The sequence below is a fragment of the Chionomys nivalis genome, chromosome 19, assembly GCF_950005125.1.
Source record: "Chionomys nivalis chromosome 19, mChiNiv1.1, whole genome shotgun sequence".
Lineage (NCBI taxonomy): Eukaryota > Metazoa > Chordata > Mammalia > Rodentia > Cricetidae > Chionomys > Chionomys nivalis.
Window position 1 is genome coordinate 3,406,470 of NC_080104.1, and position 72,089 is coordinate 3,478,558.

The following is a 72,089-nucleotide window of genomic DNA, read 5'->3' on the forward strand; positions in this document are numbered from 1 at the left end:
CATTTTTATAAAGGCATCAAATTTAATAAATGGTGTTTCTAATATTGGGCTCACCAAAACAAGTAGACTCCGTGCAATGATTTGCCTATAATTCTTTAAGGAAAGGGAAGATGCTTCAAGTTGACAAAATGAAATGTAGACACGCCTGCATCTGAAAGGCCAGGATTTGGTGGTTCACTTAAGAATGTTAATCAAGAAAAGTCAAAATAAAGAAAACTAAGCATAGGATTAACCCTGAAAATATGTGAGAAAAGTGTTTTTTGTTAATGCTTTAATCATTGTTATTGCATATCATCCTGGGAATATAAAAAATTAACACAATGGGATCCTTCTTTGAGAAATCATGTCCACATTTGATATAATATTTTAAATTAAATTCAAGTCTCTGAAATCTTGTAAGAGAAAAGAACATCATGAATCATATTTCTGAAAAAATAAATAAAAAAGAATTACTGAAGCATATTTTAATTGGAAACATGTTAAACAGATATAAGTATGCACATATATGCATGTACATGTAAAATTATGAGGAACAAAATCAGTAAAACAATCCAGGCAGAGGTCTTGTAGAGTGTGAATATTGACAGGCACAATTACCTCTATGGCTGCACTATCCACCTAACTCTAAATTCAGCAGTAAACAAGGCTGATGCTGTTTTGAGGAGGAAGCTGCTCAGAGCCTTTTTTATACTCTTATTCATCAGGCTGTAGATGGCAGTGTTCAGAATTGGAGTGAACACATTGTCTACATCAGCAAATCTAATGTAATTCTCTCTGTTAATCTGTAATAGAGAAACTGAGGTAAACTCAAAATCATGCCCCAAATATCGGCTGACCAGCTTTCAAGCATCAAATGCAACCATGGTTATCTGAAGTATCAAGAGCAGGGATGTAGGCTCAGCTAAGTGGTATTTTGTCACATTCAGTTTCAGTTTCAGAAATTATGGAGTAGGAATTAAATTATATCAAACATTTTCAAATATATGAAGCCATAGTCAGATTCATGATATGGTACTCCCTTGATTAATTTAATGATAACTCATGTGAGAATACAATCAGTCAAATTAAGAAGAACATTATACATTTTCTTCAGAATTCCTGTCAAAACTTCATCATATTTTATATAAAGTTTGATATCTCTGAAATTCTTGTAGCATATTACAAAGCTTAAAATAAAACATTACCTTCTAGACATGACAGGACTACTGTACTCACGAACTTGAAGGTCAAATCGGTAAAGAAAGGGGCTCACTGGGCCCCATTCCTAATTTAGAAGCTTGTGGTATTTGACGGCTTCCGGAAGAAGAAGAGTCAGGTAAGTTTAGGTTTCTGATTCCAGGTAGTAGGGCTGGCTCTAACACATGAGCATGTGGGCATGTAATGTTGCCCTAGGTAGATTATTTAAAGCAAAAAAAAGGTACGAATTTAGGAATATTGGAATTAAGAGAATGATTAGAAACCATTAGCAAGGAATGAATGGAAATATAATCAAAATACACTGTATGTATGGATGAAATTCTCAAAGAATTTTTAAATTGTGTTATGTAAAAGTTTGCAGTTCTCCCACCAGCAATGGGGGAGTATTTCTTTAACCCCATTCTCTCCGGCATAAGTTGTCATCAGTGTTTTTGATCTTAGCCATTCTGACAGGTAAAATGGAATCTTATAGTTGTTTTGATTTGCATTTCTCTGATAGCTAAGGATGTTGAACATTTCCTTGAGTGTCTTTCAGCCATTTTAGATTCCTCTGTTGAGAATTTTCTGTTTAAGTCTCTTGCCCATTTTTATTGGATTATTTGTTCCTTGATGACCAATTTCTTAAATTCTTTTTATATTTTGGGGCTTACCCTCTGTATGATGTTGGACTGGTGGAGATCTTTTCCCATTCTGTAGGCTGTTGTTTTGTCTTGTTGACCATGTTTTTTGCTTTACAGAAACTTCTCAGTTTCAGGAGGTTCCACTTATTAATTGTTTTTCTCTTAATGTCTATGCTATTGGGGTTATATTTAGGAAGTGGTCTCATGTGCCAGTGCATTCAAGTGTACTTCCTACTTTCTCTTCTATGAGGTTTAGTGTGGTTGGCTTTATGTTGAGGTTTTTGATCTCTTTGAACTTCAGTTTTGTGTATGGCAATATATATGAATTTATTTTCATTCTTCATGTTGATACCCAGTTATGCCAGCACAAGTTGTTGAATATTCTTTCTTTTTCTCCATTTTATATTTTTGCTTCTTTGTCAAAAATCAGGTGTTCATAGGTGTGTGGATTGATATCTGGGTCTTTGATTTGGTTCCATTGTTTCTCCTGTCTGATTTTATGCCAATAGCATGCTGTTTTTCAGTACTGTAGCTCTGTAGTAGAGTTTGAAGTCAGGGATTGTGATGCTTCCAGAAATTCCTTCACTGTACAGGATTGTTTCCACTATCCTGGGTATTTTGCTTTTTCAAATGAAGCTAGTATTGTTCTGTATCTCCTTTTGTTGTCTTACTGCTCTAGCTAGAATCTCAAATACTATATTGAATAGATAATGTAGCGAGTAGATAACCTTGTCTTGTTGCCTCCAGAAGTCCTTTTTATTACATAGTAGGTACTTTTTCCAGTTGCTGAAAAGGATAGATTCAAGGAAAATTATTTTACAGCGTAATTTTTAAAGCAATTTCATATAAAAAGGAGAATCTGTTTGTTGTTAATTTGCATTGGTTTTTATTTGAAATTCTATTGAATATCCTTACAGTTTGACCCCTTGTGTTCTACAGTGCCCTCTGGGACAAACACTCATCAGGTTTAGGGGTAGAGGTAGGAGTTAGGGTAGGGTTAGGGTTCGGGTTATGTTAGGTCCTAAACTGCAGAGGACAGAGAACACATTCAGAGGGGCAAGGTTTCCTAATGAGGGCACAGAACATCTTCAGAAGGGAAGAGCTGCCTGTTAAGGGCATGGTACACCTGCACAGGACCCAGGACAGCTGCAAAATGTCTGAATGAACTGGTGAAGGCACAGGGCAGCTGTTAAAGACCAGGGCCTCCTACTGTGGGGTCTGGACGCCTGCTGAAGGCACAGAACACATTCAGAGGACCCAAAAACACCTGCAAATGGGCACGGTCAACTGTTAAGGCCACAGGACAGCTATTAAGGACAAGGGCCACCTGCTTAAGGTGAAAGTCACATGCAGAAGACACAGGACATCTTCAGAAGAGTTGGGCAACCTTGTTGACGACCCAGGACACCTGCAGAAGGACAGAGCCACCTGCTGAAGGTCAAGGCCACCTGCTGAGGACATAAGACACCTACAAAAGGACACAGCCACTTGGTGAGGACATAGGACACCTACAGAGGTCCTATAACACCTGCAGACAGGCAAGAACAAATAAATGTTGATGGCAGAGGACACCTGAAGAAGGGGGGGCCAACTGCCCAGGGCAAAGGATGCCTGTTAAGTATCAGAGCCACCTGCAAAGGGGTAGGGTCACCTGCTAAGGACACAAGGCATTGGAAAATAACCAGGGCCACCTGTTAAGGGCACGGGATACCTAAAAAAGTCACAAGACATCTGCAGAAGAGTAAGGGTACCTGTTGAGGGGTAGTAGTACCTGCTGAGGGCACAGAACATGTACAGAGAAAAGACATCTGCAAAGTGGCAGGACACTTTCACAGGACACATCTTAAGGAACAGGGCCTTCTTCTGAGATTCACAGCTACCTGGTGAGAGCACACAGTATCTGTTGAAGGGCAAGGGCACCTGCTCAGCCACAGAATATCTGCAGAATATCAAGGCCATCTAATAAAGACATAAGACAGCTGCAGAAGGGCAGGGTCACATCCTGAGGGCACAGGACACCTATGAGGACACAGAACACCTGCAGAGAGGCAAGGTCACCTTATGAGTACCATAGTCAACTGTTGACAGCACAGGACACCTGCAGAAGATCATGGCCACCTGCTAAGATGCAGGACAGCTGCAGAGGACCCAGGACAGCCGCAAATTGACAGAGTCACCTGTTGAAGGCCCGGATATCCACAGAATGACAGAGTCAACTACTGAGGGCAAAGGGTAACTGCTAAAGATGCAGGTCACCTGTTCAGGAACAGCATCACCTACTGAGGACCAGGGTCACCTACCAAGAGGCAGGGTCACCTACTGAAAGACAAATCTTTTGCTGAGGGGCAGGATTACCTACTGAGTGGAAGGTTTACCTATTGAGTGGCAGGGTCACCTACTGAGGGCCAGAGTCATCTTCTGAGGGGCAGGGTCACCTGCTGAGGTCACACAGTCACACATAACCTGGACTCTGCATAACCTCCTTGGTCATTGGCAGTTGTGAATGTTCTGGCCTGTTCATGTGTCCTATGTGTGATGTGCATCATATGTGTTATGCATGCATGTGATATGTTTGTCATGTGTTTTGTGTGCATGTGTGATGTGTCTTTCGCTTGTGTGGTGAGTGTCATGCACATGTGTGATGTGTCATGTGCTTGTGTGATGTGTGTCATATGCTGTTAGTGTTCTGCACTGTGTGATATGTCGTGTGTGTGATGTAATGTGTGTCATGACCATGTGTGTGATGTAATGTGTGTCATGACCATGTGTGATTTGTGTATCATACAAGTGAATGTGATATGTGTTATGCATGTGTGTGAGATGTATGTCACACATGTATGGAGCCCTGTGCAACCACCCACACAAGACCTGGCCAGTGTCATGCACATGTGTGTGATATGTGTCATGCCCATTGTGATGTGTGTGTCATGCATGCATGCATGCCAATTGTGTGTCACATATGTATGAAGCACTGTGCACCCACCCACAGGAGGCCACCCATAGCAGAGTCTGCAACAGAAAACTCTAGTGCACAGAGATCACAGGGACGCAGAGAACACAGGACACACCTGCAGCAGCTGCTGAGGAAATGCTGGGGTGCCAGTCCAGCCCATATTCATCTCCTGAGGTACACATGGGACTCCTGCTGTATATGGAGCATTTCTGCTGCACACAGTGGTCTCCTGTTGTCTACATGCATCTCCTGCTGCGCACAGGGCCTCCTGGCCAGTAGGGGGGCCCTATGTTGCCCTGACCGAGGCTGCCAAGAAGCTCCTGGGGTTGCAATAGGCAGAGGAACAGCACCGCCCTCCAGCACAGGCCTTGGCAGAGGACAAGGGGAAGGGTTGGGAGGCAGGAGTGGCGGACACCACCCAAAGCAACCTCCAGCTACAGAGGCTCCAGGTGAGGTCTAAGCCCTGGGAGCTGAGAGGCCACAAGAGGTGCAGGTAGCTGGGTAACTACCAGGGTTTCAGGTGGGGCATGAGGGGGTTCCTGAGCCATCCTAGGGATCTGGGGATTCCTAGGCCTTCCTGGGAGCATGGGGAGTCTTCTCTGGACATGGGAGGCTCCTGAGGGCATGGGGGGCTTCTGGACCTCCCTGGGGACATAGGGGCCTCTGGGGGCATGAGGGACCTTTCTGGGGGAATGAGGAGCTCCTGGACACCTCTTATCCTCAGCAAAGGCCCTGGCAGGGCGGGTGTGCCAGCTCTAGGCTCTCCCTGGGTCCGGTGCTGACTCAGGTAGAGAAAGGGGACCTGTCCTGGCAGGTACAGTTTATCCCGCAGCCTCCCCGGGTGCCATGGCGTCCCCCAAGGCTGACGTACAAGCAGTGGTCACCGAGAGGCACAGGATGGGTGAATGTCCTGTGTGGGAGGAGGCGACAGGACAGCTAGTTTATGTGGACATCCACGCGCAGACTGTGTGCCGCTGGAGCCCGCACAGTGGGCAGGTGCAGGCAGTGAGCCTGGGTGAGTAAAGTCAAAGGCTCTGGGGGAATTCTAGAAGGAGTGGCAAGGGGTGTGAGGGGAGGAGAGTGGGGAGTGCTAGGAGGAGACCACTGGGTGGGGAGAGAGAGCAACAGGTTGTGGGTAGGTAAAGGGGAGAGGAGATGCTGACCGTGGGGGGTGCCCTCCCCAGCATGCCAGTGCAAGCGGTGCACCTGGCTGAGTGCGAGACACACGTGCAGCAGCGCTGGGCCTCAGGGTAGTGGGGAGGAGTCCTGGGACGAGGAGCTGCTGACCCCTGACCCACCTCGTTCACGTCCCCCAGCCCTCTGTCCCCTCACCCACCCCGTCCGAGGCTGTTCACCCACCCAGTCCGTGACCCCCCACCCTCTGCTCCCTAGGACACCGCGTGGGCTGCGTGGCCCTGCGCGGCCGGGAAAAGGGCAGCTATGTGGTGGCCGCTGGCACCCGCCTAGGCCTCCTGGACTGGGATTCGCAGCAGGTGACATGGGTGGCACAGCTGGACAGACACAGGCCACACAACCGGTTCAATGATGGCAAGGCTGACCCCGCGGGGAGGTTCGTGGCAGGTGAGCACCGAAGGGACTGTGGCCACATGGTCACGAAGGTTGTGGTGGGGGTGGGGTGCGGAGGGTTCCGAATCCAGGTGCTTCTCCAAGGAGACCGGGGATCCAGTTGCCCTGCCCCACCCTCTTCCCCTTCCTACCCTCCCCCCTCTTGGGTAAACACCCCCAACTCCCGCTGAGACCCCGGGAACACCCGGTCACCCAGACGGACCCCAGAGCTCAGTACCCCAAGGCTCACTAGACCAGGGCTCAGTACCCCAAGGCTCAGTACCGCAGGGCTCAGTACCCCAAGGTTCAGGATACCAGAGCTCAGTTCCCCAAGGCTTAGTACTGCATTCAGTATCCCAAGGCTCAGTAGCGACAGACTTGCAGACTGGAGCCTGAGAGGGACACCCGAGTGTCAATGAGGGCCCCGCCCACGTGCCCGGAACTGAGAAGGAAACATTGGGCCCAGAGTTGGGGTCCCGAACCCCCACCGGCCCGGGGAGGGTGCTTCCCGCACCTTCCAGCTCCCAGTGACCATGCTGTACTTGGATGGTGGCCCTGGCCTACCATCTCTGAGGTCTCCTCTGCTGTCTGTCACGTCATTGTCACCCAGAGTGCGTGGTGGGATGGCGGGGGGGGGGGCATTCAAAGGTTTCTGTCTTCTGCTCTCTGCCCCCTGCAGGCACCATGCCCGAGCCCTCTGCACCCGGTGTGTGGGAGCCCGCCCAGGGCTCGCTGTACTCACTGCAGGGGAACCACTCGGTGCTGTGCCTGGCCGACCGGCTTGGCATCCCCAACGGGCTGGACTGGTCTGCTGACCACCGCACCTTCTACCACGTGGACAGCCTGGACTACGCGGTGCACGCATATGACTATGACATGCAGGCCGGCACCATCAGTGAGCGCAGAGTCCACGTAGGACTCACTCGGGAGACAGGGAGACAGACCTGGGGACAGACCGTGGGACTCAGGGAACAGATCACAGAAATCGGGGTACAGATCGCGGGATTTGGGGTACAGATCGCGGGACACGAGGACAGACCACGGGACTGGGGACAGGCTGACGCGAGGGGCTACGTCACCTGAGGACAAACAGGTGTCCCTGTGTCCCTGTGCCCATGGCCCCAGGCAGTCCTGTAGAGAGGCCTCTCTTTCCCTGAGTGGCCATGCGTGTCCCTGTCTCACAGAGAACCGCCGACTTGTGTACCAGCTGCCGCGGGGTCGGGCCATGCCCGATGGTCTGTGCGTGGACAGCGCAGGGACACTGTGGGTGGCCTGTATCGATGGCGGCAAGGTCATTCAAGTAGACCCGCAGACAGGTGCGTGACGTCAGGGGCCATACAGTCCTGGGAAAGGTCACGGTGTGTGGTCCAGTGCTTTGCAGGGTGGCGGTGCGTGTTTCTGGGCATGGTGGGGTCACATGCGTGGGTCTTTGGCGTGGCAGCGTCACTGTGTACGATCCCTGGGCGTGGCAGGGTCAGGGTGCAAGGTTCAGATAGGACGCGTCCTACCCTCCATCCTGAGTGGGAGTGTAGGGTGAGGACCTGGTAGGGTCCTTCCTTCCTGTCTGATGAGCTCCAGGGGCTCGAGATGTGCTAGGTTTGCGACCTCATCCCTTTTCCCTGAGATCTTCCACTCTCACCCTACCAGAGACCCCTGTCTTGAGGATTTGGGGAGATTATGGGCAGCTTCATGAGTGGGAAGTGAAGACGGAGGGTGGGGGAGAGGGGGCAAGGGCAAGGTAAAGATAGATATGAAGAGCTTTGAAGATCCGGGAGGGACAGTGAAGATGGAGGCGGGGTAGGGGTGTGGGGGAGGGGACAATGAAGAGGGAAGTGAAGTAGAGCGGGGAAGCGGGGAGGGCAGCGGCAGGGCTGTCCGGGTGCCAGGGTGCGAGCATTGCCGGTAACCCGGGTTCTCCCTCTGCTTGTTTGCAGACTCCTGTCTGCCTGCACTGTGAACATGTCTGTGTGTGGATGGGGGCAATGAAGACGGGGTGGGAGTGAGGTGGGAGGACAGAGGGACAAGGGGCTGTCCTGGAGCATGGCGACCGACCTGGTTCCTCCCTCTGCCCACAGGCTTCTGTCTGCGCACCCTGGACCTGCCGGTGTCCAGGGTCACTTCCTGCTGCTTCGGGGGGCCCGACTATGCGGAACTGTACGTGACTTCGGCAGCCGATGGGCTGAGCCCTGAGCAGCTTCAGCGGGAGCCCCAGGCGGGTCACGTGTTCAAGGTGAGGGTTAGCTCCGTGAGGGCAAGCCCCGTATGTGGAGAAACCCCGTGGAAGGGGAACCCTGTGGGTGCACAACCCTTTGGGAAGGGAGCCCCGTGGGAGGGCAGAGAGAGAGAGCCTGTCACAGAGGGGGAGGGTCTTGTGTCATAGATGCCCCCATAGCTGCAGCGGTGGGGTCTCCTGACCCACGTGTCCTCCCACCTGACCTCCGACTTCTGCTCAGTACCTACCCTCCCCTTCCCTTGCAGGTCTCGGGCCTCGGCATTTGCGGCCGCCCGTGCTTTCCCTTCGTGGGCTGAGGTCTTAGGCACGTGCAACTGTGCCTCCCAGAAGGGTTCGGAAGGCGCCTGTTGCTCGCTCACCCCGTCCACTGCAACCTCAGTGTAACCTTCCGGAATGGACACCTCCTCCCCTTCATGACCTTAAATGCTGCTGTAATGTAATCTGACGTGTGTTTCTGTGTGCATGTTCATGTGGGTGGGGAACTGGGGTCACGGGTGGTCGTGGGTCCTGGCTGCGGACTCTGTAATGCGTGGTGATGCACAAGGACTCTGTCACCTGCAAAGCCCTGGTATGACCTGCACACTAGTGCACTCACCCTGTCGGAGGTGTGGCCGCCATGGCCTGTGCACACATGTCACAGGTGGGCAGGAGACCCACATATCTTCAGGTAGTACTGTAGGGGATGAGTGGGAGCATCAAATGAGCAGCAGCCTGGAGCCTCATCGAGACCTCCTGCACGCTCACAAATTACATGCACATGCTCACATACACACAGACAAAGTTACAGGCTTTCAAGCACATGCATACACGGGCGCACATGGGCTTGTGCAAACAGACATATACTCTTACATAGATACTCTCATCCATGCACACATACATGCACACATGCAGACACATTATGCATGCACATAGGCGCTTGTACACATGCCCACTTTCCCAGGCCCCCACATTCATACTCTCATGTGTGCACACCCAGACTCACTGGTTCAGACCTGTCCTATGGTGAGCAGGAGTTCTGGCCTAGGGTCACCTGTGTCTGTGGCCCTCTCTTGTGTGTCACGCTATGCCATGCTAGCCGAACAGGCCCTCCTCCCTCCCCCTTTTCCCCTCCTTTCCCTCTCTGATCTCTCCCTGGCTCCCACCTCACTCTCAAGGAACCTTATGTTTATGGCACTTCCTAATTACAGCACAAAAGAGAAATCAGCGTAAATCACACATGTCACGCCCACGAGCCTGTGTGTCAAGGCCTGACCTGGATTCTAGGCCCAAGTGATTGAGTTATTACAGGTTTCCTGTAAACCCTGGGACAGGGCCACTTAGCCTGTCTTGAAATGCAGCCCATGGGGCCCAGCAGCTGTGTCCCAGGGGAGGGGAGGGAACACGGGTGTCATGGGGGTCTCCCAACCGCCAGAGCGTGGGCAGTGTTACGGGGAGTCTCTCACCCAAGGGGCAGCTGTTGGGTATTGCACATATTTCTGGTGATTGACCCCTGCAGGACAGGGTCCTTGTGTCTAGACCTGGAACTCCCACTTCTTTGCTGAATAATTAGAAGACTTTTACAGCTGAAGAAAACATGAGAGAAATTTGTCAGTTTCACAGCAGCAGACACATCTGAGAGGTGTAGGAGGGGTTACTGTCAGGAAGGGGTGCAGGGAGGGGTGTAGGGTACAGGGAGGAGGGCAGAGAGGGATGTAGGGAGTGGTTTGGAGAGGGGTGTAGGGTGCAGGGAGGGATGTGCAGTGTAGGGAAGAGTGTAAGGTGAGGGGAGGGGTGTAAGGTCCAGGGAGGGGTACAGGGAGGGATATAGGGAGTGGTGTGGAGAGGGGTATAGGGTGCAGTGAGAGGTACGAGGAGGGATGTAGGGTGTGGAGAGGGGTGTAGGGTGCAGGGACAGGGTGCACAAATCGAGAAGTGCACAGGCCTCACCTGAACATGCCCCTTTTGTCCCTGGAGGTTTCACAATCCTGACCAGACAGGAATAGACATAGGTGGGTCCTTCCTGTTCTGCCGGTTCAGGGCGGTTAGGATACTCAGCAAGGTGACACAGAGTACACAGGAGAGTACTCAGAAGGGTACTCAGCACAGTTTGGCAGTCAGTACCCAGGATGACTTAGATACCAGTACTGCACAGATCTTCAGCCTGTTTGCTTTTCAGTAGTAACCTGTGATGTGTTGTGCATCTGATTAAACGGGGCTGGGGAGCCCATGCTGGGGGGAGACTCTTGTGCAGTGGGAGGTCCGTGCTGTGGGTTGTGGGGGAGACTCTTACTGCGGTGGGGAGTCACATCTGTGGGGGAGCTGAGTGGCTCCAGTCTAGAGAACTAGAGAACTCTGCTGTTATCCACCTTGGGGCCTAGGACAAAATGGAGTTGGTTTTGTCCCTTCCACTGTGGTGGGGAGACCCCGGCTGTGGGGGGAGACTCTTCCGCACTTCGGGCAGAACTGTTGCTTCACAGTCATGTGGGGCGGTTTCAGCCCCCCTCTCCCGCATTTCAAGTTTACCACGGGCAGACCCTTGGTCCCACCCTGTGCTCCTGTGCCCCCTTAAGTCCCTGGGCTGTGAGGACCAAGCAACCTCCTCCCCTCCCCTCCCCTCCCCTCCTCTCCCCTTCCCTAGGACTTGACAAGCAGGCAACCTCAGTCCCCTTCTGGGGTCAGGGTGAGGTCACCCGAGGGCAGCAGGATGAGGTATAACCCTAAAGGACCACAGAACACATAGAACAGGGCCATTGATGTGTTCTGAATGTTTTAAGAGCACCTAGGAGGAGCCCCTGGGGACACCCTGACTTGTTCTGAATGTTCTAAGAGCACCTAGGGGGAGCCCCTCAGAGACACCCATGAAGTGTTCTGGGGGTTCTAAGAGCACATAGGGGATGGTAAGGCCCTCAGGAACACCAGTAACATGTTCTGGAGGTTCTAAGAGTACCTGGGGGTAGCCCTTCAGGGATACCCATGGCGTGTTCTGGATGTTCTAAACCTGTAGTGGGTGGGTGGGGTAGGGGGGTGCAGGTGGAGCCTAAGGGGCAGGAGCAGACTGGACTTTTAGGACCTGCTGCACATACAGTACAAACACCTATCTGTCAGTTGGGGAGGGGGGTGACTGTGGCCATGAGACCAGAAGTTTGAGACCAGGACCATGGGACTTCAGGGTGGAGAAAGCCAGGGGAGGGGAGGGCAGGAAACAAGAGGGGAAGGATAGGGAAGGCAGGGAATGGAAGAGAGAGGAGGGGAGGGAATGGAAGGGCAGGGGAAAGGAGGGGAGGACAGATTGAGTGGTGCTCAGCAACATCCCTGAAGAAGCTGTTGGAAGGGGCCCTAACCTTGAGGGTGAGTTGAGGATGCAGTGATTCCTGAGCAGAGAGGCAGGTCAGCCCTGTCACATCACATGGAAGGAGGAGCGGGGCCAAAGTGCAGATCAAACACCCAGAGTGCAGTAGGGATTGCAACACTGGCTGTTTGTTCCCTGGGGTGGCTGGGTCAGCACCCAGCAGGTCTCCCCGCCTCATGTCCCTCCTTGTCCCTATCAGGCAGCCTGTGTGGCCATCCCTTGCTTACCTCTCCCTCCTCCAGACAAGAGCCTCCCCATGCCCTGTCATCCTCAACCCTCCCTCCAGATGGGCGAGTCACTGACTGCAGGTGGCTGGGGACTAGCTGGTACACAGTGCAGAGCTTGGTGAGTGACAAGTGACACAGGGTGTCCTGAGGACACTGGCTGCCATGCCTTGTTCATCCCCCACTCCTGGGTGTCTTCCCCTGACTTGGTGTCCCCCCAGTTATTTCGGTATCCCCGAAACTGCTTCTGTGCACCCCAAATGGCCTCAATGCTCCCCACTTACTCGGTGTTCCCCCCTCGCTGCATCCGTATCTCCCAACTACCTTGGCGTCCCCGTCTGCTGCTTCCGGTCCCCCAACATAGAAAGTGTGTCCACCCGCGGCTACCTCGATGCTCCCCACCACCCCCACCATTGTGTTCCCCCTTCTGGGTGTCTCCCGCCTGCAACGTGTCCCCCAGGCTAATTCATTGTCACCTAACTGTCCGCATGTCCCCTACTACCTCCCTGTACCGACGACCCTCTCCCTCCGTGCCCCCCCTACTTTGTTGTCCCCCCCATCTGCGTCAATGTTCTCCCTAGCTGCCTTCTGCCATGCAAACAGTCTTGGTGTTCTTCCTTCTGGTTACCCTGGTGTCCTGCCTGCATCTGATTCAATGTCCCTCCAGCTGCTCTGTGTCCCCTGACTACTCAGTGCTTCCCCCCTCCACTCCACATCGTGCCCCCAAGCCCCGGCTGCCTCTGTCCTCTTCTGTATCTCAGACACCGACCTGGAGAGCCTCCCCAGTGGTTGCAAACCCAGTGGAGTCCATCCAGGCCATACCAGCTCCGCTGGGAGCTCTGCCCTCCATCTGGGGTAGGAAGGCTGAGCCAGTCCTAGCTGGTTCAGTCGCGTGTACAACCCCCAGGCCCGAGGAGCCGGCTCACCAGACAGACAGGGGCTAAAGGGGTGGAGGTGGGGGGAGGGTATCCCTGGCTCAGGGCAGAAGAATGCAGGGACCTTCCCTCCACACAGAAGGCACACAACTATGTCCTGACTGCTTGTTGTCACCGCGGTTACGCCCCTGCGGGGACCTTCCCTGCACAAAGTAGGCCACAGCCCCGAGGGGATCGTTCCTGCACACAGTAGGCACACAAATATGTCCTGAGTGTGCATGTCGTCATCACGGCAGCCACACCCTCGCGGGGACCCACCAGCGTGGTGTCCTCCCTCAAGTCCATTCTGCTAGTGAAGATCCAGGGAGGACAAGGACGAGCCTCAGGTCAGTGACTGAGTGGAGGGCGGGGGTGGGGGGTGGGGGACAGGGAAAGGTGTTACTGTGAGAGAGCAGAGATTCCGTGATCCAAGGAGCCACATGGGGGGCTTCCAGGGACGCAGGGGTTCCAACCCCACCTCCAAATGTCACATGTCCACAGTGGATGTCCTGTGTCCTGCGCTTCACGGTTCTGCCCACCAAAGAGGGCACAGGGGCCTTTAGTGTGTGGGGAGGGGAGGTTCAACCTTTAGTGTCCTTATCTGGTAAACTGAGACAGGGCGGGTGGGGGCGGTACAGCCTGTATAGTATGACAACATCTCCTTCTACAGAAGGGAAACTGAGGCGCAGCTCAACCCGCCTCACACACACTTGCCCTGTTCCCTGAAGCTGGGACCCTATGGTTGGCCAGCCGAGCTGCAGCCACGCAGACTGGATGTCACAGTTGTGCCCGCGGCTGTGGGATGTCCCCCTGCACCACCTGTCCATCCCAGGTAAGGGCAGGCCTCACAGGAGGGATGGGGAGGGTAAGAAAAGGCCTCACTGGGAGGAGCGGTCTCACGGGGGGGGGGGGACCCATGGGGTAAGGGCGGACCCACACAGGGGCGAACCTGCCTGACTCTCTGTGCCCTGAAGAGAAGAGGACCCTTCATAATGACTAGAAAGGGGATCTGGAGGCTGACACCAGGACAGGAAAGGGAACCAGGATGACATCAGGACGGGAAAGAGGACCGCAGGACGAGGTCTTCACGCGTGGATGTTGACACACGGGGGGTCTGGGCGATGGTCCACTCTCAGGGTGAGCTTCTGTGTCCCTGCGGTGTCCTCCATACTGCGAATGGAGCACGTGCGGGTGTCTGGAAGCCTTTGGGTCCTCAGAGATTCAGACAAGAGACCCTGGAGGCAAGAATCAAGCGCTTGTGCCCCACAACAAAAGGGGTAGCCCCCAGTGAAGTTTCTAGGAGGGCTGAAGGAGCTGGGAGGACGTGAGCGGGACATGGGAAGCCTGGGTTGTCGGAGACGAGGCCCTATGACCTGCATGGGTGGTCGTGGGTAAAGAGGGGTCATGGAGAAGGCGGACAGACAGACAGAAGGACAGACAGACAGAAAGACAGAGCCCTCGAGGGACTCCGTGCAGTCCTTAGGACGGGCACAAGAGTGCATGGGCTTTGAAGTGCGTCTGTCCTCAGGGAGCCATGACACCATGACATACTGCCTGAGCAGGAAGTCCCCAATCTCCAGGTCAGAGTCTCGGCTGCTGCACCTACTGGGGCGGGTCGCGCCCTGCATTATGGGGCCCATGGTGTTGAGATGGTCAGTCACACAGGTGAGTGGGGCGTGAGAGAGGGCCCAGGCAGTATGTGATGGATAGGGCAAAGGGGGACAGGGTGGGGAATGGAATGGAACTGAGTCCCGGTGGCAGGATTAGGGTCCTGGTGATGGGCAGGGGGTGGGGAGGGAACTGAGAGCCCCTGGGGCAGGTGATAGATAAGCAGGGGGAGGAGACTGTGAGTCCCGGGGTGCTGTTCAGGTTTTTGGGTGTCCTGGGGTACTGTGCAGGGTGGTCACGATGACACCCGGGAACGAACCCCAACCCGCCGTCTGCCCCAGACTCTGGACGTGAAGCAGCAGCTGGACGCAGGGGTGAGGTACCTGGATCTGCGGATTGCGCACATGCAGGGCGGCTCTGAGAAGAATCTGCACTTTGAACACATGATCTACACCACTGCGTTGGTGGAGGTGGGGGTGAAGACCAGGAGAAGGGGGAGTTGGGGAGGGGCGGAGACTAATGTATGTCATCATGTGTCCTTTGACATCCCCAGGACACCCTCACAGAGATCTCCGAGTGGCTGGAGTCGCACCCCCATGAGGTCATCATCCTGGCCTGCAGAAACTTTGAGGGGATGACAGGAGACTTGCATGAGTACCTCATAGACTGCATTAAGAACATCTTCGGGGACTCGCTGTGTCCGCGAGGGGTGAGAAGGAGGATTGTGGGGGTCAGGGTGAAGACCGCATGGGCACATGCGATAAGGAATCCGTGGCCGCCCAGGGCATGGGTGCGTGGCCTCGAGGGTGCGTGGCCTCGAGGGTGCGTAGACCCTTAGCTGTCCAATCCTCAGTTTCATTCAACCTGTGCCTCACTCCCATACAGGACATCCCCACGCTGCGGCAGCTGTGGGCACATGACCAGCAGGTGATTGTGTCCTATGAAGATGAGACCTGTGTGGGTCGCCACGCGGAGCTGTGGCCTGGGATCCCTTACTGGTGGGGGAACCAGGTGAAGTCCCAGGCGCTGCTGCAGTACTTGGAGACCATGAGGAGCTGCGGTCGCCCAGGTGCCACCAGGGACATAGCTGAAGGGGCACTGATGTCACTTGTCAGTCAGATAGGGGTGGGGGGTCTGTGAGGATGTCACCTGTCAGTCATGCACTGGGATGTCACCCCACCCTTCCCCCTTCCCCTGCAGGTGGCCTGTTTGTGGCTGGCATCAATCTCACAGAAAACCTGCCCTATGTCCTCTCACACCCATCCGGGTCCCTGGAGATGCTGACACGGCCCAACCTTCGGCTCCTCATGGCATGGGTGCGAGCACAGCAGCCAGGGCCCGGATCAGGCTGCACCAACATCATCGCTGGGGACTTCGTGGGCTCCGACAGCTTTGTGGGTGAAGTCATTGGGCTCAACCAGAAGCTGCTGTGGTAACTACAACAACCCGAGGGCGGGGTCAGGGTCATGAGGGTCACAGTCAAAAGGATCACGGAGGTCAGAGTCACTGATCTGTCCTGTCATCCCCTAGAAAAACCTGAGGCCCATGTGAGTCAGTCTATGCCACATCCTGGTCACTTCTGATCACTAGGACCTAAGTACCAGGACATCCTTTGTCACACTCCATTGTCCATGACCTGTCACCTGCATCACCTGGCACTAGGTGCCTCTGTTCATTAAAACATTCAGAAGCCAAATGTGTGCAGCAGTGTGTTTATCTATTATAGCCCAGGCTAGACTTTCATGGGGAAATTTTTGCAGCATCTCCCATAGCCCAGCTAGGACTGGCTCAGCCTTCCTACCCCAGATGGAGGGCAGAGCTCCCAGCGAAGCTGGTATAACCTGGATGGAGCTGACTCCGCTGGGTATGCAACCACTCAGGAGGCCCTCCAGGCTGGTGTCTGAGATACAGAAGGGGACAGAGGCAGCCGGGGCTTTGGGGCACGATGTGGAGTGGAGGGAGAGCACTGAGTAGTCAGGGGACACAGAGCAGCTGGAGGGACATTGAATCAGATGCAGGCAGGACACCAGGGTAACCAGAAGGAAGAACACTAAGGCAGTTTGTATTTTTACAGTGTCTCTTGTTGCCCAGGCTAGACTCTTACAGGTAAGATGCAGGGGACCGCCTTGGACTCTGATCCTCTGGCCTCAGTTTACACAGGGCTAGGACACTGGAAACCCCAAATCCTAAGCCACAAGTATCGTCCCCACTGAGATCTAAGCACCCTACCACTGAGATCTAAGCACCTTACCCACTGAGATCTAAGCACCCAACCACTGAGATCTAAGCACCCTACCACTGAGATCTAAGCACCCTACCCACTGAGTTGCATCCCCTCCATGGTGGTAATTCCCCACCATCTCATACACAAACATAACAGGTGACTCATGACCCTATGACCTCAGTATTAGTGTATTTTCAGGTCAGAGGGTTAAAAGCCCTCCTCACCCTACCTCCACCCCCTGAAGTTGGATCCCTCCCACCCACTCAGCCTGCAGGAATGCTGCTGTGAAGTCTGTAGCTGAGAGGATGGACACTTGGCTATGAGGCCCGACCTGGCTAGGGAGTGGAATGTGGCTTCAGGTGTGTCTGTCCATCTCCCTCAGGGACCCTCCTGGCACCATTGTGCCCGGGGTAGCATCCCACAGTGTCCTGCAGCTGCCCCATCCCAGAACACAGGGGTTGGAGGAAGAGCTGTGGGGGGAGCAGTGTTCGGTCCTCCTGCCCTGGATCAGCCACAGCACCATTTTCAAACTATCCCTATCCCTCCCTTCCCACATGGCATGGACCCTCCCCGACCCCCTTTCCCAGCAACACGGACCCTCCCCCAGTAACATGGACCCTCCCCTCCCCTTCCCCAGTGACACAGAACCCCACAAAGTGCAAATCCCTCTTTAATGAGCTGCCAGTCAGTCTGGGAGGGAGGAAGGGACAGAACTATGATGTGGCCATGACCTCCCATATCAGGTCCTCAGTTCATCTATGCAGTTGTCACTTAGGAATCAGCTGGGAGGAAGGGGCAGGACTACATGGGGCCATCCACAAACACCCTCCCATGAGCTGAATCCACATCTGGTCCTGGTTGTCACTCAGGGAACAGCTGGGAGGGAGAAAGTGGCAGGACAACACCATGGCCACAAACTGTATCCACACCCCACTCCAGGCTGTCACTCAGGAAACAGCTTCCGGAACCGGCCATAGGTGGCTTGGCTAATGATAACGGTCACGTGGGCGGTGTCAGTCTTGGGCAGCTCCTGCACCTGCTGCACCTTGGCCTCCTTGTACTGCCAGTTGCAGAGGGACCACTGTGGTGCATTCTGGGAAGTGTGCTGATGTCAGCGTGGTGCATGGTGATGAGCAGAGGGTGGTGCAGGCTGGGAAGCCAAGTTTACATCAGCATCGTGCAGGCTGGGAAACAGTGCTGACAAGTGGGGAGACAGCACTATCTGTGAGGAGCATGATGGGAAATGTGCTGACATATGCGTGGTGCATGCTGGGAAGTGTGCTTACATCAGCATGGTGCATGCTAGGAAGCATGTTGATAGCAGGGCATATCCGTGGCAGGGAACTAGCTGCATATGTGTATGTGACAGCCCACCGCCCAAGCACCCTGTGACTCACCAGAGCTGGGGGTCTCCCAAGCTGTAAACAGATGGTGAGCACTCACCAGCCAGTAGCCTGCAGAACGGATTCCTCCAGCATCACCTTCAGCTTGTCTAGCCCATGGCCCAGGAATGCAGACATGGTCAGGATGCAGGATCCTGGGAGGCTGTAGCTATGTGGAAGAGGCTCAGTGGGTAAGAGGAATCATGGGGTTATGTGGACATGTGTGGTGTAGACAGGTGAGTTGAGGACAGGTGCAGTGAGCACAGCTGCAGTGAGGACAGGTGCAATGAGCACAGCTGCAATGAAGACAGGTGAGGTAAAGACAGCTGTGATGAAGACAGCTGTAGTGAGGGCAGCTGCAGTTAGGACAGATGCAGTAACGAGAGGTGCAGTGAGGACAGGTGCAGCAAGGACACCATGAAGACTCCTACAGTGTAAACAGTGACACACAGGCCTCCCCCTGCCCCACTCACCCAGGAACCAGATCCATCTTGTTGTAAACTTATAACATGGAGTTCAAGAGTGTCTTGTCTACACCACAGCTGCAGTTGCTCCATGTTGGGGTAGCTCATGTCCCTCACATGCAGGATAACATCCTGTGAGGGGGAGGAGCAGTCAGGGGCCGAAGTGTCATAGGGAGGGGCGGCAGGGGACCAGGAAGTGTTAGCCCAAGGAACACCAAGGATACCAAGTCCACATGGAGGGCAGATCCCAGGACATCTGGCCTACACAAAAGGTGGTTCCAAGAATACTAATCGAGGCAGACACATGGATACCCACCAAATAGACCACGTCCTCCAGCGTGGTGAACGACTGGATCAGGCTGTGTGGCAGCTGTGACAGAAAGCCATGTAGAGGATGGGCATGCACGCGGGCAGCAACCCCGTGTGTGCCGTGACATCTAGGGTTGTGAACAGATGGTCACACAGTTGTATGGTGGCCTCCCCAGTCAGGGCCTTGATGAGTGTGGTTTTCCCTGGAGGGGACATGATGATGTGAGAATGGGAAACACACACTGCACCCTAGGGACCCTCCCATGTGTGCCCTGTCCTGAGATGTGGGGCTGCACCTCATGGACCCACCTACGCATGCCAGTGCTGAGATGTAGTGCTGCTGCTTGGGGACCCTCACCACAATTGGTGTAGCCAACGACAGATACAATGGGGAACTTGTGCTGCAAGCACACTCCGTCTTAACACACCCTGACCTTTGCCTCTTTCTCCTTCAGTGCCCATTGGCATAGCTCCATGGATGACTCTCCTGTGGACATGGATATGCAAACTGGTATGTAGGAGCCAGATGCAGGTGGTCCTAGGGGTGTGAGTATCAAGGGACCCAGGTGAAGGGGGTACTCTGTGGGTGTACCCCACTGCATGTAGCTGGTATGCCCCACTGGACATCATGTAACCAGTGTTACCCTCTGTGACAGCTGGGAAACTCTGCAGCTGGTTGGCTGGTGCTCCCACTGCCCTGGACTGTGTTCCCTACTGGAGGCCATGTGGCACCCTCACCTGACCCCATGATGTACCGTAAGCCCCTTCCTTGCTGGTCTAGCTGGTCTAGTCGGGCAGAACCGCTGCTCAGGGTAGAGCTGGCATGGAAATACACGCTTAGTAGGTGTCACTTTGTGAGTGTTGGTCAGGGCCAAGCCCTCCTAGGGCACAGTGGACAGGATAGGGTGTTAACCACCAAGGGATATGTAGGTGTCTCTGTATGAAAGGGAATGTGGAGATGAGGAGGAGGTGTGGGGTGAGGAGAGGCGTGGGATGAAGATGAGTGTGTGTTGTCTGGGTTTCTGTCCTGCCTGGTTTCTGTCCTCCACCAGGTTCCACAGCAGTTTAGCCCCAAAGAAATCACACAGAGGTCTATACTAATGATAAACTGATGGCCCATTAGCTCAGGCTTCTTATTAACTCTTATAACATATATTAGCCCATAATTCTAGTATATATTAGCCACATGGCTCAGTACCTTTTTCAGCAGAGCAGGTCACATCTTGCTTCTTCAGTGTCTTGACAGAACTCCAGAGAGAACTTCCCTCTTCCCAGAATTCTGTTCTCATTTACCCACCTCTACTTTCTGCCTGGTTGTCCCACCTATACTTCCTGCCTGGCTACTGGCCAATCAGCGTTTATTTAAAACACAATTGGCAGAATATAGATAATTGTCCTGCACCAAGTGTGGGGTGGCCTGCCTGACCAGGGGTTGTAACAATTTCAGTCACATAAGGTTGATAATTCCAGGTTCTAGGATTCATGCAGGTGCAGACAAGCCCTCAGACAGAAGTACCTAATGGCCCCCAGGGATGTTAAAGGGCCTTGTATGATCCACGTATGACTCAGCACATGTGTGAGCCCCACCACTGGTGTATGACGGAGCCACATCAACCCCCTGTGTGTATGTGGTAGGAAGCTTTTAAAAGCTGGACATACCATCTTCCCCCCTCTCTCTGCACACTGATTTCCCAGGCTTGTGCTGCCCCTCTAATAAACTCCTAAGCAAGTTTGTTTCGTGTCCCGTGTTTCCTTCTCATTTTCGCCAGGTAATTTCATTGGTGTCATGAGACTCGGGAGGTTCTCCCACCCCGAGTCCCTCTCCCAGGGTCAGGATCTGGAACAGGGTATTTTTTCCACAACAACCATGTGTTCCATATACCTGAATACTACTTCTCTGCACACCGCCAGCTTCAATTGATGAGTTTCCCAATTCTGGTCAGCTTAACCATTTCTCTGAACCCAAGGAATTTACTGCTGAGCTTCCAGAAATCTGGTGTTCCTAGAAATGGGGTGACAGTCCCCAACCATGGTTTCTAAGGCTATGGTTGAGCCCTTTGCTGACATTCATCTCTGAATTGCTTTCCTTAGCTAAAATCATGTTTGGACAGCCCAGGGTCAGTCTTCCTGCAATGGGGGCCCAGGGTCCTTCAGATTCTGCTTTCTCTTTTTTTTTCTTTTTCTCCCCAGCCATGAAAGGCAACTCAGTGAGACGTCTGACCTCTCTGGCTTCCAAGTCATCCCGACCGGATCCAGTCAGGCTGTAGCTCTCCCACAGGTCCTGCGGAATTTGCCACTGATTTACACCCCACCTATAAAGGGAGATGTCCCGTTATAGGCCTTGTGGTTTCACCTATGGGTAGCAAGCCATCCAAGCCCATCAATCCAATCTCCCCTCTGTGATGCCTTTTAGAGACCCTGAAACCCCAGGCCTTAATGCCCTACTTACAGATTCCCACACTTGTCCATCTCTGTTTTAAAAAAAATGGCCTTGTTACAATTTAGATAACAATCTGAAGTGGCCGCCTAATGGCACCTTTGATCCTGATACTCTACAGGAGCTTTCTAAGTACTGTCAGCGCATAGGCAAATGGAAAAAGATTCCTTACATCCAAGCCTTTTACTATCTCAGCTCTAAGCCTAAGCCTTGTTCTTGCAAGTTGTTCACCTGCTCACAGGGTCCTGGCTATGCCATCTGAACCGGAAGAACCCTCCACTTCCGCTGTGGACCCAGCTCAGCGGGCAGCTACCCCCATTCCTTCAACTCCTACCCCCATTCCTAAAGCCCCTACCCCTGTTCCTTTAGCTCCTAATGCCACTCCTCCAGCTCCTACCCCTGTTCCTTCAGCTACTGTTCTGGGCTCTGCTAAGGAATCCGCACCTTCCCTACCTCAGCAGACAGAAACTTCTGCTCCTTTACTTCCCCCTACCTTGCCACTTCCCTCCGCTTGCTCTTCAGCTCTCTCTTCCCCCCACTAACTACTCCATCAGCCCCACTGGATCATTCTTCCTCTCCAGTGCCTGGTCGCAGCAGTCTCCCAGCTCTGGCACAACCTTTACCCCTCCTCTTACATGCTCACATGCTGCTATGGAACCCAAACCTGACCAAATCAAGCTGGCTGCAGTTCTCCTTTGCAGTTCTCCCGTTGCAAGGGTGGCCAGCATGGATGAACTGATTAAGGTACACATTCCTTTCTCCCTGTTGGAACTCTCCCATATAAAACATAAACTGGGGTCCTATACATCTAATTCTACCACTTTCATAAACAATTCCAATACATTACCCAGTCTTAGAATCTCACCTTTCATCATATCTATATGATCGTATCTAATAACCTACTTCCTGAAGAGTTTGGGAGCAGGCCAGACTATATGCAGATGAAATTCATCAAACACACACAACACACTCTTCAGGGGTAGAGGCGGTCCCCGAGCAGGAACCTCACTGGGACTATAACACTCCAGGTGGGATTTTAGCTAGGAACTGGTTTTTGACTTGTCTTCTGGCAGGTCTCTGCAAGGCTGCCCTCAAGCCAGTCAACTATAATAAGCTCTCAGAGGTCATTCAAGATATGAAGGAAAATCCTTCTGCATTTTTGGAATGCCTTACTAAAGCTCTGTTACAATATACTAACTTAGATCCAGAAACCACAGAAGGCAGACAGTTACCCATTTTTTTCTCAGTGTTACCCTAACATCAAGGCTAAACTTAGACATTTAGAAAAAGGCCCCTTGACCCCACAGGCAGAAGTCTTAGAGTCGGCTTTTAAAGTGTGCCATGCAAGAAATGACAAAGCTATGTGCTATAATCACTGCTATTGCTAGCCATGGTCTTCTGATCAGCTGAGGTGACAGACCGCCTGATCCATGCTGTCTGTGCTGCTCCCTTGCCCCCTGCGGCTTGAGAATCGCCAGGCCCATGTTTCAAATGTGGTAGAACTAGTCACTGGGCCTGAGCATGTCCTAATCCTAATCTTGGTCTATGAGACCTTGTCCAAGATGCCATAAAAAAAAGACATTAGGCAGTCAATTGTCCTTGTGCACATAGTGACATGGAGACCTCAAACCCAGAAAATGCACAAGATGACCTTCTAGGTCTGGTTATGGATGAGTGAGGCTGCCCAGGCTCCTTGGACCTGACCACAACCATCATCTGTAATGGGGAGCCATGGGTAAACATCACAGTATCAGGACAGCCCATCTTCTTTCTCTTGGATACTGGAGCCACATACTCAGTACTGAGGAAATTCTTGGGGCCTACCTCTCCTTCTAGTTTCTCTATTGTTGGGGTGGGGTCAGCCTTATCTACCTCAACATACTCTATCACTTAACTGTTTTTAGGGGTATTTACCTCACTCATTCATTTTTAGTCTTGCCAGCCTGCCCAGTACCTCTTATGGGAAGAGACTTTTTAGCAAAACTAGGAGCTTCCACTTCATTTGTTCCTTTCATTAACTTTACCCCAGACTCACCAAAAGCTGTCCTCCTCCTCCTCCTTCTTCTAGCCTCCCAAGCTCCCAGCTCCAATGTGTCTTTTCCTCTACCAGCCTCTCAAGTGGATCCCCAAGTCTGGGACACCCAAACCCCTCTGTTGCTAAACACCATTCCCCCATTGTTATTTGATTACAAGACCCTACTAAGTACATTATCCAAGCTCAGTACCCCCTCTCCAGAGCCTTGGGGGACTTAAGCCTATTATCTCTGCCCTCCTAAGATAAAAGCTACTTCACCCCATCTTTTCTCCCTTTAACACTCCTACATTTGCTGTTAAAACACCTAAGGAACCTATTGCCTGGTCCAAGACCTCCAGCTCATTAACTCCACAGTGGTCCCTCTTTTACCTATCTGATTTACCAACTTCTTTATATCTCCAATGTCATGCTCAAATTTCCAGTTAACCACTCAGCTGTTATTACAGGGACCATCATTAAACACAGAGCCAGAGGTACAAGGATTGCCAAGAGCCTAGGTGGTAAGAAACAATAACAAGTTTGGGGACATTCACAGCTCCAAACTCCCAAAACTCACAAAACAGACTTTAACATAACAGGTTTATCACTGACTGCAGCAGTGTCTCCTGGATGTTAAGGTAATACCATGGTGCTAAGGGAGAACAAGTGCCTTAAGATCTGCTTCAGGTAAAACATTGAGGGGTCTAATAATTCCCCATTGTTTTCCTTCCTTCTCCCCACCATCTTCCATTCCAACACTATATCATCGTAATCATAAGCTTTTAATATGTCTAAAATGTATTTCTTTTCAAACATTTTTTCATAAACTCCAGGGAGCCAATTGGACCTACCTAAACGTACCAGACTTGCCCAGAATAAGTATCATTTAATTCTTCCCTTATCATTTATGGTCTCAAGAACCTATGGGAAATTCCCCCCTCCACTGTCCCTCCAAAAACAAAACCCTCTATCTTCCATCTTGGAACTCTCTTCCCTTAATCACATTTTTTCTAACATTTTTTCAGACATAATTTTCTGCCTTTTCAGCATCTTGCGAGGTCCAAGCTGCCAGCCAGCCAGTTCCACAGAGCTCGGGAAAAAAACACAAAACTAATCAGCTACCCCAGGATGTGGTCAAGCATCTCAACTCTCTGGCGTCCACAAAACCAGCATGAAGCAGTCACAAGAGACCTTACAATGCCCCATTCCCACCCATTAAACACCAAAAACTCCCCAAATTTTTATAATAAACAAAAGGGTACAATGTAATGATTTCAGCCACATAGAGTTGATACTTCCGGGTTCTAGGTGTCATGCAGGTGCAGACAAGCCCTCAGGCAGAAGTGCCTAGTGGCCCCTGGGAATGTTAAAGGGCCTTGTGTGATCCACAGATGACTCAGCTAAGCGCTTGCACGCCTGCGTGAGTTCCATCATCTGCATATGAAGTAGCCACATGAACCCACTGTGAACATGTGCTAGGCAGCTTTTAAAAGCTGGACGCGCCATCTTCCTCCCTTTCTCTGCACACTGACTTCCCAAGCCTCTAATAAACTCCTAAGTGGGTTTGTTGTGTATTCCGTGTTTTCCTTCTCACTTGTTGCAGGTAATTTCAGGGGTGACCCATCAGAGCAGGGGTGACCCGCCAGAGCAGGGGGATCTCCACCAGTGCCAGCTGCAGCCAGGCCTTCCTGGTGTGGGCATTACAGCAGAATATGTGCAGGACAATAGTGAATCTGTCCAACACATGGACGCCCCAGGCAGTCTGCAGGGTCTTCTGCCAGGAAATGGGAAACAGGGGTCAGGGGAAGGGGTGAGGTTGGGACAAGGTGCCAGGAGACAGGAGAAGGGGTGAGGCTGGGACACAGGAGTCAGAATAAGGGGGGTCAGGGTCCTGGGGTCAGAGGAACAGGTGAGGCCAGGACACGGGTCAGAGACCTGGGCATAAAGAAAGGCGTGAGACTGGGACCTGGGGCTCAGAGGGAGGGGTGAGGTCGAGAGACAGGAGCATCAGGTGATGCAGGGACAGAGGAAAGGGTGAGGATGGGATACAGGGTCAAAGGAAGGGGTAAGGTCAGGACACCAGAGTGTGGGACCCAGGGGGAGAGGGGAAAGGGGTGAGGCTGGGACATGGGGGTCAGGGGAAGAGGTAGAGTTGACACACATGGGGTCACAGGTCACAATCACACACTCCATACCTTGGTCAGAGCTGTCATCCTCTCCACGTTCAGAAACACACACATGATGTCCACAGATTCCTTGGTCTTCTCTGAGGAATAGGGGAGGGTCTGTCAGGCGCAGGCAAATCTGGGTGTGCATATGTTACATACAGAGGGAGGCACACACATGTGCACACTGAGGACCACACACATGCTACACACAGAGGGACAAACATGCGTGTGCATGATGAGAACCACACACAAGCTACACGGAGGGATGCACAGGCATGTGCATGCTGAGGAACACTGTAACACTGCATAGCGGAAAGCACACACATGCACAAAGAGGGAAATACACAGAGGGAAGCACACACACATTAACATAGCAAGAACATGCATGCATACACAGGCACACCAGGTTGGGCATGGGGCGTGTCACATGAAGGGGCGGGGCTTACTCACCCGTCAGCTGGGTAGTTTCCCTTGCCAAAGACAAACTTGCTGTCTGGGAATCCCCATGTGCACCACCAGGGTCCATACCACCGACCAGCCGTGCAATGCGCGCACCAGCGCGGCGGCCTCGCCACCTGACACTCTATGAGGGGGCAGGCAGAGGGTAGATGGCGTCCTTCGGAGCTGCAGCTCACATGGACCATGGGGAGGCTCGGAAGGACCCTGGGGCGAATTGGATGGATCCCAGGGAGGCTGACACACACTAACCCCTTTTGCCCCATCACAAACTCCTTCCCACGCTGATGCCCATAGTAGTTTCGCTGTCCCCTGTGCGCCTCCCTGGGCGTCCACACCACCTTTCTTTCTCCTCATACCTCCCCTTCTGCACCCCTGCCCAGTCAGCCTGTCTTCTCCTGCCTTCCACTGACCTGTGTTCCGCCTACGGTTCCTCCCTGTCCCGCCATTCCTGGTCTCGCCCCCTCCCTTCCGCTTACCTGTGTCGTGCGCCTTCCTTCCCTCCGGGCCCGCTGAGCGGCAGCGGTTCCGGGTTCAGCAGCTCTCCCTCCTCCTCCTCCTCCTCGGGCTCCTCTCCGTCCTCCCCCACCACCCCGGCCCCGCTCTCCCAGCTGCGAACGTGGGAGCCCCTCCCAATTCCGCGGCAGGAGCTCCGGATGTCTGCGATGATTGCGCGGACCGGCCGCGGCGGCACGGCTGGCATAGCGAGGGGCCAGGCCGCGGTTAAACAAGAGTCTGAGCCAGGGTAGCAAGGCAGTGCGCGTGGCCACCATTCAGGAGGCCTGACCGGAAAAGAGGGGCGGTGCCTGGAGTGGGAGGAGCTGTCAGGGGCGGGGCCAAGGGGGGCCAGGACGCCGCGGAGGTACCGGGAGTGACAGGAGAGGCGGGGCCTGAGGGGGTGGGGCGAGCAGCAACTCCGCGAATAAGCCAGAACGTGAGCCCAGGAGGACGTGCTGGGTGCAGGCGCAGTGGGGACTGGGGCTGGGCCGTTAGTGGTAGGGCGAGCGACCAGGGTGGGGAACTAGAGCCAGAGCCTGGCACGAACAGAGGGCTGGAGGTGTGAGCACTCAAAGGCGGCGGGACGGGGCTCCCAGCGACTGCCCCAGAGATCGGCTTCTGTTTGGCGGACAGCGGGTCCTAGCCTGCACGAGACGGTTCCAGACGCTTGCCACAACCAAGGTGATATATGTGTGCGGGCGTATGAGGGTCTCACGCTCGGTACCTCAGCTGAGGTGACGTGTGTGTGTGTGTGTGTGTGTGTGTGCGCGCGCGCGCGCGATGTATATATGTGGGTATGTGTGGTATGTGTGTGTACACTTGGGGCTGCGCGAGGTGGTGTGTGTGTGTGTGTGTGTGTGTGTGTGTGTGTGTCTCGCTTGGGACCGTTTGTGTGGGGCTCAGTCACGTCCCTCAAGTGAGTTCCTGGCACAGAACTCGGGTGACGGTTGACCGTGTGCATTTAGCTGTGGAGACGCTGACCCATCTCCTGACTGCGTTGCCCATGTCACACATGAGCTTCTAACTGCGAGCATCTGACAGAATATGGAGTGACACATACGGGCCACAGATGGTCATAGACAGTGGACCCAGGACCTGCCCACTTGTTCTGTGTCTTTTTTTCCTCCTCTGAGATCAGGAACCACACTAAGTCTATGTAGCTGATTTTCCCATCCTGCTGCACCTTCTAACCGGTGTGGAGGTCAGGGAACATGAGGCCTCTCATGGGGTTTGGATAACTGCTAATAGGGCAACCCCACCCATCACTCACAGTGACGAAACCACCCACTGACAGTAACGTGACCGCCCACCACCAACGTTGACATGGGACGTGTAGCCCAAACAGCAGCAATGGGGCAGAAAGTATCACATTTTCCATGACCTTGGTCACGTGATGGAGACCAGAGACCGTGACACTGACACTGACTATGCGTGAACACCCCACCCCCACCCCCGCCACCTACTGGACCTCATATGATGCAGCACAGAGGCACCTACCACATCACGGTACCTGAGAAGATCCTGTCAATCATCTTGGAGGAGATGGCAGCAAGAAAAGCCAGTCCAGGTGATGTTTACACCTGATGGCTGGGACCTGGCTCTGCCCCACCTCTCCCTGTCATTCCCCTGCCCTCCACCCCAGGGCCTGCCCCTTCATCCCTGAGCACAGCCCCTCTACCCCAGGCCCCACCTCTCTATCAAAGTACTACCTTCCATACCTGAACCCTGCTCTCTTCCAATGGCTCTGCCCTCCACCCCACAGTTCCGCCCCTTGATCTGACAGCCCTACTTCTTCATCCATTAGCTCTGCCTCTCTATCCCTGAAGCCTGCACTCTACCCCAGGCCCCACCTCTCCATCCCACAGTCCCTCCCTCTGCCTAAGACTCTGCCCCTCAACTGGCAACTCCACCCTCCACCCCAGACCCCACCCTCTCCAGTTTAGGCCCCACCTTCCACCTCACAGCCCTATAACCCCACCCTCTGCCCCACGGCTCCACTGAAGGCACTGTCCTCACCCCAGGCTCCACCCCACCCAAGCTCACTGTGGTCTTTTTGCAGCATCCAAGTCCCTATACTTCTGAGCCCCACCCTCACCTGAGGTTCCACCTACATCCCTATCGAAGCTCACATGGTCATTGTGCCTACCCAGGTCAAGTGCATCAAAGAACAGGTCATGACCTCTGTAGAGTTTCCAGAACTTGCAGTAGATGATGTAGAAGTGCTCTTAGGAAAAGAAATTAGTCAGTTGGGTGATGTCAGACTTTTCCAGCAGCACCATATTCTGTAAGGGGTGCCACAGTCAGCCATGCCCTCTCACATTTTCCATGGGGACCAGGGGTGTGTCTCTGCTTGGTGGACACACCAAGTTCAAAGGGGGTGCTGCTCCATAACGCAGGCCACACCCTTCCACGTGGTCCACTTAGACTGTGGGTATGTCCACTCTGGGTAACCAGGAAGTTCACAGATGGCCTGCCCCCTAATGCCTTCACACGTAGTGCAGGAGTAGGTAGGATCTTGTCGGCCACACCCCTACCAGCAGGCCATGCCCCCCCACAGAGAAGAAGTAGAACCCGCGAGGCCCAGCCTGCAGTTCAAGGCCTCACATAGGGAGGAGGAGTAGGAAGGTCCTTGGAGGTCCCACCCCTGCTACAAAGAGAAGAATCATTCAGTAATTAAAACCACTTTCATTTCACAAGGCAACTAATCAGAGCCAAGAGCTTTGATGGATATTTAAACCAAGATGCAGGTCAAATTGACATTATTGTGAATTAAGTGATTACTTTTTGCTGTAGTTTTTTCACTATAGCTGATTCCCCTTCTGTTACAAATTTGGGGATTCCCACATTTTAGACCTATTTGATCATTTACTGAATACTGTCTTTCCTATACTTTGGGGTTTACTGATTACACTTCCCTGGCTATGTGTGAAGACAGTTTCCCACTGCCAGGCTCTTCTTTCTCCTATGTAAATGCAGGGACCTGCCTTCCTGCGTTTACTTTTATTGACAGGCAATTGGTCAGTGTTTAGGGTGCAGGCAAAAGCATTCATTTAAGATATTCCCAGATATCCAAGCACATAGAATTACCTCTTACTCAAAGTTGTTCATTCATAGCTGCTCAAAAATTTAGAAAAAAACAAGCATACCCTCTCCTTCATCTCAGTTTACTGATGATTTTATTTCAGGAAATGTGCTGCTTGTGTTCTACTTTCAGAGACAGCAAGAGAAATAATTAACTATTTGCCCACACCCCAGAGAAAGACATCCTTCCTACTGGTAAGACACTGGCAATCAGAGTGGCTGATAAACATCATACCCAAGATCTGATAATTTTGAGTCCTGGGTTTTCTCTTTGTTTTTACTGCTTAGAGCAAAGGTGTAAACTTCAGATCTAAAAAGCCCTTAGAACTTGCAACATTTGTTGAATGTGCTAATAGAGCAAAGGTCATAACTTCCCCTGTTTGTTTACATATGTTGCCTGGTAACCCAATACTATCTATGCATGCTGGAAGGAAAAAAAAAAGCGACATGTGGGAACTGCAGCCCCAGTTGATATCCCTGCCCCCATTTGAGGTGCTGATCTGCAAGGAAAACATAATAAATTCCCTCTGCTCCTGGACACCCTCCGCCGAGACTCTTGGTTCCAGCCCATGCTGGCGTGGCAGGGAAGGTGTCCAGGTTGAATGAATGAATACACAGAGCACGAGGTTGAGGTAGAACATCTTCCCTTTATTGTCTTACTGGGGGTGGCTTTATATCATGGCACCAAATGAGGAGGGGGCTGCGAAGGGACTGTAACCTGACCCTGGCAGGGATCAAGGAACGGTCACCATAAAAATTCCTTCCTTCCCCGCTCCAGGAGCAGAGGGAATTTATTATGTTTTCCTTGCAGATCAGCACCTCAAATGGGGGCAGGGATATCAACTCGGGGCTGCAGTTCCCACAACTGAGTAAAAAGACAATCCTTGACTTATTTGTAACTGAACTGAAAATTAACTTTTTAACCCTTTAACCAATTGAAGATGTAGTGTAGCACACCAGTCTCCCCTTCTACAACTCCCTGATGATTTAATGTCTTTCTTAATTACCTTTCCTCTATCTTAAGGAGTTCACTGGATGTACACTAAGCCACTCCTACCTTTGAGCCAAGAACCACAGATTTCTGTTTGTAAATCCTCATCTATCTTTTATAGCACTAAAGAATTCCAGTCCTGAACCCGACTAAGGCTGGGTAATTGATGATAATAAGGGTAATAAACTGTGAACATTTTTAACAAAAAAGAACATTTAAAAAGACATGCTGAAGAAGAATCACATAAAAAAAAAACAAAAAAAAAAGAAGAATCACATATGAGTTATTTCATTTATCCCCTCAGATTTCTTTAGCATTTTTTTCTTCAGCAGCTATAATGCCTTAGCTGAACCTTAAAGGTTGGTACCCCAAGGACCCCACTTGTTTTTATTAAGTACAATTAGAATTCAGACTACATCTGGTACCCATCTTTGGGGGTAATGATTCACAAAAAATCCACTGGTCTGTAACTTTATAGCTACTGACATAGGCTGGAAATACACATGACCAGAGTCACCACCCTGTCTGCTAGGTTTTCCCTCTCTCCTGGTGGGCTTTCCCTGGTCCCCCTTCTTGGGCTGCTGCCAAACTTCAAGGTAGCTGCCTTGAAATCTGGTCAGGCTTTTATTGTTCTGTGCAGCAGCAACAAGCCTCACATCTTCATCAACAGCAGCAGCAACAGATTTGGTGAGAAAATTGGGAATTTCTAAAGGGAAGAATTAGCTAAAAGAGAGTTTTTCACAAGTTAAAATATGGGAAACACAATTATGACAGAGAAAGGTAGGTAGGTCTGTGTATGATTATGTAATGCATGATTTAAAATTGGAACAATTAAATCAATTTAATGAAGGGATAATCAATTTAACTGGGATTGGTATAATGTTAATTATTATTTTGATAATCCTTGTCTTTTTGATAATTCTTGGTTTATCTCTTAAAAAGTTGCTTGATGTGAGTGCCAAGATACAGGCCTTAAAATAATTAATAAAACAGATTATAGATATTTAATTCCAGACAGACAAATTTAAAGGACCAATTTCAGGGCTGGAGAGATGGCTCAGTGGTTAAGAGCACTGGCTGCTCTTCCAGAGGTCCTGAGTTCAATTCCCAGCAACCACATGGTGGCTCACAACCATCTGTAATAGATCTGGCGCCCTCTTCTGTCATGCGGGCATACGTGGAGGCAGAATGTTGTATACATAATAATAAAATAAATAAAGAATACATAATAAAAAAGAAAGAAAGAAAGAAAGAAAGAAAGAAAGAAAGAAAGAAAGAAAGAAACAATTTCAGCATTGCATTTAAGGTTAGAGAGGAACAGCCTAAGGTTTTCAAACAACCAGCCTTAATATATGCAGTAACCTTGTAAGAATTGACAAATGATAGAGGCTTTGTAAGAACTGGTTGGACTCCTGTGGAGAGAGGCTTTGTAAGAGCTGGTTGGACTCCTGTGGAGAGAGGCTTTGTAAGAGCTGGTTGGACTTCTGTGGAGAGAGGCTTTGTAAGAGCTGGTTGGACTCCTGTGGAGAGAGGCTTTGTAAGAGCTGGTTGGACTCCTGTGGAGAGAGGCTTTGTAAGAGCTGGTTGGACTCCCATGGCAATGTTAGATTTAAGGAGATTCAAGGAAGTGATAGTTTCACATGGCAAGCATTCACTGTTAGCATTCAGGCACACCTTGGCCCTGTCCCTTGGGAATCTGGAACAGTGTGTCACCCTTCTGTGCATGTCAAACCGTTCCAAGACTGTCTGCAGGTGCAAAAGTCCCAGTAAGAGACAAGCCCCACCTACTCCTGCTCTCTTCTTGCTGTTTTTCTGAAGAGGCAAGCAGGTCTCAGCTTCTTCCTCTTCCTCTCCCCACCCCTTTCCCTTCTCTCATTAAACTGCACTCAGGCTTTATCTGCATGGTGTATTTGTCTTTTACCCACCATGGGACCTGCTAATGGTCCTTCCTCATTCTGTAATTATAGCACTGGTGTCTGACTTGACAAGGCTCTCTTTGCGTTCCCTCTGCCCAAGGGCAGGTTGCCGAGGCATGCAGATATCCTAGTCCTAGATGAATAGCCCATTTTCAAACTCCCCATCTCCTGGGATCCCACACAGCACTGGCTACTGCCAAGAGGGCTATGACTGGTCCCACAATCACCTTTGGCATTTTCCACAAGTGAGCATTCTGTGTCCTAGCATCCCCTCATTGGGTGGTGCCTTCATTCCTTGACCCTATGGGTCTTTCCGGATACTGCATTCCTTTGGCTTCATGCCTTTGGGCTATGGCCCTATTTCAGCTTTGTGCCTTTTGCTTCATGCCTTTGAGTTTAGTGCCCCAGCCCTCATTCTTTTGGTTGATGAACCATGGAGTGACCTCTCTTTCTACCTCACTCATGAGAAACAAACCAGCAAAAAGTATAAACCCATCCACTCCTCTGGGATGCCCTTTAAAAAAAAACCTAAAACCTTTTCACTTAATGTCATGTGTAATGTCATGTGTAAAGGTTCCTAGACTCACTCACCTCTGTAATACTAGCACCGAATGGAACCTTTCCAACTACTGCCAACGAACAGGTAAATGGAAGACAATTGAAAGGTGCCATCTTTACTAAGGACAACCACATGACTGCTGTAATTTTGCTTAAGGTTAAAGGAGATGTTTCACCACCATCTTGACTAAGGGCAAGAAGGACAAGACAGGTGACCTAGTCATCATCTTTGCTAAGAGTACTTTTTACATGTCTCACCTTTTCCTTATGTTTTTTTTCTGTAAATTCCTCTTACTGACTGTTGCATGAAGTGTGTTTGTGCACCAACATGCTTTTTGACAGGGTCTGCCAGAGTCCTCCATACAGAGCCCTTTATGCAGGGATCCTATCTGTCTGTAACAGATGTGCTCTCCCCTACCTGTAACAAATCTGCCTTGCCTTTCAGTGCCAGCTGCTGAGCCTGCCATGTGGGACTCCACATTTTCTTCTTATTTTAGTCAACTCCTGTTTAATGTGTGCATTTATGCATGTGACTTTTGATTTAACTTTATGTGTGAATGTAAGCTAGCTTTAACTCTATATGTGTATGCAACTTAAATCAACTGCACATATATGTTAATATAATTACTGTTTTAAAATGTTTAAACAGTCCTAATGAGCACTGTTCATTGTACCTCTTTCTAGACTAAGAAAAAAAAGTCTCAAATACTTTAAATTGATGTGTATTTTTAAAGATGATAAAAATATATGGTTAATGTGATTTCATTGCTTTAAAATATATTCCATATAATGATAAAAAAATTTATTTTATTTTATGTGCGTTGGTGTTTTCTTGCATGTATGTCTGTGTGAGGGTGTTGGAACTGGAGTTACAGACAGCTGTGAACTGCCATGTGGGTGGTGGGAATTGAACCCAGGTCATCTAGTTGAACACTCAGTCCTCTTAACCACTGACCCATCTCTTCAGCCCATAATGATAAATTTAAGGTTATAAAGATCTATTTCAGATTAACAAAAGCTAACTTAGAGATTTACACTACCCAACACATCTTTAAAGCTGTACTTTCTAATAAAAAGTCCTCAAATGCTCAGAGTTCTAGAGAATATGCCATTTAAATTTTTAATTAAAAAAAATAAAATAAAAAGGCTTTTCATAGCAGAGACAAGGGTAAGCTTCTGGTAACTATCCCGGCCAGTGGGATATGAACGGTGTTCCCTGGTAAACCTAGGGGAGAGAAATGGAGGGTACAAGAGACACAAGAAAAGACTGCAAGACAGTGTTTCTGATCAACCCACCCAGTTTATTATATTCTCAGAGGCTGTTATATAGCAAACAGACAAGGGCGGGGAGGGAAACGGTGTCAGGTCTGCTGGAATTCAGGCCTGGAGACATCCCTAGCTGATAGGTAAACACTGAGGGTCTGTGATTGTTGATTAACAAAGGAAAATGCTAATGTTTTCTAAAAGCCCGGTGCCTGCAAGTCTCCTAGGCTAATGTTCTAGGTTTGGAACTTGCCTGCAAAGGTAACTTAACTTAAGGTTACTTGTGAACTTAAGATGGCTGTAAACAAAATGCAGATCTCAAAATACAGGTCTTTGCTTCTGCAGGTAATAACCTCTATTTCCTCCAAATAAGATGGGTGGGAACAGAAGAACTTCCACCCATAAGTTGTTTCACAAGTGAAAGCACTAGCATTTGACCAAACCTGCTTTTCACCTCAACTGCTGCAAGACCTCTTCAGACCATGGACAACAGTACACCGAGGAATTGACTGCCTCGAGTTGCCTACACCAATGGTAGGCTAGTCTTCTTACAAACTTCTAATCCACAGGATCTTCTGAAGCTTGGCAGGTCCCATGCTACCAATCATAAAACAGATGTTGCCCTGAAGGTCCTGCCATCCTTGATCATGGAGGTTCCTGGGGTAACTGTCTTGGTATCCAGTCAAGTAGGCCTCTTTTATTTTTTTAATCAATAACTCAGGTAAAATTTATGCTTTCTAACAACTCTGATGCAGTTTGACAGCTGATAGGCTTGAGAGTTTAAAAGGGACAAACTCACAAAACAGATTTCAACATAACTTTTTATCATTTCTTTGTTTAAGTAAAAGGTAATTTAAGATACAAAACTTAAGGTGTGAGGATCTAAAAGTGTTTCAGTGTGTATGAAAGTGTTTTAAAGTATGCAAATGCAAGTTATTAATGTGTGTACATGCAAGTAATTTAAGAATGTTTCAGGGTACAAGGAAGTAACTTACACTGTGCAAATGCAAGATCCAGATTTCTCTCTCTCATGCTGCTGTTCATAGTAATCTATAAAATTGTGATAAGCTATTAGTCTAGCTCTAACAAAGTACTACCACTATCATAACTGTAAGCTCAAGTTTTAAATTTCCTTTGATTGCTTTCTAACTATAGATTTAACAGGTGCTTTTTATTGTGCTAAAAATATCTATCATAGTTTTCCAAATGGGAAGAAGAGTGTGGATGCTTTCAACCAAAATCATTTCTGACATGAGTATACTGCCATTTCTACAATGCAAATTTCAGTATAGATTATAAACAATGTAAATGCTAATGTTTCTAAACCTTATGTTTTCACAAACTCAAAGAATTCTTGTAAGTTCCAGGGAATCAACTTGGAGGATTTAGGTCTAACTGCTCAGATATCCCCCTCCCTCAATTACCAGGCCCTAAGCAGCCCAACTCTCCCCACTTTTCCCTGGAGGACTTAAGGAAAATTTTTTTCCTAAACTTAACCTTGTCTTCTGCTCTGGCAACAACTTGCCAGAGACAAGAGACACCGGAAAGTTGCACATAGCCTGCATAGTAGTGAAACAACCAGCTACTCCAGAATGTGGCAGCACCCCAGCTTTCTCAGGTTCCCCCAAAGATGGTTGATGCCACCCAGGTCAGCAGGAAACAGTCTTGAGAACTCAATGTTCTCATTCCTTAAACCTGTCATACCTAACTCCTCGTGGTTTTAATAGAAAGAAATGAAGAAAGAAATAAATAAAGAAAGAAAGAAAGAAAGAAAGAAAGAAAGAAAGAAAGAAAGAAAGAAAGAAAGGAAGGAAGGAAGGAAGGAAGGAAGGAAGGAAGGAAGGAGCTGGCTAGCATTGGAAATACATGCCTTTAAATGCTGGGACTAAACAGCATTCAGGAGGCAGAGTTCAAGGCCAACCTGATCTATAAAAGCTAGTTGGACAGTCTCCAAAGCTACAGTGAAACCCTTTCTCAGAAAACAAAAACAAAACAAAACAAAAACGGGAGGAGTATTAGTATCCAGGTACACCTTGGCCCTGCCCTTTAGGAACCTGGCACAGTGTGTCATTTCTCTGTGCATGGTAAACAGTTCCCTGACCATATGCAGGTACAAAGGTCACCTTTAGAGACAAGCCCCAACTACTCCCACTCTCTTCCTGCTGTTCTTCTGAAAAAGCAAGCATGTGTCTGCCTCTCTTACTTCCTCTCCCTCTCTCTCTTTCTCTCTCAGTCTTTCCCTCTTTGCTTACCTTTACCCTTCTCTCAATAAACTCTGCACTCAAGCTCTGTCTGCATGGTGTATTTGTCTTTCACCTGCTGTGAGACCCACTAAAAGTTCTACCTCACACCATAATCATGGCATTCACCATTTGTGATGCATATGTTAAATTCATGGTCAATTTGTAATAGAATTATCCCTCAAGACTAGAGAGACTTGGTTGCAGCAATCATGGAACATGTTCCACAATTACAATGGAGGACTTGGTATAAAGAAGAGGCTAGAACCATTAAAGAGTGGAGTAGATCTAAAGGTACAAAAAATCTCCCACGATTAACTTCTTAGAAGTGGAGATTATGCTGATATAGAAAAGTAATACCTATATGGTGATCATATCCTGGCTTTGAGCTATATGGCAACTTTGAATGTTTGGGACAGAGCTGAAGAGTGGGAAAGAAGATTGAGTCATTTACAAAAGTCATGCAAGGCCCAGAAAAGAACCTTCACTGATTTCTTACAAAGACTGACATCAACAGTAAATAGAATGATACCAAATTCAGAAGTTAGACAAATGATAATTGAATCTGTGACTTTTAAAAATGGCAATGCACCAAGTAAAAGGACAATTAGGCTGTTAAAGGTAAGATCGGCACCCTTGGAAGAATGAATCTGAAATAAATCAATATTGATTCTCATGACCATGATGTTGCTTGGATAGTAGAGGTGATTTCCAGAGGTTTGCAGAAAAAAATCTAAACGTCAAATGTTTTAATTGTGACAAACAAGGTCACATTTAAAGGGATTGCAAACAGGGAATTCCTAGACAATGTTTTTCTAAGCAAAATCCAAAGAGAATGACCCTCCCTTCTGGATTATGCAGGTGTGGCAAAGGCAGGTATTAGACTAATGAATGTAGATACAAAGGACATTCAAGGTTACCTGATGCTATCAGGAAACTCCTTGAGGGGCCTCTCACAGCCTTCTTTTTGAAATTCAGTAATAAACCATACTGCTCTAGATAGTAGAATAGCTGTAAAAGAGAGAACAAAAAATTCAGGAAAAACAATAAAGTGAGTATCTTTGAAAAATGTATATAAATGAAGAAAATTCAAAATTAAAAATGTGAATAAATGACATTGTCATTGAAGGTTTAGTAGACACTGATGCAGATGTAACAGTTATTTCAACAGAATCTTGGTTTCCAAATTGGCCTCTTCAGGATGTAAATATTTAGTTTTTAGGCACTGGAATTTTATCTCAGGTAAAACAGAGTCTGAGAGGGATTAAATGTATGGGACCATAACAAAGAGGAAAATTAAAGCCGTATATGGCTAACATAGCAATGAATTTTGGGGGATGTGATTTGTTATAGCAGTGAAATAATCAGATGATTATTCCCACCATCTTAGAAACAAACCTTAAATTAATGTATTTTTCTGGGAAATGGTTTTATAAGGAACCATGCAGGTTGTACAAGGTCAGGGCACAACAACTGCTGATATTTCAAAGGCACCAACAGCCCTACCTTTAAAATAGTTAACAGACAAACCAGTATTGGTTAAGCAGTGACATTTAACAATAAAGAAACTACAGTCTTTAGAACAGCTGGTACAGGAGCAACTAGATGCTAAGCATATTGAAGACTCTACCAGACCTTGGAATTCTCCTGTATTTGTTACTAAATAGAAATCTGGAAAAAGGTAGAATGGTAACAGATCTAAGAGCTGTTAATAAGGTGATATAGCCAATGGGCTTCCTAGAGTCTGGCATTTCGTTGCCTTCTCTTTTGCCTAAAGGATATCCTCTTACAGATTTAAAACATTGTTTATTCACTATACCTTTACAAGAAAAATATAGAAATTCTTTTTACTTACTGTGCCTACTTGTAATAATTCTCAGTCTGCTAAGAGATATCAATGGAAGATTCTCCCACAGGGAATGTTAAACAGTTTAATCCAGTGCCATTATTTTGTAAGTCAGTCATTAAAAATGATATGTAAACAATTTTTTCAATCCATAATTAACCATTCCATGGATAAATTTTTATTAGCAGATTCAAATATAAATACTTCAGAAAGAATGTTTGAAGAGGTACAAAATATTTTTCCTCATTGGGGATTTCAAATTGTTCTTAAAAAATACAAAGAGGAAATTCTAATAACTATTTAGGTTATAAAATAGGTTTACAAAAAATTAGACCACATAAAGTACAAATTAGGAGAGATTAATTGCAGACTTTTACTTTCAAAGATTGCTAGGAGACATTTCCTATTTACAAACCCCTATTGGGGTAAATCCTCATGAAGTGAGTAATTGGTCAAAACCTTTAAGGATGACAAGTACTTAAATAGTCTCAAGAAATTATCAGTTGATGCTGAAATGGAATTGGCAATGATGGAAGAGAAATTACAGAATGCTCATGTGGATCACGTGGATCTGAAGCTTAACTGCGTTTTGCTCGTATTACTTTCTAAACATTCCCATACAAGAATTTTATTGTAATATATATGAAAGATATATCTTAGAATGGATCTTTTTACAATATAAACTGAGTGAAAAATTAAAAGGTTATATGGGAAAGGTCTCTGAGTTAATTCTAAAAAGAAAATTATGACTTTGTCAATTAACAGGAATAGAATGATATAATTGACAAATTATGGGAAGAAAATTAACCCTGTCAAAGAGTTTGCATTAACAAGAAATACTCTGAAAGCAAAATAATTTAACCTATAAAGAGAACTAACTGATTCTGTCCTCACACCAATAGCTGAAACCCCTAATTCTACACTGATGCAAATAAATCAGGAAAGGCAGGTTATAAATCAGAAAATTTGAGTAAAGTGGATCTAAAGCCCCAATTTTCTGCCAAAAAGTCAGAATTACATGCTATTCTCATGTTATTAATAGATTTTATGGAACTTCTCAACAAAGTTACTAATTTGCAATATGCAGAAGGAGTTGTTCTGCATATTGAAACTGCTAAATTCATACCAGATAATACAGATTTTAATTTATTATTGATTACATTACAAGAAATAATCATGAATAGTATCACCCCATATATATAACACACATCTGATTTCATATGGACTTGCCAGGCCAGCTAACAGAAGGGAATCAAGAAATTGATCAACTGTTGATTGTAAATGGGCTGAAGCCCTCAGAATTTCATAAAAAGCATCATGTCAGTAGCAAAAGTTTAAAAAAAAAGACTTTTCCATCACTTGGAACAAGTCAAGAAAATGAAAAAGGAAATGTCCTACTTGTTCTTTATACAACCAATCTCTACTACCTGCAGGAAGTAACCCAAAGGGTATTCAAAAGAATGTGATCTGCCGACGGATGTTTTCATTTTGTATAATTTAGAAAACTAAAATATGCACACCACACCATTGATAACTATTCAGGTTTTCAATGGGCAACTTCTTTGATTTGGGAAAACACCAATTCAGTAATCACATTTTTTAGAAGTTATGGCCATCATGGGTATACTTGTAAAAATAAAGACAGACACTGCTCCAGCATATATCTCTAAGAAAATGAAACTAATTTTTGATCATTATAATATAAAGAACATTACAGGTATACCATACAATCCTACAGTGCAACAGCTCATAGAAAAATCAAATAGAGCTCTAAAAGACATGTTAAATAAATGGAAAGGGGTAATAAAGACCCTGGAAATAGAGTGCTTAATTCTTTGTTAACTGAATTTTCTAGATGCTAATGAGAAATGAACTAGAGCTTTCAAGAGACATTGAATAATAGAAAAACTGTAGAATTAAACCAGCCTATATACTTTAAAGATATTTTGACCTTAGAATGGAAAGCAGGATATGTGTTATATTGGGGAAAAGGTTTTGCTTTTGTTTCCATGGGAGAAAAAAATGCTATGAATACCATCAAAATTATTAAAGATCTGATTTGAATAAGAGAATCCTCTTAATTAGAATAGATGAATGCCATCAAGCAGCATGGCCATTTATTCTAAAGTAGCCTATAAAACTAACAAATGCTTTTCATTTGATCAGTTATAACTTGCCAAAAGGGAATCTCCCCAGAGATATCATTGGCAAAGGGTTTTGTTTTTGTCTTTATAGGAGAATGAAGGCATCCAGCTGAAGAATCTGGAAACTACTAAACAAATGAGACATGTGAAAAAAAGGACAAATCATTCAGAAATTATTTCCCAAGAAAAAGAATAAATTGGACTATAAATATATCACATTTCCAATAAGATAAAATTTTATAACTCTTCTCAAATTCTTGTTTCTGCTGACATAAAATGTTTCTACAGACATATAATGCAAACTGTCCCAATCCAACTAATATTAAAGCTGGCTTTGAAATTGGATGTGTGTCTCTCCTTCTCTAAACCCAAGCATGTTTGTTAAAGAAAAATTTAATATCTCTGTCTCATGTCAGAAGAGCCACCTGATATGGAATAGAAGAAAAACAGAATTTTAAGAATTATTTTATTTCTCCCAATCTCATAATCTTTTGGTTTTATAATGACTCCTTAACAGCTCAAAATTTAAAGTTTTATATATATATATGTGTGTGTGTGTGTGTGTGTGTGTGTATGTGTATATTTGTCATGATATTAATATATATATATTTGTCATGATATTAATGGTCATATAGAATACAAACTAATTCTAGAAAAAAGTTTCACCTACATTCCTGTACATGATTTGGGGTTTGAGTGTTTTTAGTTTAGTTTAGTTTTTTTGCAGTGAACCAAGTTCACACTTAACTGATCTTTCAAGTCTCCAAAATAATTGTGCCCTATAACTACAATTCCAACAAGACTATGATCACATCACTAAGCTAAAAACCATCTCCTGAAAATTGGTTTTCAACTACAAACTGCTCAGAACAATTTTGAGTTGGTTAGCAGAGGTGACCCAGCCTCACTGGCTACTCTAGCCAGGATTTGAGACAAGCCCTGTAATTTCTCATTATTCAGAGAGTGGACAAGAAATGATAGATCTACCTCTCTCTGAACTTGACAAGTAAATCAAAATTTTCTTTTCAAGATTCTTTAAAGATCTCTTGCTTCCAGACAGCAGGAACAATATTTAAGAATATGATGCCCACATTCCCAAGAGATGGGGTGGTGGTTTTTGATATTTTATTTGTTTATGGATATTTTTATTGATTAGTGAAATTGATTACAAATTGTTGTTGATAATGGTCATGAAATAAACTAAACAAAGAGGATTAGATTCAGGGTTCTTGCTGTGAAAGGAAAAAAAGGGGATACAGATAAGATAGCATATGAAGGTAGATTATTGAAACTAATATGAGGAGAAAAAGCGAATGATATTGATATGATAAGATAAAACAAAATTATTGAGTCTACTTCTAAAAAACAACTACTAGTTTTATATTTTATATTGGATTGGATTTTGTATGCTGATACAAATATGGGATTAATTTTGTTATAACATACTATACATACATTTCTAGTCTTGTTCAAGTCATTGTACTTATACAGCTCTTTCTACAATGTAATGAAAATTTCTAGTCCTTGAAAGTTATTACCATTCTTATATAACTGTTTAGAATAATAGGGAAATTCAGGTTAGTAATTAGTCACCTATTACAATTAAACTTGTCATCATATTGGGTATGTTTTCAAGGTAAAAAGATATATTTTAGATAGGCCATCCTCAAACACTTCAGAGATATAGATAACATGACATTTTAAAATTTTTAATAGCATAGGCTATTTTTTTCTATGACAATGAGGTGTGTATGCTCCTGGCAGCACCAATCTACCTCAGAGAAGAAAATGGGTATTGAAGAAACTCCACATAGAGTTTATATCCTTTTCGGCAAAATTAAGCTGCTAGGCAAGAAAATACCTTTCCCTCAACTGCTGACAACATGCTATCCTAATTGGAAAAACAGGACACAAAAGAGAGTGACTGCTAAACTTTGCCCCACAAAAAAAGCAGGATAATCCTTCAAGAAGCCTGCTTCATATAAAAGTCTGTCAAACATTTTAGGCCTTTAGATTGATGGCAGATGCCCTACTGTTACATAGTAACCTTGGTGACTCCCTAGTCGGCCAACTCTTTTTGTCATTTTTCACATTTTTTGGAAGTCACTTACTGTACTTCTTGCTTACTCAGTTAACATCATTTTTTTCTTGGGTCTCTGATGGAGTTGAAGACTCAGAAAAACTCTCACTCACTAAACTAGTGTAAAGTATGTAAGGTTGAGAGATATAAAATGATAGTTTTAGATGGATGGTAATGCAAGTTATGATAGAAAGAGGTACAACATTTTGGACTCACCAAGATAGAATAGATAATAGAGTATTTTCTCTGAATTTGTCAAATGCAAATGGAATAGACACTGTTGCTTTATTCATTGCCTGTACATATTGTGTATATTTATTGTTACTATTGTATATAGCTTTTCTTACATTAGTTAAAACCATTTAATGCTAAACAGAAAGGGGAAATGTAGTAATATGTTGTTTGTGCTCTAACAAATAAAGCTTTTCTTAAGATCAGGAGTAGGAGCTAACCACAAGTTAACCATAGAGAACTGGAGGTCTGTACAGGCAGATACAGAGCGATATGGCTTGGTGAAGAGAGAAAGTGATAATGCAGGGTAGAAATAGAAGTTCAGTTCATCTTCTTTTTGGTCTGAGAGTCATACAGATAAAAACTCTAGTGACAGGCTGCTCTGCTTCTCTGATCTCTCAGGTTTTACCCCCAAATAATCTTACCCTAGATTTTATTATTATGGCCAATTAGAAGTCACACTACAAAATACTTTCCTAATTTATCTTCCAACGTCTTCAAGATACTTGTCATCCTATAAACACAAAGTCAGCACACCTTCATTGTCCCAGAATTTTTTGTTTTCTTGATATGTTAAGAGTTTAGCCTATGACTTGGCTTACATGTGTGTTGACCTCAATGGCATCCCTTAATTTTACCATCAGCTGGAACCAGAAATGGAATAAATTATCTCAGTTAAACTTACTAAAGCCTTTTTCTTTTTTGAGTGTGATTGTTCAGGTCTTTAATCCCAGCACTCAGAGACAGCTAGACAAATCTCTGTGAGTTTGAGGCAGGCATGGTCTACATAGTGAGTTCCAGGACAGGCAGAAAACATAGTGAGATTCTGTATCAAAAAAAAAGATCAAAAAAGAAAAAATCTTGTGAAATGAATGAAGATGACAAAAAATTGCCTAGAGATGTGAGAAGAAAACTTTCTCTAACTGTCGTTTCCCCTCCAACTGACTCTACCCAGACTGATGCACACATCCCTCATCACTTTCCTGCTCCCAAACTTTCCATTTCAAACAATTCCAATATCACACAGAACCAACTTATCAAAAGTCCCCCATCTGAAAGGAGAAAGCTTCTGGGAGTGTTGAAAAAAATCCCTTCAATCAGTGGTTGGCCATGGGTATTTACAGTTGAGGAAAGAGTCAAAGAGTTCCTTTTACAAATCTGTGGAGGTTTCTTTGTAGCAGGATCATTGGGGAATTTGCTCAGAAGCTGCTTCAGGTAAGTAGAATCGAGAGTTCAAGGTTTTTCTTGGCTGCATTTTGAGAATGGCCTGGGCTACTTGAGACCCTGTCTCAAAAATTTTTAGATGGTCTAAAGAGATGGGTCAGCAATTAAGAGCACTTGCTGGTTTTGCAGTTTCACTTCCCAGCACCTCACATCAGGCAACTCAGAACTCCCTGTAGAAATCTGATAGCCTCTTTTGAACATTAATAGACATGTACCCACACACAGACACATACACATAAATCAAGAGAAGTCTTCAAAAAATTTAAAAGTGGCATTAAAATGCAGTATATTGTCATAAGGCACTAACAAGGTATTAGAGATAAAAGTCTCCCTTACTTGTAAGTTAGTAACTTCTCAAAGAGCTCAGTGAATTATTCTGTTTTTCCTGAAGATTGTGTCACTTGTTGCCTCCTGTAATTATTTTTTATTAATTAATTTATTTAATTATTAAAGATTTCTGCCTCTTCCCCGCCACCACCTCCTGTAATTATTAATTTGAAAATTTTAAATTAAAGCTAAAACTTATAGTGTTTTACAATACTAGACAGTAGGGTGAGAGCAAAAGCAAGGGACCTCATATGAAAGACATATTTGACCACCATAATAACCATTGTGTGTGGTACCATCCCTGAAATGGTGGTCCTGAATTCTATAAGAAAGCAGGCTGAACAAGACATAGAGATCAAGTTAGCAAACAACATTATGGCTTTTGCTTCAGCTCCTGACACTAGGTTCCTGCTATGTTTAAATTCCTGTCCCAATTTCCTCCAGTGAAGGCCTATGATCTGGAAGTGTAAGCCAAATAAATCCTTGCTTTTTGGTCAGGATGTTTGTTGCAGCAATAGAAACCCTAACTATGATAGGTCTCTTCCTGATTCTCTTGAAACAGAATTTTTCATCAAAACTGGAACTCATTGATTCAGTTAGGTGTTTGGCAGAAGAGTTTGGTTAAGTGCCCATCTCTGCCAAGTTCAAGATGGAAATTGCAGACATGTGCTGCTGTGCCCACTTCTCAAGTGTTACAAATGAGATAAGGTCTTTACAGCTATTTGGCAGGTACTTAATGGACTGAGCATTCTCTCCAGACCATTTTTGCTTCTTTAATTGAGATGAAAGGCTGAGGTTCTTTTATTCATTGTCAGAGAAATATTAAATAAGAGGTTCTGTAATGCAGATCTTTTTTTCTCTGTTTCCACTTTACAAGGGGCATATTATCTATATTTTATATTATAGGTTTTCTCTGCTTCATTTTAATCTGTTGAACAGATTAAAGTCCCAAATAGGTCCTTGTAGTACAAATAAGAAAAGAGAGACCCATATTGAGGTTCAACCTGAAAACCAGAAAAGAAAAACAGCCAAGCCAATAGAGAAGTCTTACCTCTAGCAAACTGGGTGACTGTAGACTAAGCACTCTAGGCAGACTAAGCAGAGAGAGCCTCTCTCTTTTCCAATTTTATATTCCCTCTAGGGCTGGAATTAAAGGTGTTTGACTCCCCAGTACTTGGATTAAAGTGTGAGGCACCAGCACCTGGATTTGTTTCTGCATTGGTCTTCTGTAGCCCAGGGTAACCTTGAACTCACAGATATCCATCTGCCTCTGTCTCCCAATTCCTGGGATTAAAGTTGTGTGCCACCACTGCCTGACCTCTAGAAAGTTATTTTTGCCCTTCTGAACTTTTGGCAAGCTTTATTTATTAAAATATGAATAAAATATCACTGAATTTCCCCTTTTTGTCTAAAATAAAAAAAAAGATGGCTATAACTAACAAAAATCATATACAGTAAATATAATAACTATGTATTATATATACAGACAATAACTACATCAACAATGTCTAGTCCATTTGCATTGACAAATTTAGAGAAAATACGCCATCTCTATCTTTTCTAGGTGAATTCAAAATTTTGCACATAATTCACTTTGTATCATAACATGCTTTCTGCCACTGATAAACAAGGACAACTATAACTAATCTTCAGCTCCCTCAGAGTCCCAAGGAGCAAATAATATTAAGCAGGAAGTGCAGGCAAAAGAATTCTAAAAAAATGTGAGAAATGACAAAAACAGCTGTCTGCCTGGACAGTCACTCAAGGTTCCTCTGCAGTGACGGGGCATTCATATATGGCCTACAGGCCTACCATAACTGACAGACTTTTCTGTGGAGCAGGATATTCTGAAGGACTGTACATCCTTATCTTGAAAATGTTTGACAGTCACTTTCTTCTGTGTCCTGATTGTCCAATTAGAACAGCATAATGTCGCTGGGCGGTGGTGGCGCACACATTTAATCCCAGCACTCGGGAGGCAGAGGCAGGCGGATCTCTGGGAGTTCGAGGCCAGCCTAGTCTACAAGAGCTAGTTCCAGAACAGGAACCAAAAAGCTACGGAGAAACCCTGTCCAAAAAAAAAAAAAAAAAAAAAAAAAGAACAGCATAATGTCTGTAGTTGAGGGAATGGCATTTTCTTGCCTACTGGTTTACATTTGCCACAAAGAAAGTAAACTCCATGTGGAGTTTCTTTGATGCCCATTATCTTTTCTGAAGTAGACTGGTGCTCCCAGGAGTATACATGCCTCATTTTCATAAAAAAGAGCCTCTGTTATTAAAACATCTTAAGTGCCATATTATGTAGATCTCTGAAGTGTTTGAAGATGGCTTGTTTATCTAAAATATACCTTTATTTGACATTGAAAACATACATAATGTGACTACAAGTTTGACTGTAATGGGTGACTAAATACTAACCCATTTTTCCTTATTAACTTAAACAGTTGTTAATAATAACTTTCAAGGACTAGAAATTAGCATTACATTTTAAAATGAGTTTTATAGCAGAAATCTATGTACAGTATGCTTTAACAAAATTAAGCTCAATATACAAAATTTTTATTTAATATACAAAATTCCAATCTTGTTGTAGGGAGCTGTGAGCTGCATTCCTGCCACCCAGCTCCCAGGCACTGGCTAGCTTTACTCGAAATAATTACACAGAAACTGTATTCATTTAAACACTGTCTGGCCCATTAGCTCTAGCTTCTTACTGGCTAATTCTTACATCTTGGTTACCCATTTCTATTAATGTGTGTAGCACCCCAAGGTGCACTCACCGGGAAGATTCTAGGCATCCTGGGTCAGAGCTTCGTCACGTCTGCCCCCGAGAGGAGAGCTATTGAGTCTGAGCTCGCTTCTTCTTCCTCCCCACATTCTGTTCTGTTTACTCCACCTACCTAATTTTCTGTCCTATCAGGGCCAAGGCAGTTTCTTTATTTAACCAATAACCTTCCTCCATCACAATCTAATATAAAATATGTAAAACTAGTAGTTGGTTTCTAAAAGTAGATTGAATAAGATACCTTTTATCTTATCATACATATATCCTCCCTTTTTCCTTTTCAGATTAGATTCAATAATCTACCCTTTAACCTATAATATCTATATTGCCTTTTTTCCTCTTTAAAACAATAACCTTGGATCTATTTTCCTTTGTTTAGCTTTTTTTCTGACCATTATCAATTATAATTTGTAACTAACCTTCTAAACAAAGATTAATAAACAATCATTTTGGGAATTTGAGTGTTGTTTTCTCCAAAACTTCTTCCTGATGTCTGTTGGAGGAAGTATTTTCAGGGTTCATGGAGAACTTTCAAAGGGTCTTTTTCCATCAAACCACATTAACTTGGAAGAAATCCACAGGTTCTTATTTTTCCTGTGGAAACAAAAGCAGAACCTCTTTTCCAAAGTAACATAGCCTTAACCTCAAATTCTGAAGTCAAGATACCTCTAAAATATGTGTATTGGTTTAACTTATCAGCCTTCAGAATCAAATGTCTCTCTGCAATCAAAATACTCAAAGAAAACACAATAATATGCATAATCCAGACTCTCTGTGTATATTCCATCTTTATGTGGCTTATTTTTCTTTACTCCTTTAATCTGTGACTTTCTGTACTCTTTTATATTACTTTTACTGTCTCTTTGAAAACTTTTTAAATTTTTAAAAACCATTCACTTTTTTATAACTGTCTATATTCTTTTTCCTCTCTCTCCCAAGCCTATGATATTTTTTTAAAGAAACTGTGTCTTTTTCAGAGGTCTTTTATGTCTGAATCTGTCCTATTTTGTATCTGAAATCCTTTTCTGACAAGGAGCCTTTTAAAATGGTAAGCATTGTGGTTGTGGCAACCCCAGATGCTGGCTCAACTTCTCTTTGCTTTTCAATATGGCAGAGGTATGTTCACCACCACTGAGAGCCAAACTTACTGCCCCAGCTCCAGGGATGTGGAGGGTCTTTGTTGCCATTAAGCAAGTTTTAGCACTCGGCTCACAAATCCCATTTAAGTGCTCCATAGCTGAACCTCAGGAAAGAGCCAGAGGTGTTTGTCTTGCTAGTAGAAACCAGGAAGTCATTTCTTAAAGGAGCTATGCCTCTCCTTGAAGCCAGGAAACAGAGTCTATCTGAAAAAAAGAATGGGGCTACCAAGAAGCTCCAGTTGACTATGATTTTTGTGGTTCTAGAAGCCTTTTATTTAAGCATTCTGACTTTATGTGGATGCACATTGCTGAATGTTTTGGTGCCATTTTGTAAACAGAAACTGTTCTTTTATTCCCTGCCACCCAGATTTGAAGAATCACACAAAGACTATATTAATTACAACTCTGCTTTGTCAATAGCTTAGGCATATTCCTGGTTAACTCTAATATCTTAAATTCACCCATTTCTATTATTCTATGTATCACCACAAGACTGTGACCTACTGGTAAAGTTTTATGGTGTCTTTCTCTTTTGGCAGCTACATGGAGTCTCCCTGACTCTACCTACATATATATATATATATATATATATATATATATATATATATATATATATATATATATCATCCAGCCTGGCTATATTCTGCCTTGCCATAGACCAAAGTAGCTTTATTAATTAACCAATAAAAGCAAAACATATACAGGACATTCCACATCACCAGTTTAATTAAATTTTCTGATTTGTAACCTGCCTTCCCTGAGTTATGTGCATCAGTATTTAATATAGAGACTCCAGTTATTGGTATTCTCTCTACAATGTGAGGAAGGATCCAATTAACTCTTTTTTTAAGTAAAATTCTTCCACTTTAGGGACAGCTGTTGTCAATCTCTCCCCAAAAAAGTTACTGCAAGTTCTTTGACAGGGTTCATTTTCTTCCCATAATTTGATAATTTCACTATTAGTAAAAGGTACAATTTTTTCTGCTGGGTCTATTTCTGCTAAATGATGAAGTCTCAATTTTCTTTTCACAATTAACTCAGAGATGTTTTCTACATAAGTTTTTAATTTTTTACTCAGTTTTTTATTTTGCAAAAAATATATTCTTTCTGCATTAAAACCTTTTTCAGGGGAATGTTTGGAGTCTAATACAATCAGAATGCAGTTCAGATTCAGATGCAGGTGTTCCACAAGCGTCTTCTGTAATTTCATTTCAATCAAAGACAATTTTCTCTCAGCTTCAGCTTCAGCTTTAGGCAAAACAAAAGGCAAAGGAATTCCAGACTGTAGAGACCATTGGCTAAGTCACGTTATTAACAGCTCTTAGATTTGCTACCATTCGCCATTTTCTGGATTTCATTTTAACAACAAATATAGGAGAATTACAAGAGCTGGTTGATTCTTCAATATGCTTAACGTCTAGTTGCTCCTGCATCAACTGTTTTAAAACCTGCAATTTCTCTCTTGTTAAAGGCCATTGCTCAAGAAGTTTATCTGTCAATTATTTTAAAGGTAGGGCTGTTTGTGCCTTTGAAATATCAACATCTGTTGTGTCCTGTTTTTGTACATACTGAATGGTCAATGACTGTTCTTTATAAAATCTTCTAATATTTTCCCCAGAAACATACATTAATCTATGGTTTGTTTCTTAAATTGGAGGAATGTTAATCTGAGCATTTCATTGCTGTAACAAATCACATCTCCACAAATTCATTGCTGTTTGTTACATGTGGTTTTACTATTCTTCTCTGCCTTTCTGTTTCTATACATCCAACCCATTTCATGCTCTACTATATCTGAGATCCATTCCCTAAATACTAAACATTTACAACCTGGGTAGGCCAATTTGGATGCCATGATACTAACAAAATTATCATTATATCCACAGCAGTGTGCTTACCAGACCTATTGACAAAGTCATTTATTTGTATTTTTAATTTTGGTCTTTGTTCATTTATAGAAGTTTGCCAAAATATTCACTTTATGGTTTCTTCTGAATTTTTTGTTCTCTCTTTTATAGCTGTTTTATTATCTAGAGTAGTATGGTTTCTTATAATAGGCATTCAAGTCTTTAAATGTTCTGGGAAGGAGTTTCCTCTACTATAACAGGAATCAACTAAACTGGACTTGGCATAAGAGCCAAATTTGGCATATGACCCTGTGAGAGGCACCTCTTGGGGTTTCCTGACAGCAAAGGACTACCATGAATGTTTCTCACTGTCCTACATTTATTAGTCCAGTGCCTGTTCTTGCAACACTTTTCATATAATCCAGAAGAAGGGCCATTCTGAATGTATTATTCTAAGGAAAAAATTGTTTCTAGGAATACTGTCAACAGTCCCTTGTAAAGTGACCTTTCTTGCCCCAGTTATAAAACTTGACATTTCAATTTTCCTCAAACTTCTGGAAATCACCTCTCCTATCCATATTGAAAATGTCCGGCAGGAATGAGAAGAAGACACGAGATGCAAACGAACCTACTTAGGAGTTTATTAAGAGAGAGGGATTTGCTCACTGGCTCAGGAAGCAGTGTACAGAGCGGGGAAGAGAAGAGAGTGGGAAGATGGCATGTCCAGTTTTTAAAGGCTTCCTAGCACATGTGCACGGGGGGAAAGACATGCCTACATCAGACGCTGATGACAGGTGACTCTACCCCTTGCACCTGCATACAGGGACTTTGCGTGAGCATGTCAGACGCTGATGACGCAGATGGTGGGCGACCCACGCACATGCACACAGAGGGTTAGTTGAGTCGTGGGTGGAGGTAACCACGCATGTGCAGTCATGGGTCACACGGGCCCTGTTCTCAAGCATCCGCCCACATGCGCCTGCCTTAGAACCCAGAAGTGCAGCTTTACAGGTGGCTAAAAAAATTACATTTTATCCTTTCATTTATTATAAAAAATTTGGGGGGTGAAGATCTTAATGGGTGGGAATGGGGTGCAGCAAGGTCTCTCATAACTGCTTCATGCTGACTTTGTGGACGTTGAGGAGTATGGGATGTCTGACCATGTCCTGGGGTGGCTGATTCAAGCTGTACTTTCTGGGCTCTGAGGAACTGTGTCATCTGGTAGCTTGAACCTTGCAAGATGCTGGAAAAACAAAAATTATGTTTAGAAGAAAAAAATTTAGATCCTAGTGATTAATAGAAGAAAGGTTTAAGATGGAAGATAGAGGGGGTTAGGGGTTCCTGAATGATTGATAGAGGAGAGGTTTAAGATGGAAGATATAAGGGGGGAGTTTAGGGGTTCCTGACACCAGGAATGACAAAGAAAGAATTAAATAATACTTATCCTGGGCGAGTCTGGTCAGTTTAGGTGGGTCAAATTAGCTCCCTGGAGCTCATGAAAATGTTTGAAAAGAAATAAATTTTAGACATATTAACAGTTTATAATTATAACAGTAGAGTGCATTGATGTGGGATGGTCTTCTGTTTTGAGTTAATTTCATTGGTTAATAAAGAAACTGCCTTGGATTTTGATAGGGCAGAAAATTAGGTGCGTGGAGTAGGCAGAACAGAATGCTGGGTAAAAGGAAGTGAGGTCAGATGTGATGAAGCTCCAGCCCAAGATGGACGCAGGTCAGACATGCTGAATATTTCCCGGTAAGACACCACCTCGTGGTGCTACACAGATTATTAGAAATAGGTTAAGCAAGATATGAGAGTTAGCCAAGAAAAGGCTAGATATAATGGGCCAGACAGTGTTTATATGAATACAGTTTGTGTGTTGTTATTTGGGGGCATAAGCTAGCCAGGCAGCCAGGAGCTGGGCAGCAGGAATGCAGCCCACCGCTCCTTCTACAGTGCATCATGGCATTACTTCAACATCCAGGAGACACTGCTGCAGTCAGTGATGGGCCTGTTATGTTGAGGTTTGTTTTGTGAGATTTTTTTGGAGTTTGGGGCTACAAAATCATTATTGTTTATTACCACCTGGGCTTTTGACAATCCTTGTACCTCCAGCTCTATGTTTGATGATGGTTCCTGTAATAACAGCTGAGTGGTTATTTGGAAATTTAAGCATGACATTGGAGGTATATGGAGAAGTTGTATATAGGAAAAAGAGGAGAAGGTAGAGTATATTGGCACAAGAGAGTTGAATAAGGATGGGACCTTTATTTTTCTGAACTGGAGCAAGAGAGGCTGATCTTGGTGTCCTCTGGAACCTAAGGGAACAGGATCCTGTCTGAGTTACTGTATATGAGGGGTTATCTTGAGCTGTAAGAGTAAACGGTTTAAGATGCAACGGGTGAATCCAATGAGGAATACCCTTGAGCTTGACAGCTGTGGGAGTCAGAAGAATTATTCTGAGGGGACCCTGCCATTTAGGGGAAAGGGTTGAGAGACATTGGCCTAGGGGAAAAATAATACCTGATCACCTATTTTAATTGGTGGTGGCCATGAGTTTGCACATGGTTGAAGTAATAAGTGGTCGGTAAAATCTCATAATAGGAAGCATAGATGACATAACAGGAGAGTAAGCAGGTGGTCAGGAAGGGGAGAAGTTTTAGGTGAGAGGCTGGGGGTTAAAACTGTCTGCCCATACATGAGTTTAAAGGGTGAGATGAAAACGGGGCTTTTGGGAAGGGCCCTAAGCATAAGGAGGGCCAGAAGCAAGAGTTTTACCCAGTCGAGGTGAAGTTCTTGTGACATTTTAACAAGAAGATTTTTAAAGGAATGGTTAGTTCGTTCTACCTTCCCTGAAGACTGAGGGTGGTATGGAATATGAAAATGCCAAGAGATGTTAAGAGCTTTAGACAAGTTTTGGGAAATCTGGAAGATGAACTCAGGGTCGTTATCTTACTGAAGAGATAATTCCAAACCAGGGAATTATTTCTCAGAGAACATCAGAGACTGTCTGGGCCCTCTTATTAGTGGTGGGAAACCCTTCAATCCACCCAGATATTGTATCCATATGACTGTGGGCATATGAGAAAAATGCAGCTGCCAGTCAGTTCCTGGAAGGGAGCCCCTGGCCTGGTGGTGTGAAAAGAAAACTATGGTATTTGGTCTTGGAATCTGACTTTTGACAAATTTGACAAGAGGCAGTGATAGCTTTTAGGAACTTTATGTCCTCAGGAGTGGGTTGGAGGTGAGTCTTAACAAAATGAAGCAGAGCTTTGTCATTAGGAGGAAAGAGGTGATGTAGGCAGAACATAATATTTGTTGGGTGTCAGGGGGTGTCTGTGGGAGTGTGGGCTGTACTATGAACCCCCTGAGGTGATTGAGGTAGGTTTGGGCTTTGGAATGCTGCTGTTTTAGGTCATCCCAATTATTTCCTTTGGAAATAATGGAACTGTCAGTATGATAAGACTGAGAGTGAATAATTCCTTTAGCTTTGGGGAGATGGGAGGCTTTTTAACGGGTCTATAATGAAACCTGAGTTAGTTATGGATCCTCCTTTTGTTGTAAGAAGCCTGCGCTCCTTCCAGATAGCCATGTGGGACAGGAGGATATGAAAGGCATATTTGGAGTCTGTATAAACATTTAAAGATTGTCCCTTTGCTAACTGAAAGGCATGTGTGAGAGCTATCAACTCAGCCTGTTGATTAGTGGTATGGGCAGGGAGTGCCCGTGCCTCCACTATCTCAGTATTGGATACTATGGCATAGCCTGCTCTACGGGTCCCATCACATAGAAAGGAGCTGCCATCTGTATAACAGGTATGAGTGACCTGGGACAGTTTACCCTCCTGTATATGTGAGAGGTGGGGCAGTAGATGCTCTAAGATTTCTATGCAGGAGTGGGATGGGGAACCATTAACATTAGGTTGAGGTAGGAGATTTGAGATATTAAGGGGTGGGCAGCATTGGAAAGTGAGTGTGGCATCTTCTAATAGTGCCACCTGGAGGGAAAGAACTCAGGAAGGTGGTAAGGTTTCTGTAAGCCTTTGTAAGTTAAGAGGTAGGACAGATTATGGCGGGAGAAGACCGTATTGGGTGACCAAAGGTTAGTTTAATTGACTCATGAATAAGAACCTCACCAGCCACTAAGGCATATATGCAGGGTGCCCAGCCCTGAGTGATGAAGTCCATCTTCTTTGACAGGTATGCTACAGGTGCAAAAGAAGGTCCCAGTTGATGTCCTAAGACCCCAAGGGCATATCCCTCCTTCTCTGCTACATAAAGAGAAAAGGGGTGAGTTAAATCTGGAAGATGAAGAGTTGGAGCCTGGATAAGGGCCTGCAGGAGTCTCTGGAAGGGTTTAGTAACAGGATGGGGAAGGGGCTCACGCAGAGAGCCGAGAGCTGCCTCATATAAGGAGCGGGCAAAGAGAGAAAAAGAGGGGATCCAGGAATGCAAGAAGCCAGCTACTTCTAAGAACGATAAAACCTCTTCTTTGGTGGAAGGAACTGTAAGAGATTAAATTAGTTTTTTTTCTGTCTAGAGTGATAGCCTTTGCATTGGGGTTATAGTTAATCCCAAATAAATGACCTGAGTGGTAGACAGTTGGGCCTTAGAAGGTAAGACTCTATAGCCCCTTTTGGACAGGAAATTTGAAAGGGCGGAGTTTTCAGTTTTGCCAATCTTCAATGATGGGCTGCAAAGCAAAATGTCATGCACATACTGTATGAGCTTAGATTTAGGGAGAGACAGTTTTATTTCTGACCATAACCAGTAGCACCTTGTAATCAACCTCCTAAACAATGACAAATATCCATAACCCATTGAATGATCAAAACCCACCTACCCACCTCTTGGGTATGTGGGTACTGTATTCTTAAATTTACTTCATACTTTCAGGGGCAGCGGCATCTTTAGGGGATCATAAAAAGAAAAATGTGAGTTAATTGTCAATTCCTGGAAGAGGTAGCTGTATCATTTGTTGCCCAGACCAGTCTCTGTGCAAAAAGAAAGTGCAGGTTTTGCCTCAAGTCCTGGCTAGGTTGAACCATCTCAGCTAGCCACCTCAAAATTGTCCTGAGTAGTTTGTAGTCCAAAGCCAATCTTTAAGTGGTATTTTTTAGTTAAACGGTGTTATCATATTCCTGGTGGGATCACCATTGTGGAGCCCTAATCTCCTTTTGGAGACTTCAAAGTTCATTGTTAGGCATGGTCGTGGTTCACTGTAGAAAATTTAAACATTTTAAATATCATGTGCAGCAGATCTCAAAGAGGTGAAAGGATTAATATTTGTTAAATATATCCAGAGTACAAAACTTAGTAGCTAGTTTTATGATAGAGACTCAAACGTTAAACTATGTACAGCAAGCTAGATGAAGCTTTTTCTATAATTAGTTAGTATTCTATGTGACAATTAATATCATTAAAAAAACTTTAAAATATTTATTTTAATCTTATAAATTTTTAGATAAAATTTATGCCTCAAGAAAAGCTTCAAAGACTAGAAATGGAAACAAAATATTATGAGATTAGTGATAATAAAATAGCCCTTTAATTTTGTTTTTCTTTTGTCCCATATCAGGTAACAGAGATTTTGGATTTTACATTGACAAGTATGCTTAGCTTTAGAGAAGGGGAGAGCTACACTCCAACTCCAAAGCCAGCCTTAATTTTTAATGGAACTTGGACTACAAAAAAAAAAAAAAAACATTTGCATTATGTGAAACAAACATTTGGAAATATTTATGAAATTTTATCCTATTGGAAATGTTATATACCAATAGGTCAATTTATTATTTTTCTTGAGACATTTTATCTGGATGATGTGTCCTTTTTCTTCAGTATCTCATTTGTCCAGTAGTCTTTATATTCCTTAGCTGGATACTTTTATTCTCCTAAAAAGACAAAAATAAAACCCTTCCCTGATCCTAATTTTTGAGAAATTCTCTTATGGTAAGTTATAGCTGATCAAATGAAAAGAATCCATTAGATTTGAAGTTAATTTAGATTGAACAGTCATAATATTTGATTACATATTACCTTCTTTAATCAAGGGGTGTGTTTTGTTCAAATTGAATCGTTATCAATTTTGGTGGTATCCATAGCTTTTCTTCTCCCATGGAAACAAAAGCAAAAACATTTCCCTAATGTAGCACATGTACTTTTTTCCATTTTTAAATCAGTACATCTTTAAAGTACACGGGTTGATTTAATTCCGTAGCTTTTGCTACTATCCAATGATGCTCCACAGCTGTTGTTCTTTTCTCATTTGCAGTTTCCACAAGAATTTTTAATATTTTGCTCAGTTTATGTGGTGAAAAGAACCATTTTAAGATAATATCTTCCCTTTGCAATAAAATTCCTGTAGGGGAATACTTAGAGGGTTATACTTAATGCAGTTGAGTTTCAGATCCACATGATCCACATGTAAAATCTGTAATCTCCCTTCCACCAAAACCAATTCTCTCTCAGCTTCAGTAGATAATTTCCTGGGACTATTTAAATTCTTGTCACTATCTAAGGTTTTATTTAAATTAATCAAATTTTATCCAAACAGTGGGCTATAGATAAGCAATGTCTCCTACAATCTTTCTGAGAGAATCTTCCTTTGATATCTCTTAACATCACATGGGTCTCTGTCTCTGTCTCCATCCATTGCCGGACTAAGGTTCTATGGTGATATTCAAGATAATCATCAGTCTGACTATGGGACAAGGCTAGTTCAGTCACCCTCTCCTCCACTGCCCAGAGGCCTAGCTGGGGTCATCCCCATGGACTCTGGGAACCCCTCCAGAGCCAAGACTCTTGCCAACCCCAAAATGGCTCCCTCAATTATGATATCTCCTTCCCTGCTCCCATATTAAGGACTTTGTTCCACCTTACTCAATTAGTCTGATTTGTAATCTGCCTTCCCTGATTTATTGGCATCAGAATAAAATCTATGGGCTCCAGTTATTGGAGCATCACACACAATTTGAGGAAGAATCCAAGAAGTTCTCTTTATAAGGTTAAGTCTATCACTTTTGGGATAGTTGCTATTAATTTCTCCCAAAAAATTAGCACAAGCTCTTTGCCATGGTTCATTGTTTTCCCATAACTTTCTTATCTCATCAGTAGTGAAATTCACTATAATTTCTGCTAGGTCTATGCCTGCTAGTTGACAAAGTCTCAATTTACCTTTTATAATTAATTCATAGACTTTTTTCCACATAAGTTTTTAATTTTTTACTTAGTTTATGTGGTAAAAAGATCCATTCTAAGATAATACCATCTCTCTGCATTAAAATTCTTGTAGGAGAAATTCTGGAAGGCAATATGACAAGAATACAACTAAGCTTTGGATTCACCCTGTCCACATGTGCCTCCTGTAATTTTTTCTCAACCATTGTCAGTTCCTTTTCTGCATCGCTGTTAATTTTCTGGGACTGTTCAAGTCTTTATCACCATCTAAGATTTTGTTTAAATGAAGTATTAGATCAGGTGTTATCCCAACAGCTGGTTGTAGACTGGAGATGTCTCCTAACAATCTATGAAAGTCATTAAGAGTTTGTAACCAATCTGTCCTAATTTGTGCCTTTTGTGTCTTAATTTTTTGTAAACCTATTTTATAACCTAGATAATTGACAGAATCTCCTCTCTGTATTTTTTCAGGAACAATCTGCAATTCCCATTTAGGTAAAACTGTCTTTACTTCTTCAAACAGTCTTTCTAAGGTATCTATGTTTGAATCAGATAGCAAAATATTATCCATGTAATGGTAAATTATAGACTTAGGAAATCGATTATGTATTATTTCCAATGGTTGACTTACAAAATATTGACACAAGGTGGTGCTAATGAGCATTCCCTGTGGGAGGATAGTCCATTGGTACCTCCTAGTAGGCTGAGAATTATTACAAGTAGGCATTGTGAATGCAAACTTTTCTCTTTTTCTTTTAAAGGTATAGTGAAGAAACAATCCTTTAAATCAATATCTATGAGAGGCCATCCCTTTGGTAACAGACAGGGCAGAGGAATTCCAGATTGCAGAGGGCCCATAGGTTGAATAGCATTGTTGATAGCTCTAAGATTTGTCACCATTCTCCATTTTCCAGATTTTTTTTTCTTAAAAACAAATACAGGAGAATTCCAAGGGCTGGTAGTTTCTTCTATATGTCGAGCATCTAATTGCTCTTGGACCAGCTGTTCTAAAGCCTGTAACTTTTCCTCAGCTAAAGGCCACTGCTTGACCCATATTGGCTTCTCAGTCAACCATTTTAAAGGCAGAGCAGTTGGTACATCTGAAGGGTTATCAATTGCTTTGTGTTCTTGTACAGCCCGAATGACTGGTGTTTGTCATCTGTAATATCTTCTAATATTTTCCTCAGAAATATAAGCTTTAGTGGTAGCAGGAATGTTAATCTGGGTATGCAATTGCTGCAATAGGTCATGACCCCATAAATTCACTGTAATGTTGGCTATAATATGGCCTTAGTTTTCTTATTTGCCCTTCTGGCCATATGCATTCAACCTATATCATGTTTTGTCTTATGGGAGATAGGGTTCCAATTCCAATGAACTGAACATCTACCTCCGGAAGAGGCCAATTCAGATGCCAAGATTCTCGACTAATGATATTTACATCCACACCCGTGTCCAATAAGCCTTTAATAAAAATGCCATTTATACACACTCTTAGGTTTGGTCTTTGTTCATTTATATAAGTCTGCCAGAATATATGTTTTCTCTGTCCCACCAAATTTCTTGACTCTTTCTCCAAATTTATCTCATCATTCAGACCGTTATTGCTTTTGACAGCAGGCATGGGACCTTCTAATTTTCCTGACAAGACACGTTCTCCACAGTAACTGGGAATGACTGGACAACATTTGTCATGGGGGCCAGCGAGAGACCCCCCCCATGGCATTTCCTGATGGTATCGGATTGATTTGTCTATCTCTTGTTGGTCTACATTTATTGGTCCAATGTTGGCCTTTGCCACATCTCCTACATAAACCTGAAGGCTGAGTCTTCCTGTTCCTATTATTCCCAGAAGAAGCATTATTCCTGGAAATCCGATGTCTACAATTCCTTCTACCATAATTAAAACACTTGGTATTTTGATGTCTTCTCTTACCATTAGAAATTGCTTCTCCTACCCATGCTTCAGTACCATAGTTAAATGTCTCTACATTCATTGTATGCAAGACCCATTCATCCAAGGGTGCTGATCTGATCTTTAAAGGCCCCAGGATCCATTTGCACTCTATGTTGGCATTCTCATAAGCTAAAGATTCAATTATTATACTTCTAGCTTCTGGGTCAGTTATCCCTATTTGTATGGCCCTAGTTAGTCTTTGCAAAAAGTCACTAAAGGGTTCTCTCTGACCCTGTTTAACCCTACATGATTCCACTCTCAATCCTGGTTCCTGAACCCTGTCCCAAGCCTTTAAAGCTGCTGTGGCATATATAGACAGGGTGTGGTCATTATAAAGAGCTTGGTCCTGAGGATTAGAGTAAAGTCTATCACCTAGAAATAGATCTAGGGAAATCTCAGTTCCTTTTGCTCTTTCTTGTTCCTCTAAAATTCTTGCTTCCTCTTTAAAAAGACAATTGTGGTCCACTTTCTAGGACAGCTGAGACTAACTGAGCCCAATTTTGAGGTGTGGCTTTGTTACTGAAAGCCCAGGTTTTGACCATCTCTTTAACAAAGGACAAATGTAGTCCGTAAGTCACAATTGCTTGTTTAATTTCTTTTAAATCACTAATACATACAGGCTCCCATGTATATTCCTTGATAACCTTAGGGTATTTGGAGCCAGCTAATTTTTCTGATGTTATTACTGGAAAGGCAGGTGGAACTCTGGGGAAGCTATTTGGAGAGTTTTACACACTGACAAAGTTAAATTTTGCCTTCTTACCTTTTGCTCCTGGTCATCAACGTCGATAATTTCCTTAAACTTTTCAACTCTATTTGCCATTGCCTTTTGCAAGATCTGGATCTCCTGTCCAGTATTCTGCTCTAATGCCCTGATTGAGGATTCTAAGGTATGAAGTTTGTCCATTAGAGATATCTCATCCTTGGACATAACCTTCATGGTATGTATGTTACCTTCTTGGAGAGACATTCTATCAGTCAATATGTCATACCCCTTTGACAGAGTCTGCTTAATATATTCAACAGTGCAAATCCTCTCAAACAATGTTTCAGCACCCACTGTCATGGACTGGATTTTATGTGCCAAATCAGCCATTTCCTTCTCCAGAGTGCTGAATCTCTCTCTAAATGAATTAATATTATGTACCAAGTCAGCTGTTTTCTTCTCCAGCATGCTGAATCTCTCCTTAAATGAGTTACTATTAGATTGTACCTTTTCCAAAAATAGCTCAGTTGACCGAGTCATATTAAACAAAGACCTAGTATCCTCCTTGAGAACTGTAATCTCTTTCTTGAAGAGTTTGGCATTAGTCTGTGTTGTGTGTAAAAGTACTTCAGCTGACTGAAAATTGTTAGTTTAGATGGTCATGTCCTTTCTTAGATTTCCAACTTCTTCTCTAAGAAGCCTGGATTCAGTCTGTAAGGACTGCATCATTTTCTTGTTGTAAAACCATATTTTTATGGAAAAACTACAGAATACAAAAGAAAGGTGAATCCTAGAAATAACCATGTAGGAGGGACATCATATGCATCTTGTAAGACCTCACACATTGTGTAAGTGAAAAGGCTATGGAAACCTTGGATAGATTGTCTGACATATTATCCTTTTTAAATTCAAAATAATAAATCTTACCTGTGGTTCAATCAGCTGGAGTAAGTGCAATAACCATTGCCTGCCAGTAGGTGGCATGGTGCACCTGAATCCATGTGCTTGGTTTTAGATGGCTAAATGTAAATGAAATACTGAAATATATACTCAAATCAAGAAGTTAAAATCACAGACAGTGTGTTCTGTGATTGTCTTAGCCACACTAAACAGGTCTCCCGCTCCGACAGCTGTGGAGGTGGGCCAGGTGTGCAGCCATGGAAGTGCACCAGGAAAGCACACAGGAATGGCCTTTGCCCAGCGGTGGCAGCAGCGACAGCAACAGATCTGGGAAGTAGCCCATGGAGGGAGGGTATCTGGGCTGGATGCAAATGCACAGGCTGGAGAGGAGCCAAAGTGTGCAGCAGCAGGGCGTTGAGCCAAGGGGAGCTGTAGTGCACATCAGTGGGACACAAGGCAGGGAGCTCTCAGAGACGTGGCTATCTATGCCCACAAATGAACGCAGCGAGGCCCCAACTGGCCAGAACCATAAAGGGCTCTAAAAGCCCCATGTACCAAGTGCCAAGTGTTGATAAATTAGGTTGGTATGATAAATAACCAGACCAGCTCAAGAAAAAAAGAGTTATATTTTAATAGTTGAAAGGGGGAAACTCATGCTACAAGAGTGGGAGTTCTGAAATGCAATAGGTCCAGCAGGCACAGCACAGAGAGGAGCATACCTGGATCTCCCGATTTTTCTTTCTGGGGTCCAGGTCACTACGTCCCAATTAGCTATGATTGGTTAACAGAGTTTCCCCTTCACATATCTGTCCTTCCACCATCTCAACCATCCCACTCCCCAAGCTCTCCCCAGCCCTCCCCTTCTCCTTTATCTCTGCCTCTCTCCCCTTCTCCCCACCCCCATGCTCCCAACTTTTGCCTGGCCATCTTGTCTTCTTCTAATTTCCATGAGGCTCTATATATGTTTTTCATTGGGTTCACCTTAATACTTAGCTTCTCTAGGATCATGAACTACAGGCTCAATGTCCTTTGTGATGACTAGAATCCACTAATGAGTAAGTACATACCATATTCATATATTTGGGTCTGGGTTATCTCACTTAGGATCGTATTTTCCAATTCCATCTATTTGCATGGAAAATTCAAGATGTAAATGTTTTTTACTGCTGAGTAGTACTCTAATGTGTAGATGTGCCACACTTTATCCATTCTTCCACTGAAGAACATCTAGGTTGTTTCCAGGTTCTGGCTATTACAAATAATGCTACTATGAACATAGTTGAACATATTTTTTGTAGTATGATTGGGCATCTTTTGGGTATATTCCTAAGAGAGGTTTATCCTGAGGTAGGTTGACCCCCAATTTTCTGAGGCACTGCCACAGATTTCAAAATGGTTGCACAAGTTTGTATTCCCACCAGCAATGGATGAGTGTTCCACATACTCCACATTTTCTCCAGCATAAGTTATCATTGGTGTTTTTGATTTTAGCCATTCTGACAGGTATAAGATGGTATCTCAAAGTTTTTATGATTTGCATTTCCTGGATAGCTAAGGAAGTTGAACGTGTCCTTAAGTATCTTTTGTTCATTTGAAATTCTTCTGTTGAGAATTCTGTTTAGTTCCTTGCCCCATTTTTTAATTGGGCTATTTTGAATTTTAAAGTCTAGTTTCTTGAGTTCTTTATATATTTTGGAGATCAGACCTTTGTCTGATGTGGGGTTGGTGAAGATCTTCTCCCATTCGATAGGTTGCCTTTTGTCTTAATGACTGTGTTCTTTGCTTTACAGAAGCTTCTCAGTTTTAGGAGGTCCCATTTATTCATTGTTGCTCTTATTGTCTGTGCTATTGGGGTTATACATAGGAAGTGGTCTCCTGTGCCTATGCATTGCAGGCTACTTCTGACTTTTTCTTCTATCAGGTTCAGTGTAGTCAGACTTATATTGAGGTCTTTAATCCATTTGGACTTGAGTTTTGTGCATGATGATAGATATGGATGTATTTTCATCCTTCTATAGGTTGACATCGAGTTATGCTAGCACCATTTGTCAAAGATGCTTTCTTTCTTCCATTGTAAAATTTTAGCTTCTTTATCAAAAATCAGGTGTTCATAGGCATGTAGATAAATATCTGGGTCTTCAATTTGATTCCCTTGGTCATGCCTATGTTTTTATGCCAACACCAAGCCATTTTCATTACTGTAGCTCTGTAATAGAGTTTGAAGTCAGGGATGGTAATGCTTCCGGAAGTACCTTTATTATATAGGATTGTTTCGGCTATCCTGTTTTTTTTCATATAAAGTTGATTATTGTTCTCTCAAGGTCTATGAAGAATTTTGTGGGGATTTTGATGGGGATTGCATTGAATTTATAGATTGTCTTTGGCAAAACTTTGGCCATTTTTACTATGTTGATTCTACCCATCCAAGAGCATAGGATATCTTTCCATTTTCTGGTATCCTCTTCAATTTTTCTTCAAAGCCGTAAAGTTCTTGTCAAATAGGTCTTTCACTACCTTGTTTAGTGTTACCCCAAGATACTTTATGCTATTTGTGGCTATCACGAAATGTGAAGTTTCTCTTATTTCCCTCTCTGCTTCTTTATCCTTTGTGTATAGGAGGGCTACTGATTTTTTGAATTGATCTTGTAACCTGCCACATCACTGAAGGTATTTACCAGCTGTAAGAGTTCTCTGGTAGAGTTTTCGGGGTCACTTATGTATGCAATCATATCATCTGCAAATAATGAAAGTTTGACTTCTGCCTTTCCAATTTGAATTCCCTTAATCTCCTTATGTTGTCTTATTGCTATTTCTAGAACTTTAAACACTATTTTGAAGAGATACGGAGAAAGAGGACAGCCTTATCTTGTTCCTGATTTTAGCGGAATTGTTTTGAGTTTTTCTCCATTTAATTTGATGTTAGCTGTTGACTTGCTGTATTTTTATTATATTTATTATATTTAGATTTGTTTCTTGTATCCCTAATCTCTCCAAGACTTTTATCATGAAGGAGTGTTGAATTTTGTCAAATGCTTTTTTTTGGCAACTAATGAAATGATCATATGGTTTTTTATTTCAGTTTATTTATATGATGGATTACATTGATAGATTTTCATATGATGAACCAGCGCTGCATCTCAGGGATGAAGCCTACTTAGTCATAATGGATGATTTTTTGATGTGTTCTTGGATTCAGTTTGCCAGTATTTTATTGAGAATTTTTTCACCGATGTTCATGAGTGAGATTGGTCTTTAATTCTTTTTCTTGATTGAGTCTTTGTGAGGTTTTGGTATCAGGGTAAATGTGGCTTCATAAAAAGAGTTTGGCAATGTTTCTTCTGTTTCTATTATGTGTAACACTTTGAGGAGTATAGGTGTTAGCTATTCTTGGAAGTTCTGGTAGAATTCTGCACTAAAACCATCCAGCCCTGGGCATTGTTTGTTGAGAGGTTTTTGATGACATCTTCCATTTCCATGTAACTTATAGGTCTATTTAAATAGCTCACCTGGTCTTGATTTAATTTTGGTAAATGGTATTTATGTAAAAAATTGTCCATTTCTTTCACATTTTCCAATTTTGTAGAGTATAGGCTTTGTAGTAAGACCTAATCTTTCTCTGAATTTCCTCAGTGTCTACTGATATGTCTTCCTTTTCATTTCTGATCGGTTTTCTCTCTCTGCCTTTTGATTAGTTTTGATAGAGGTTTGTCAATCTTGTTGATTTTCTCAAAGAACCAACTCTTTGTTTCATTGATTCTTTGAATTGTTTTCTGTGTTTCCATTTATTTGATTTTAGCTCTCATTTTGTTTATTTCCAGTCTTATACTCATCCTGGGTGAGTCTGCTTCTTTTTTTTCTAGAGCTTTCAGGTGTGCTGTTAAGTCACTTATGTGAGCTTTCTTCGTTTTCTTTATTTGGGTACTTAGTGCTATGAACTTTCCTCTTAGCAGTGCTTTCATAGTGTTCCATAGGTTTGGGTATGTTGTGTCTCCATTTTCATTGAATTCAAGGAAGGTTTTAATTTCTTTCTCTATTTCTTCCTTGTCCCAGGGGTGGTTCTGTAGTTGACTGTTCAGTTTCCATGAGTTTGTAGGCTCTCTGGGGGTAGTATTGTTGTTAAATTCTAGCTTTACTTCATGGTGATCTGATAAGACACAGGTGGTTACTCCAATTTTTTTTTGTATCTATGGAGGTTTGCTTTGTTATCGAGTATGTGATCAATTTTCAAGAAGGTACCATGAGGTGCTGAGAAGAAGGTATATTCTTTCCTCTTTGGGTGGAATGCTCTGTAGATGTCTGTTAAGTATATTCGATTCATCACATCTGTTAGTTCTCTTATTTCTCTGTTATGTTTCTGTCTAATTGACCTGTCCATTGGTGAGAGAGGAGTGTTGAAGTCTTCTACTATTATTGTGTGTGGTTTGATGTGAAATTTGAGTTTTAGTAATGTTCTTTTACATATGTGGGTGCTTTTATATTAGGGGCATAGATATTCAGAATTGAGACTTCATCTTGATTATTTGTTTCTGTTATGAGTATAAAGTGTTCTTCTACATCTCTTCTGATTGATTTTAGTTTGAAATCAATTTTGTTAGACATTTGAATAGCCACACTTGCTTGTTTCTTACGTCCGTTTGATTGGAAAAGCTTTTGCCAATCTTTTACTCAGATGTAGTGTCTGTCTTTGAGGTTGAGGTGTGTTTCTTGTAAACAACAGAACACTGGATCCTGTTTTTCTATCCATTCTCTTAACCTGTGCTTTTTTATATGTGAATTAAGTCCTTGATATTAAGTGATTTTAATGAACAGTGGTTGTTAACTCTGGTTATTTTTTTTCTTTTTTTTTTTTTGGTAGTAGAGTTTGTATGTTTCCCTTCTTTGGGTTGTGCTGGTGAAGAGTCACTAGATGTCTGAGTTATTATGGGCGTAGTTGGATTCCTTGGGTTGTGATTTTCCTTCTATTACTTTTTGTAGGGCTGAATTTGTGGCTATGTATTGTTTAAATTTGTTTTTATCCTGGAATATTTTGATTTCTCCATTAAAGGTGAATGAAAGGTTGGCTGGGTATAGTAGTCTGGGCTTGCATCCGTGGTCTCTTAGTTTCTGCAGCACATCTATCCAAGCCTTTCTGGCTTTCATGGTTTCCATAGAGAAGTCAGGTGTAAGTCTGATAGGTTTAGCTTTATAAATTACTTGACCTTTTTCCTTTGCAGTTCTTAATATTCTTTCTTTATTCTGTATGTTTTGTGTTTTGATTATTATATGGCACAGGGATTTTTTTTTTGGATCCAGTCTATTCAATGTTCTGTATCCTTCTTGAACCTTCATAAGAATATCCTTCTTTAGGTTGGGAAAGTTTTCTACTATAATTGTGTTGAATATATTTTCTGGGCCTTTGAGTTGTAATTCTTCTCCTTCTTCAACCCCTATTATTCTTAGGTTTTGTCTTTTTATTGTGTCCCAGATTTCCTGGATGTTTTGTGATGAGAATTTGTTGGATTAGCTGTTTTCTTTGATCAGTGCTTTTATTTTCTCTATAGTGTCTTCAGCATCTGAGATTCTTTCTTCTATGTCTTATATTCTGTTGCTTATGCTTGTCTCTGTAGTCTCTGTTCGTTTACCAAGATTTTCCATATCTAGTCGGCCCTCGGTTTGTGTTTTCTTCATTGCCTCCATTTCAGTTCTCAAGTCTTGAACTGTTTCCATTATCTGTTTTATTGTTTTTTCTTGTTTTCCTAGGGTATCTCTTAGGGATTTATTCATTTGTTCAAACTTTTTGTTATTCTTCTCATCTATTTTTTAAGGGAGTTTCTCATATCCTATTTAAGGGACTCTATCACTTTCATAATGTCTTTTTTTCTACTTTTTTTGGACTAGGGTATTCAAGTCTTCCTGTTGTATGTTCACTGGGTTCTGGTGTTACCATGTTGTTTTTCAGATTGTTGGAGGAATTCTTGCATTGGTGCCTGCCCATGTCTTCCTTCAAGTGCTCACCAATGGATCTTCTGATACAGGATCAGGGCCCCTTGCTGGCCAGGGACCTCACAGACAAAACAACTAGCTTGCTGCCTGCAGGCTTAGTCTCCAGTCTTTTTTTAAAATTATTGTTATGGGATCATCTAGTCACTATCATCTTCATGTTTCCAAGTTCATTTTTACTAAAGCCACTTCCATGTTTATATTCTTCTAACATAGTCTTTTATGTGCTACTTCTTTTTTCTAATACTCTGAGACATAGGAATATTAACAAATACACTTATGATCTGTTGTGAGAATTTTCTCCCCAGTGGAGGGGTGCTGTGGGAGCTCCTTCCACTCCTCCAGCCAATAGCTGCTGAGATACCAGCCCACTGGGGCATGGTCTCCCTCTCCTTAAAAAGCACCAGCAGCCTTCCTCGCATGCTCTCTTGTTCCCGGCTCCACTTCTGGCTACCAGACTCCTTTCCTGATTGTGCAGAGGGATGTTGTCTGGGACAGTGATCTGTAAGTTTTTCCTCTTTAAATAACCATTCTATTAATCATAATTCCAATCTGGTGTGGGACTGTTTGTGACTTACGCCTCCATCTGACACCTAAACGTTTTGTTTTAGAATCCCCTTCCCACCCCACTCCCCCTGGCTCAGCTGTCTGCTGCCAGCTCAGCTTGGCATGAGCCCTTCCTCAGCTGTAGCCTGTGCCCTATGTGTGGAGCCAGCAGTTCAATATAAATTATAACACAGTGGCTTTTCTTGCTGCAATTCTATATATTTTCTCTTTACACGCCTCAGATTGGCTTCAAGTCACCACGCACCCTATCGTTTACCTCCCTATGTGGATTTAAACTCCATGCCTCCTGGGATACACAAGCCTGGACAGTCTCTGCCCACCTGGTTTGCTCTTTTCTGAGTCGTTTTTAAATCCCCCTTGCAAGCTCAACACTTAAGTGTCATACCCTGTAATTTACTCTGACAAAGTATCAAAGGGAGTCAAAGAAGGTAGATGAACACCAATAATGATCAGCCGGGTGGTGGTGGCGCATGCCTTTAATACCAGCACTTGGGAGGCAGAGGCAGGCAGATCTCTGTGAGTTCGAGACCAGCCTGGTCTACAAGAGCTAGTTCCAGGACAGGTTCCAAAACCACAGAGAAATCCTGTCTTGAAAAACAAAACAAAACAAAAAAAAAAGAATGAATGATCAAAAGAAATTAAGCAAGCTCTCATTAATTATGGCTTGCACTCTGCATTTGTTAAGGAAATGATAAGGACTTGGGCTTCTAATGTCAGAGCTACCGTCATGATTTTTCTCAGTTAGTGTTTGCAGTATTAGATGATGGACCTTCCTTGATGTTTGGAATTTATTTCAGAGAAGAACCTAAACATATGGAACAGCAAGGAAGAGCAGAAGGTGTGGAGATTTCCCAAGATCAAATTCTTGGTATAGGAGCATATGCTTATCCACAGGTCCAGGCTCTTTGTGACAAAGAAGTACTGTCCCTATGTCACAAAGCAGCCTTGAATGCTTGAAATAGAATACAAGATCCAAGGAAAAGGGTTGAATCATAGACCAGGGTTAGGCAGGGACAGAGAGAGACCTTTACTGACTTTTTGCACAGATTAATTATGGCTCTTCAAATAGGAGTAACAGACCCAGAAACTAGACAAATAATTCTTAAATCTCTGACTTTTGAAAATGCAAACATAGAATGTAAAAAGATAATTGGGCCTTTAAGGTCTAGATCAGCACCTATGGATGAATGGATTCAGCATATGATGAATGTTGAGACATTTGGCTATAATGATGAATCTTGGGTAGGAGAAGTAGTTTCCAAAGCAATGAGGAGACATCAAACTGCCAGGCATTTTATGGTAAATTAGGACATCTGAAAAGGGATTGCAGGCAAAGAATTTCTAGGAATATCTCCTCTGGGAACTACAAAAATAGGAGATATTGGCCTTCAGGTATATTTAGGAGGTGCAGTAAAGGCCAACATTGGGCCAACAACAGATGAGGCAACCTGATACCATCAGGAAAACCCTTGAGGGGCCTCTTGAAGGCCCCTAAGCCAAAAGTGGCCCAGTCATTCCCAGTCACAATGGAGAACATGTCTCACTAAGAAAATTAAAAACTCTAATGTCTGCTGCAAAAAGCAATACTGGTCTAAATGATAGGTTACATGTGGAGGATGAGTCAAAAAAAATCCAGTAGGACAGAGTAAACGTATATTTTGGCAGACTTCTATTAACGATCAAAGACCAAAGCTAAGAGTCTGTATAAATGGCATTTTTATTGAAGATTTATTAGACACAGGTGTGGATGTAAGTATCATTACTCCAGAATCTTGGCACCCGAATTGGCCTCTTCAAGAGGTAGGTGTTCAGTTCTTGGGAATTGGAACCCTATATCGTGTAAAACAAAGCACGAGATGAGTTGAGTGTATAGGGCCTGAAGGGCAAATAGGAAGATTAAGGCCATATATAACCGATGTTGCAATAAATTTATGGGGCCATGACCTGCTACAGCAATGGAATACCCAGATTAACATTCCTATAGTCCCAGGAACTCATAATTCTGGGAAAGATATAATGAGGTATTACAGAAAAAGGTCACCAGACATTCATGCTGTACAAGAACATAAAGCAACTAGCAAACATTTAGAGGTACCAACAGCCCTACCTTTAAAATGGTTAACTGAGAAGCCAATATGGACCAAACAGAGACCTCTAGCTGAAGATAAATTACAGGCATTGGAGCAGCTGGTACAAGAGCAACTAGATGCTCAACATATTGTAGAATCAACCAGCCCTTGGAATTCTCCTGTGTTTATTGTAAAATAGAAATCTGGTAAATGGAGAATGGTGAAAGATCTAAGAGCTGTCAACAAGGTAATTCAACCTATGGGTCCTCTGCAATCTGGAATTCCTTTGCCTTCTCTATTACCAAAAGGATGGCCTCTTATAGTTATTGATTTGAAAGATTGTTTTTTCACTATACCTTTACAAGAAAAGGATAGAAAAATATTTCTTCACAGTGCCTACTTATAATAATTCTCAGTCTACTAGGAGATATCAATGGACTGTCCTCCCACAGTGGATGCTCAATAGTCCTACATCATGCCAATATTTTGTAAGTCAGCCATTGGAAATAATTTATAAACAATTTCCTAAGTCTGTAATTTACCATTATGTGGATGACATTTTGATATCTGATTCATATAAAGATACTTTAGAAAGGATGTTCGAAGAGGTAAAAAAAAAAAGTCTTGCCTAATTGGGATTACAAATTGTTCCTGAAAAGAGTCTAAGAGGAGGTTCTGTTAATTACCTAGGTTACAGAATAGGTTTACAGAAAATTAGGGCACAAAAGGCACAAATTAGGAGAGACTGGTTATGGACTCTTAATGACTTTCAAAGATTGTTAGGAGACATTTTGTCTAAGACTAGCTGTTGGGATAACACCTGATCTAATAGTTCATTTAAATAAAATCTTAGATGGTGATAAAGATTTGAATAGTCCCAGAGAATTAACAGATGAAACAGAAAAGTAACTGACAATGATTGAGGGAAAATTACAGGAGGCATATGTGGATAGGGTGAACCCAAATCTTAGTTGCATCCTAGTCATATTTCCTTCCAGATTTTCTCCTACAGGGATTTTAATGCAGAGGGAAGATATTATTTTAGAATGGATATTTATACCACATACACCAAATAAAAACATAAAAACTTATGTGGAAAAGGTCTCTGTATTATTTATAAAAGGTAAACTGAGACTTCATCAATGAGCAGGGATAGACCCAGCAGAAATTATAATGCCTTTTACTACTTATGAAATAAAAAAGTTATGGGAAGACAATGAACCATGGCAAAGAGCTTGTGCTATTTTGGGGGAGAAATTAATAGCAACTATCCCAAAAGTGATAGACTTAACCTCATAAAGAGAACTTCTTGGATTCTTCCCTGAATTGTAAATGATGCACCAATAACTGGAGCCCATACATTTTATACTGATGCAAATAAATCAGGGAAAGCAGGTTACAAATCAGAAGAATTGAGTAAGGAGGAACAAAACCCTTATAATTCTGTCCAGAAGGCAGAATTATATGCCATTCTTATGGTGCTAAGGAATTTTAATGAATCTCTTAATATAGTTACAGATTCACAATATGCAGAAAGAGTTATCTTGCATATTGAAACTGCTGAATTTATACAAGATGATATAGAATTGACTTCATTGTTTTTCCAGGTGCAAGACATAATCAGGAATAGGCTTTGTCCTATGAACTTAACACACATCTGATCCCATAGGATTCTGCCTGTGCTGCACACCACACCCCCGTGTCTGCGCTCTGTGTGCTGGCACCCAGTTCGTGAGCTTCGGGCAAGGGAGCTGGAGGTTAAAATACACAGACACACAGAGACAGAGAGACAGCGACACGGGTCATCCTTGAATTCCCCAGGAATGCCCCCTTTATTGTGTTCAGGGGCAGATTATATAGAGATAGCCACGTCCCAGCCAAACCCACCAGAAACCACTCTCTTGCCATCAGGAACTCCTGAAGATCTCATGCTCAGAGCAGCTGTAAGCACTCAGATCCGAGGATTACAAGAAATTCAGGATCTGGGGTCTCACTGCTCCCAACATCTCCCCCCTAAATTTTTAATAAAACAGAAGACCCTCTTGACCACACAACCTTTTGGTCACTTTGATTGAACCTATACTCAGGAGAGAGTGACAGCATCTCTTCAGGAGAATACTGGCTTTTAGAGAACACAAGAGAGCAACTTAAGCCTGTAAGACAGATAGATTCAAGTATCCCAGAGACTGTTGGTTCCTCATACTATTTCCCCCACACCCTTCTTCCCTCAAATGAACAGAGATGTGTGACTATTTCAGACCCAGGACTTTTAGGAGTGGTTTTGCCATGACCCCAGGAGCAGTCAGAAACCACTGCTCCTTCATCAGTCCCCTAAATAACATACCCCAGCTTCCATACCCCCGTGGCACATTCATTCTTGTCAGCTGAGTGCATGGAAGACACCTTCTCACTCATGCACCTCTTTGGCTTCCCTAGCAGCCCAGCTGATCCTGCTTCTGCTATGGAACC

The 72,089-nt window shown here is 44.2% G+C and overlaps 1 protein-coding gene and 1 long non-coding RNA gene across 4 annotated transcripts; both read left to right on the plus strand.

Moving 5' to 3' along the window:
* The first annotated feature begins 7,306 nt into the window (after positions 1-7,306).
* Plcxd1 (phosphatidylinositol specific phospholipase C X domain containing 1) lies at positions 7,307-19,800 on the plus strand. Of its 3 annotated transcripts, none has more exons than XM_057750989.1 (11): positions 7,307-7,652; positions 8,412-8,566; positions 8,815-9,005; positions 13,706-13,867; positions 14,564-14,700; positions 14,985-15,113; positions 15,197-15,352; positions 15,529-15,712; positions 15,844-16,075; positions 19,478-19,533; positions 19,679-19,800. In XM_057750989.1, the coding sequence occupies exons 4-11, from the start codon at positions 13,774-13,776 to the stop codon at positions 19,762-19,764; spliced, it is 1,074 nt and encodes a 357-aa protein (XP_057606972.1). In that variant the 5' UTR covers positions 7,307-7,652; positions 8,412-8,566; positions 8,815-9,005; positions 13,706-13,773; the 3' UTR covers positions 19,765-19,800. The 3 variants fall into 3 exon arrangements, with proteins under 3 accessions (XP_057606972.1, XP_057606973.1, XP_057606971.1); XM_057750990.1 differs by lacking the exon at positions 7,307-7,652 and adding an exon at positions 7,878-7,932; XM_057750988.1 differs by lacking the exons at positions 7,307-7,652; positions 8,412-8,566; positions 8,815-9,005; positions 13,706-13,867 and having other exon boundaries at positions 14,027-14,700.
* A 7,301-nt stretch (positions 19,801-27,101) lies between these two features.
* Positions 27,102-40,962, plus strand: LOC130862297 (uncharacterized). Its single transcript, XR_009055627.1, has 4 exons — positions 27,102-27,276; positions 29,781-29,871; positions 34,750-34,938; positions 40,726-40,962. It is a non-coding gene; the product is annotated as an uncharacterized LOC130862297 (long non-coding RNA).
* Positions 40,963-72,089: the final 31,127 nt, after the last annotated feature.

Bases quoted from the DNA above. Each gene is read 5' to 3' on its own strand.
- Plcxd1 (XM_057750988.1), top strand. From the start codon at position 14,440: ATGGAGAAGGCGGACAGACAGACAGAAGGACAGACAGACAGAAAGACA. The intron at 14,701-14,984 runs GTGAGTGGGGCG...CGTCTGCCCCAG, and splicing joins TGAGATGGTCAGTCACACAG to ACTCTGGACGTGAAGCAGCA. The intron at 15,114-15,196 runs GTGGGGGTGAAG...TGACATCCCCAG, and splicing joins ACACCACTGCGTTGGTGGAG to GACACCCTCACAGAGATCTC.